The sequence below is a fragment of the Sturnus vulgaris genome, chromosome 15 (genome assembly GCF_052056855.1).
Source record: "Sturnus vulgaris isolate bStuVul1 chromosome 15, bStuVul1.hap1, whole genome shotgun sequence".
NCBI classification, from domain to species: domain Eukaryota; kingdom Metazoa; phylum Chordata; class Aves; order Passeriformes; family Sturnidae; genus Sturnus; species Sturnus vulgaris.
Genome location: NC_142257.1, coordinates 5,328,941 through 5,380,186, shown reverse-complemented (window position 1 = coordinate 5,380,186; position 51,246 = coordinate 5,328,941). Strand labels below are relative to the sequence as shown.

The 51,246-nt window shown below is 43.5% G+C and overlaps 4 protein-coding genes across 9 annotated transcripts; 2 read left to right on the top strand and 2 right to left on the bottom strand.

The window, feature by feature from the left end:
* Window positions 1-3,332: 3,332 nt before the first annotated feature.
* FAXDC2 (fatty acid hydroxylase domain containing 2) lies at window positions 3,333-18,368 on the bottom strand. Of its 3 annotated transcripts, none has more exons than XM_088173560.1 (11): window positions 18,171-18,368; window positions 12,127-12,219; window positions 11,913-11,977; window positions 10,785-10,832; window positions 8,410-8,501; window positions 8,212-8,309; window positions 7,395-7,516; window positions 6,872-7,077; window positions 5,870-5,975; window positions 4,657-4,823; window positions 3,333-3,697 (listed from the first exon to the last, which is right to left on the bottom strand). In XM_088173560.1, the coding sequence occupies exons 4-11, from the start codon at window positions 10,830-10,832 to the stop codon at window positions 3,541-3,543; spliced, it is 996 nt and encodes a 331-aa protein (XP_088029686.1). In that variant the 5' UTR covers window positions 11,913-11,977; window positions 12,127-12,219; window positions 18,171-18,368; the 3' UTR covers window positions 3,333-3,540. The 3 variants fall into 3 exon arrangements, with proteins under 3 accessions (XP_088029686.1, XP_088029687.1, XP_014731490.2); XM_088173561.1 differs by having other exon boundaries at window positions 18,187-18,365; XM_014876004.2 differs by lacking the exon at window positions 18,171-18,368 and adding an exon at window positions 14,566-16,357.
* A 139-nt stretch (window positions 18,369-18,507) lies between these two features.
* Window positions 18,508-26,482, top strand: CNOT8 (CCR4-NOT transcription complex subunit 8). Of its 2 annotated transcripts, none has more exons than XM_014876042.2 (7): window positions 18,508-18,737; window positions 19,986-20,184; window positions 21,432-21,625; window positions 23,026-23,187; window positions 23,952-24,096; window positions 24,741-24,851; window positions 25,156-26,482. In XM_014876042.2, the coding sequence occupies exons 2-7, from the start codon at window positions 20,068-20,070 to the stop codon at window positions 25,303-25,305; spliced, it is 879 nt and encodes a 292-aa protein (XP_014731528.1). In that variant the 5' UTR covers window positions 18,508-18,737; window positions 19,986-20,067; the 3' UTR covers window positions 25,306-26,482. The 2 variants fall into 2 exon arrangements, with proteins under 2 accessions (XP_014731528.1, XP_088029688.1); XM_088173562.1 differs by having other exon boundaries at window positions 18,605-18,718.
* A 954-nt stretch (window positions 26,483-27,436) lies between these two features.
* On the bottom strand, window positions 27,437-44,242 carry GEMIN5 (gem nuclear organelle associated protein 5). 2 transcript variants are annotated; one of them, XM_014876002.2, is made up of 28 exons: window positions 44,033-44,242; window positions 43,736-43,890; window positions 43,076-43,257; window positions 42,597-42,748; window positions 42,255-42,386; window positions 41,963-42,095; window positions 41,406-41,565; window positions 40,578-40,790; window positions 39,814-39,899; window positions 39,237-39,331; window positions 38,497-38,633; window positions 37,259-37,332; window positions 36,712-36,893; window positions 36,463-36,602; window positions 35,878-36,049; window positions 35,437-35,658; window positions 34,884-34,997; window positions 34,583-34,708; window positions 34,168-34,263; window positions 33,748-33,885; window positions 33,246-33,393; window positions 33,006-33,125; window positions 31,924-32,134; window positions 31,130-31,387; window positions 30,312-30,474; window positions 29,132-29,705; window positions 28,607-28,703; window positions 27,437-28,040 (listed from the first exon to the last, which is right to left on the bottom strand). In XM_014876002.2, exons 1-28 carry the CDS (start codon window positions 44,220-44,222, stop codon window positions 27,888-27,890), a joined length of 4,623 nt encoding a protein of 1,540 aa, XP_014731488.2. In that variant the 5' UTR covers window positions 44,223-44,242; the 3' UTR covers window positions 27,437-27,887. The 2 variants fall into 2 exon arrangements, with proteins under 2 accessions (XP_014731488.2, XP_014731489.2); XM_014876003.2 differs by having other exon boundaries at window positions 42,255-42,383.
* A 93-nt stretch (window positions 44,243-44,335) lies between these two features.
* MRPL22 (mitochondrial ribosomal protein L22) lies at window positions 44,336-50,157 on the top strand. Of its 2 annotated transcripts, none has more exons than XM_014875908.2 (7): window positions 44,336-44,388; window positions 44,867-44,912; window positions 46,144-46,279; window positions 47,398-47,463; window positions 47,773-47,850; window positions 48,678-48,747; window positions 49,865-50,157. In XM_014875908.2, exons 1-7 carry the CDS (start codon window positions 44,361-44,363, stop codon window positions 50,074-50,076), a joined length of 636 nt encoding a protein of 211 aa, XP_014731394.1. In that variant the 5' UTR covers window positions 44,336-44,360; the 3' UTR covers window positions 50,077-50,157. The 2 variants fall into 2 exon arrangements, with proteins under 2 accessions (XP_014731394.1, XP_088029683.1); XM_088173557.1 differs by lacking the exon at window positions 44,336-44,388 and adding an exon at window positions 44,456-44,513.
* Window positions 50,158-51,246: the final 1,089 nt, after the last annotated feature.

The window sequence follows — 51,246 nt, the reverse complement described above, 5'->3', positions numbered from 1 at the left end:
CTTGAAGCCAATTGTCTGTTTCAGCAACAAATTCATAGGAAATGGGGAGGGATGAACTGCTGCTATGGAGTTGTTGCTTGTAGAGCAGACTGTGGAATTGCTTGGGTTGTAGAAGAGGTAGGACATTTCCCAGAGAATTTCCCAAAATACTGATTTTAAATAATTTTTAATTTCTGATCCTGAGGTTCTAGTCTTGGCATGGAAGTGTTTTTCCCTCTCTGCCAGGTCAGTGGTTTGTCACATTAGTGTGTGCACCCAGGGGAAGGTGGGTCAGAAGAGCAATCCTAGTGGTCCCAATGCCCTCTGGGCCTGTGGACCGTGTGCCTTGTTTTGCTGTCTGTGGGACAGCAGTGGGCAGGACAGAGCAAAGATGGATGTGACAGCCTGAGGCAGCTGCTCACCTGTCCTCAGCTCGCTCTCACCTGTCTCCTGCAGGGAAGGGAACACAGAACCGTTCCCTCCTGCTCCGTGCTGGGGCAGGTGCTGGCAGAGGGCAGGGAGCTCCCCGGGTACATGGTCTGTGCCCGGCTGGGTCAGGAGTGGCCGCAGAAAGGCTCGTGGCCTCACTGGCTAAAGGGACAGCTGTCCGGGGGGGTTGCATTTGAGGAAGCTCTTGCCCTTCTGCAGAGGAGGGAGTTAGGCCTTGCTTGTAGTTTGGATGCTTCACCTCCACCATGTGTTGTGTTTTTTTGAATTTCAGAGGACTGAGTGGTTGCACACGTGCTCCTGTGAGCACTCATCGTCCCACAGCCCGCGAGGGCTGTGTGGTGCTGGTGTCCAGCCACTGGCAGAGCCTGGGGGGAGCCCCAGCTGCTTCTGGAAAGGCTGAGGGAGGCTGTCAGGGGAGCATTCCTCATCCTGCCCCCCTTCTCAGGAGGTCCTCCAGGATGCTGGAGCTTAGGGCTCCTTGCCAAGGTGAACTTGACTTTAGAATGCAGGTGGCTGCAACAGGTACAGAGCTGTGGTGTGGGGTCAGAGTGGAGGTGGAAGGTGTGTTTTTGAGGAGGCTTTGTTGCTTTGCCATGCTTATTTGGGGGGAAAAAAAAGATTTAAAAAGTACTGATGCTGCTGCTCTGTTTTTGCCTGTCCATCTCTTCTGCTGCCCCCCGGCTCCCCTGATGGCGCCTTCTCACTGTAGCCCTTGGGGTCCCTCGAGTTTCGGCACCTGCTCGGGACTGGTCGTTGTACTGTAACAAACTGATGTGTTTAACCTCAGTGTCCTGCCACGTTCCACATGGCAGTGCAGAGGGGGCCTTCTAGCTGTTAATGCCTTTCCAGTTACTTTATCAAAAAGAAAAAAAAAAAAAAGGAAAACTGTAAATGTAGCAAGCTGTGTTTGCAATGCTTATTGTCTCCTGTCTCCTCTGAGGCTGGTTCTGTCACTTGTCACTGTTTGAAATGGATGCTGGGCTCTTCTTGAGAGGGTTGCTACACTTGATGTTAAATGCCTCACTTTTTTGAAAGTTTCCAATACAGGTAACAGATAAATGATTTTTTTTTTCCCTAAGCAATTGTTCATCTCGGTGGCGTGGAGCGGGTGGCTGGAGGGCAGCATTTCCAGGAGTAGTTTACAGTTTCACTTTCTGCAGACACTTGAACATAGGACCGATGTATCTGTGACGAGCACATCCCCTTGGTGGGAAGCTCCAGAGGAGCAGGGAGTGCCCTGGGTGCCAGCTGGCCCCTGTGGAGCGTGCTGGAGTTCCTCCAGTTCCCCACGCTGTCCTGCTCTCTCCCCAGGTGTCAGCTCTGCACCACAGTGGCTTGTGCCAGTGATGCCCCTCATGGGAGGGGATGCTTGGTTCCTCAGGCCTCCCTGGTGCAGCCCTGCTCCCCATCTTCCCTCCCAGCCTGTCCTGGTCCCACTGGGGCTGAAAACCTTTGGATCTGTGGCTCAGAGGCACCCACTGAGCTGCAGCCCAGCGAGTGCAGCCTTCTGCTTGCTCGCCTGGAGCTAAAGGGGTGATGGTTTGATGTGTTGGCCCTTCTCAAACCCTGTGTGTCCAACCTCAGCCTTCTGTTTCCCAAAACTAGAGAGTGTGTGCAACCTTCTTCAGCTGCATTTATAGTAGAGACAAACTTAAAATGACTCATCACAGACCATGTATCACTTGGGAGGAAAATCTTGTTAATACGGCCCGCTGTACATGATCCATCTCTGTCGATAGTACATAATCTTTGACCCATGTGCTAGGATCATCATCACGTATAAAAGGAAAAGAGAAAAATGTAAAATACTTGAATGAGAGCTTGTATTATAACATTAATATTATTCAGAGTATCTGCTTTCTAGGCTGATGTGATTCATTATTCTAGTAATGCTTTAGTCCTTTGTAATTTGTGGTAATTATGCTTTTTCCTTTTTAATACAAAAAAAATGTATAAAAATAAAAAGTTCAAAAGACAGTGGTGCCTGGGTTTTCTGTTCTGCTGACTTGCCCTCCCCAGGGAACTGCAGATGGGTGACTGGGCTGGGTTCATCCTGATGCAGGTGTGGGAACCAGAGAGGAGCAGGGGAAGTGACTTTGGTTCCACAGGTAGAGCTGGGCTGACAAATGGACAGTGCAGCACAGGTCAGGCCTGTGTGCCTGTTCCTCGAGGGGCTGCTCTAGTACTGGGGAGAAATGCGGTGGTTTTGTTCCAGCCTCCAGGCAGGACTGAGACTTAGGAAGATCTTTGAGAGAATTCACACTATGTCTCTGTGGGTACTTGGCAATGTGCGTATTATTCTGGGGGTTGCTTTCTTGTATCTTTCCTAAGAGGGGTTCCTTAATGTCCACACAGCTCAGGACAGCAGAGACTCTGCTTTCCATGGAAAATCTCTGTAATTTACCAGAATTTTGGTTGTGTCTCGGGGGGAGGGGAGGCTCAGCAGGAGGTGGTGATGCCATGAAGCACATGAGCTCCCAGCTCTGTTTCCGTGTCCCAGGAGGGGAAACTCCCTTTGTCTGCAGCTCTCTGGAGCAGCGATGAGGCTGTGGCAGCCCCAGTTCAGCCCTGTACTCACCTCCCATGCCTAACAGCTGCTCACAGAAGTCAGGCCCCCGTTGCATGTGCAGGCAAGTGTTTCTAAAGCTGTGGCCCCAATGATTTTCCACGGGGTTGTACTCCTATGTCCCAGGTGCCCAGAGTCGTAAAAACTGGTTTTAATTGCATCACACATAGATGGAGTGATTTTGATGTTTCTCTAGAATGAGTGCCAACAAGAGAGGCCAAATCATCACCTCTGGAGTCTTAATAATGATAACCCTGAGCCATGTGGCCCAGAACACACCTGGCTCACACAGGCAGCTGGAACCAAGGGACAATGCAAGTAACAGAGAAACAAACCATTAACTTTTAAAAATAGATTTCTAGAGCATGTTTTTTTTTGCGAGTGTTTTAGATAGAAAACAATGGCAGCAAAAGTGCAGTCGTTTCAAGCAGCATATTCAACTTCATGTTTTGTTATGTGTGGACAAGAACTTGTTTCCTGATTAAAATACTATTTGGCATAAATCATTGTCTCTCACTCTGCTGGGCAAGAGCTGCTGGGCTGGTTCACTCATCTTTCTTGGGTGGATCAGGGATGCTTTCAGAGAGTGGTGTGAGGCCGAACAGGACCTTGTGTCTCTCGAAGGCTTTGGTTTGTCTGAACATTTTGTCCGTGCCATGCAGAAAATCCAGCACTCCCAGCACTCCGTAGCACTGGTTGAACCTGAGAACCAAACAGAGATAAACATCACTGGAAGTCACTGAGGTTACCTTGCCCTTCCTCTTTCCATTCCTTTCTGAGCCCTGATAATCTCTCCATGGGATTTCTGTTCCTGCACCAGTCTCCCTGGCAGCTCTGTCGAAGCCTTGAGTGAATCTTGTGCAGCTTCTCTATGGTGCCGTCATTGCCCATAAAGGGTGGCGCTGAGCAGCAGCTGTTTGTCCTGGGCAGCTCAGAGCTGTGGGAGCACTGGACATCCAGGCTACCATGCTCCATTTGCTCTCAAGACCTGCCTGTCCTGGGATACGGAGCAGATGTGACTCCAGCTGGCACAGCTGTTCCCCCCAGAGTGTCTCGGCTCCGCAGTGATCCGTGTCCTGGCATGTGGTGACTGAACTGTCCCCTGGGCTGGTTGTGCAGCAGGGGCAGACATTTCTGGGGAGAATGTCTGAATGTAGTGCCCACTGGGAGATGGAAGTGTTTCTCCACTGCTCGGGTATGTATCCTTGAATAGTCTGCTGCAACTGCTCTCTCTCCAGCACAGCAGGCTGAGAATCTCTGTCAGGAAGGGTTAATGGTGATTGTCTGGGCAAAGTGTAATCTGATCAGTGTTACTAATCCCAGTGTATGGGAGAGGGACAGACAAGCAGGCTCACTTATTTCACCTGTGTGACTTGCCCTTGCTCTGTCTTTAGATCACATGAAGTGTATTTTGAACTTCTAGGAAGAACCTTGCAGAGAACTGTCCTTAACAGGGCTGGAATCCCTTGAAATCCCTGTTTAACTCCTCTAAGAACTGGCAGCACTCAGCCTGCTCTCAGGTGAACTGGAGAGCTGCTCTGCTGGTTGCATGAGTTAGGCAAACCCCGTTGATCCTCAGAAAGGAGCTTTCCCTGTCACTGGTGCCAGGGCACAGGCAGGAGGGGCAGAAGAATGGGAAGCTGAGCAATGCCCAGACATACTTGAGGTGGTGGAAGTCGTGGAACTCTGGAGATGGCAGGAGGGGCAGGTGGTAGCCACAGTGAGAAATGCTTGTTGTTACAAGAGCAATGGAGAACCATGCCGAGATTGAAACAATATGAGATCCCATGATCATCGGGCCAGTCATGACAGGCAGAGTGTTGGAGATCTGGAAATGAGAAAAAACGACCTCATTAATGGGTCCACAACAAGCAGACTCTCCTCTAGGAGCTGAATGATCACCTGGTGATCCATAACACTGGTTTGTTTGGTGCAAACAGCATAAAGGGAAGATCCCTCTGCAAACACCTTACTAAAGTTATATAATCATCTAAAAAGTAGTAATAGAGATAAGAGAGTTCTACTACTGCAAACCATTGTCATAGCTCAAGCTCCCTAAGTGTGCAGTAGAATTTAGGCATGACACCAAACTGTGGGTGAGGACAGCAGGATTCCAGTAAATCACCCTGGAGTCTGAGGTGTGAATTTCAGCTTCACCTTGGAATAATGCTGAAGCTGCTCTTAGGAAACCTCACAGTGAAAGGACATGGCCTGCAGACACACACAGCAACGTGACAAACCCTGCTGCCTCACTTGGCTGTGTCCTGCCCGTGGCACAAATGGCTCTGGCTGCCCTGACCCAGCTGTGTGCACCAGCACAGCTCAGCGGGGCTCCTCAATCATTGTGCTGTCCAGTGTCAGCTGGGGAGACTCTCAGAGCTGGTAATACAGCCCAGGACTAGAAGATAGAATTTTTAAGTGGAATCTTTTGAAGGTGGGATGTGTTTTCCTGAGAAGTCTCAGCTGGAGGAGTGTTGGGATACACTCCTTGCAAACACTGATTCCAGCAACCACTACAAAAATCCTGACAGATTCCAAGTCCACACAATCACTCAGGCTGTGTTTCATATCTCCTGCTGAAAGCACTGTCTGTGCTCCCAGTCCTCTTGGGGCTCATGGGAAGCACTGACCAGTCAGTTTCTTATCTACTGGAGGCCTTTGGATCTGTGCTCTGAAAGCACAGATTGCAGTCCAATATAAACAATTACTGCAACCCTCCTAGAGCTGAGCTTGGAAATGCAGCTCAGCTTCTTCTTCCTAAGGAAGAATCCTCTAAGAGCATATTTGCTCCTCTTCTCTTACCATTCCACCTCATCCCATGGAAATCACACTCCACACAGCAACTGGAGGGTGACCATGGGAGAATCCACTTACTATGTGTTCTATTGGGTGAGCATAAATGGAGACCACACCGATGGGGGCTGTCCACTCGTGGTGCTTCTTATGAATGTGCTTATACAGCACTGGGTGGTGAACAAGCCTAGGTTCAGTAAACAGAGAAAGGCAGGTTTTGAGCTCTGCAAAAAAGGAGTAACAGAACACAGAATTTCTGCAGGGGACTTGCTTGTGTCTTCTCTAACATAAAGATTTCAGAGCAGGTGGCAATAAGAGTGTAGGACTCTTTGCTTCCTTTGCTCTCTTTGTATTGAGCCCTTATTCCATTTATGTGTCTGCTGGCTGATATTAAACTCGGTCCAGATAAATCCCATAAATCAAACTCCCTGAATTACTTATTTACTCAAATCTGGGAATACTACTTAGGGGAAGACTCACTTTATGTTTTCACTGCTCTAACTTTTTCTACTGGCAACTGTCAAAGAATCAAAATTTTCAGTTCCATGGCTCCTTCGTAAAAAACAGCATTTACATTTTTTGGGTGCATTTGTCCTTAAGGGAAACCTACAGATTTCTGAGAGTACTGTGCTTGCTTCTGCTTCTTTCGTCTTTCTTGCTTTAGTTCTGTCCTCTAATGTTGGTGTCAGTGCTTGGAAATCCTGCAGTGTTGGGAGTCAGGCCCTGATTTATAGGTGCTGTACAAGAACAGAGATCAGTCACTGACCCTTGAGATTTTTGTTTTGGGATAGTCAGGCTTGTTCTTTTCAAAGAATGCTGGGTTACAGCTTCTGGGTAAAACTGCCTATTTTGTTTCTTACTTAGCTTTTAAGCTGTTCCACCTTTAAAATGCTACCCATTTTTGTTTACTAGTTACTGGCAGCACCAAGGCCTCATGTTGTGAGGGTGGATTTCAGGACCTGTAAGATTTCCCAAGTAAATAAAAGACTGGTGGAACAGAGGGATAAGGATTATTGCTCTTGTAGGGTATAAGCTTAAAGGCATGGAGGAAAATCAAGAGTCCTGCTCCTGTGTCCAGCTCACCTGTGTGAATAATAGAAGAGAACTTCCTCTACTACAGTAAAAATGCTTAGCTCCACAAGAAACCACTGGAAGGTTGGTAATTCCTTGCTGAAGGTGCTGTCCCACCATTTCATGACGTAGAACATGGGCACAAGCATGGGAAAGGAGATAAAGAACTGATTACCCAGCACTGTGTAGATGGCTTTCCACAGTTTCTTTGTGTCCACCTGCAAAAGAGAAGTCAGGACTTGAGGCTAAGAAAGAAGCAATGCAGTTTTAGTTGGAAGGATGAAAAGCTTTAAGATTTTTAGGCAGTTAGTTTTGGGATCAGCTCTTTAACAAGCAGTCAGTGCAGATCTAATCAGTAGCCTCATAACAGGATCTGCCTTCCTCCCTGCAGTGGGTGTACGAGACTTGGCTTGATCCTCCAGGAATCCTAGCTGGTTGCAAGAGAAAAGCATAACAGGTTCTTCTCCCCATTCCTGGCCTAAGAGACTGCAGGAGGTGCTTAGCCAGCAGAAAAGGCAGAGTGAGAAGTACTTACAGGATCATTCTTGCCCAGCTGAATGCGATAGCGAGTTATGAAAGTTGGCTTTCCTGTTATATCAGCCACCAGAAGGATTCCATTGAAGCCCCAGAAAGCAAGTGCAGGCACCAATGCAGCCCCTGTGGCATGAGGAAAGGGCAGAGATGTTTGAATGAATTGGGAACTACAGCTAAATCAGAAACAAAATACACTGGCATAGTACCCAAAGGACCTTGCTGGGACCCAGATGTGCCAAGTGTGTGTCCCCAGCCCCAAAATGCTTTAAAATGGAATACGGGTTAAGTTCTGACATCCAGGTAAGATTAAAAAATGGGAAGGAGGTTAGAGCAGACAATGTTTCAGAAGTTGAAACCTGGTATAACTGAAGCTAAGAAAATGCTTTTCTAGGTGGCTGGGAAGTCTCTGTTGCTTTTAAATCCAAGCATGATAAGATTGAGTTGATCTCTAGAACCTTGCAGGGTCCCTACCAGTTCTGTTCACCAGCTGTTAATCACAGAAAAGACTTTTGTAAGTACTACAGCAAGAGCAGAATTCACTACATTTACTTACATTTTTAGTAATTAGTTCTACTGAGTCATTAAATTCTCACATGAGCAAAGTATCTTCACAGGGAAGCCACTTAAGTAGCAGCAAAAAGATCAGATTTTTAATCTGTACAGGGTTCTGATAGCGACCCCATCCAAAAGCAGAACATCAGCTGTGGGTACCTTCCAAGCCAGTGCTTGTCAGTGAGTTTGGGAAGCTTGTCCATGTCTCCCTTTTATATGTAATAATACATGGATGATTTCTCCTGAGAAGCATTGTTAAAACTCACCAATGAGGAAGATTGTCCACTCATCTCCCTCCATATGGTCGTAGAATTCCAACCATGTTGTTTGCCAGAAATTGCCTAAAGTTATATTCTGCGTAAACCTGTGGGAATAACAGTGCTTGGTTGCCCATCTATTCATCCACTTTTCCCTCTTTCCACAGAAAAGTTTCTCCTCAAGCTGCTTTGTTTGAACATTCTTACCAAGAAACAGAGTTCACTAAGGCAGTGAACATGAGCAGGCCTGTACTGAAGACGTAGGCACTGATCCTCAAGGCATGTGAGAGCTTCTTTCCCTGTGGGAAGCAATAAGAGTAAGCACGTGCTGCTGTATCCTGCCCTGGCATTTTTGGTATTTGAAATGATGAAGGCACTCCTGTGATGGCCTGTTTTGCTTCACACACACTCTGAAGAACACAATAACAAAGCTGTTGGGGGATATTGTGTGTAATCATCCATCTGTCATGCTTTCAGAGACCTGCATGACTGATGTGGAATTTCTCTGGAATAACCAAAAGGAGAGAAAGGACCACTGATATTTTCCCTCTTTGTTTTTATTTGGCATGCTGCTCAGTACCTGGAGGGCTGTAACTCCAGGGGTTTCTGGATAACTCAGAGCAGTGGGAAAAGAATACCGGGCAAGAAGGAATGGTGCTCCATCTCAGCACTTCCCTCCCTCAGTATTTTCTCCCACCCAGGATACAATGTTTTCTCCCCGCAGCAGTGAAGAACTGCTGTTCTCAGATGACCTGGTTAACAGGAATAAATATATTCAAAAAGCAGTATTCAATATATTTGAATATTTAAATATTCAAAACAAAGTTGCTTAGCAAATATACAAGAGATTTATAATTAACGATCTGTCTTTTAGAGTAGTCCAAGTTAGAATTGGTTCTGGAGTGCAATTAATTTGGTTTTTGTGAATGAATATGAATTATATCTATCTGCAATGTAAATTTTTTTTTAAAATCAATGCAATAGTATAATATTCAGCTATTGCCTTCTTCATTCCTCTGCCCTTCCTGTTTTTTAACTATGGTGTGCTGCACAAACAGACTGGAGTGAAAACAGTGTGATTCATAGCTGCTGTCCTGCTCACCTCCTGTCAGAGAGGATAAACAAGAGAGGCAGCTCTGAGAAATGCCAAATGCAGATGGTTTAGGGTAATGCAATATAAAGGAATCCTCTTTACATGGCTTTTAGATTCTGTAGCAGCTACAGAACATTAAATGTGGCCCAGGACTCATAAGCAATATTTATTTGTCCCAGGACAGAACTTTGCTCATTAGCACTGAAACATTCACTATTAAAACAAACATTTCCCCCATCACCTCCTTTTTTTTAATCGAAAAAGCAGATAGGGAGGAAGAAACTAGCAGGACTCTTGCCCTACAGTTTGATATTTATGAACCCTAGGATTTATATGAGAGCAGTGCAATCAACTGCCACTCTTATCACTGGGGGTACTGAAGTAAAAATGCCAGGCTGGCAAAAGCCTCTCCTCCAGCATCAGATAGTGCCTGATGGATCCTGGACCAGAGATTTGCTCTCTTAGCAGTTCCATACTTCCAGCTGCATCCATGTTATCCCCCATGTATGCTGATGTAAGACTTTCTCAATCTTTAGAACCTGGACCATTGCTTACATATTCTTTAGGAAAAAAAGGTTACAGAAGCTATAGAAAGCTTTGAGCCTTTTAACACACTCACATCCTATAAATCCTTTTTCTCCTGGGATGAAGAGCATACCAAACAAAAATTTTGGCTTACAAGTGTCAGAATTTCCAGTTAGCTCAAATAAGGTTTCAGTTGCTTAAACATTCTTCAGCTCAAGAGTTTCAAACCTTAGTAACTCCCAAAACTCACAGACGCTGTCCATGTCCTGCTTTGAGACAGGACAGAGAGGAGCTAAAGTTCAGCACTTCAGCTGTTTTAACAGCCCTTTGGCTAGAAACTGTCTTGTTTTGAGGCTGTGTTTTTATTGCATGTGATGAAGTGATTACATGAAACCCACACAATATAATTACATGAGATGTAGAAGTAGAGAAGTTTATATAGAAAAAAATCTTGTTCATCAAGTCCAAGTGCTTAATACCCTGTTTCTCCTCATGCCAACAGCTACAGCACAGTAGTTTCCAAACTAATGCATGCATTGCTTGAAATCTTGCTCTTAAAGTGCTTGTAGAAGTTGGCAAGTTCCTTAAGTGCAGAACAGGGTTGCTGCTGGCAAGGTAAAGAGAGTGGGACACATCAGCTGGCAACAAGAGTTTAGCAGGACCAGGCCCTGTGAGGCCTAGTGAGGTGGCACAGCTTCTGGTTATGGGGAACTGTGGTGGGTTCTTGCCAGGCAAGCAAAGATAACAGGTCCTTCCCCACTGCTTGCTGCTGTAGCTGCAGTCCACTGGAAGGGAAAAATGCTGGGGAAGTGCTGCTTTAGTGATAAGAGATGAGCTCCTAATTATGCTAAAATGTTCGGAATGAGGATGTATCTGTCACTTCTCTTAGAAGGTGATTCAACACATTCAGCCTTCCAAAGCACCTGCATGACGTTTCCTTTAAACGATGAGCTTGAGTCTTTACCTGCTTCTGCAGCTCAGCAGTGGAGGAATATCCAGAGTCTGTTTCCATCTGAAATAAAAGGTGATCTAAGTAAGCGAACCTTGTCCAGCTGGAGAGTGACAGAATATGATACTGACAACAGCAAATCCCATCCACTTGCAGTTCAGTGATAAAAGTGTAAAATATTTACTCTGTGCTTCCAATATTTACTCTGTTCTGCTCCATCCTTCATGTGTGGGCCATGGAGCAAAGCTGAGTTCTTGAGAAGAAAAATGCCCTTATTTCCTGAGGAGTTAGTAGTGTCCCAAAAGATTAATAGGGATGCAAGGATAACAAAGAAAAATGGGAGAACAGCCAAAACCAAAGCTTTTGATTGTGTCACTGGTGTTGTGGTAAAACTTTCTCCCTTGATATGGCCCAGGAATACACTGCAGCACTCCAGCCCTCCCCAGGCTGTAAGGAAATGATAATGTGGGACATATGTTCTTCCATAATGACAACATGCAATGAAACAGGGATGAAAACAAAATGAGTTTGTGCCACAGAGAATTAACACAATAGAGCCCCACAGCCTTCGCTCAGACTCTTGAGTTACAGCTTAAGAACACAGTAAGTAAGAAAATCATCTTTGCTTCAAGTCCTGCTATGGACACTTAGAGGGTTAAAGTCCTAAATGGGCATGTGGCCATCTCATAATGAATCTCCCAGCATTTGGCTCTGGTTTGAACATTTGTTGATGGTTTTGTTAAAAGAAATTTAAAATATAAATCAAACCCAAGGTTTGAGTAGCTGCTGGGGCTTCAGGCCATGTTCTGGCTGTCCAAGGGATTATTGCATAGCTGAGCTGTTTTTGTATTTCTGCAGTCTTATCATCAAATATAATTAGCAAAAGTTAACAAAACATTCCTTAATGTTTTCTTGGTTTCACATGGTCTTTAAGAACAAACACACAACTTCTAATAATATGACAGCCAGATTACTGAGGATTGCAGAATTTAATCCATTTTGCTTTCCCTACTCAGCAGAATATTCAAGCACAGGCAAACTGTTACCTAAAGTACAAAGGCAAGCACAGAGAAGGTTCAAAGGTCCCTGTCTAGGGTACAAACAGTTGGAAAATTACTCATTAGGAAGATGATATTCTATTACCTTGATGATGGAGGGAAACCTCTTGGGAGGACTCTTCTTGCAGCGTTTCAGAAAGGAGGAATAAACTGTCAAAAAGAAATCCTGTATTAGTCAGGAGGTTTAGATTTGAAATTATAGCCTTCTGGGTATGTTCTTACAAATACAACTCTCTTTATTTACAAACATTACATATTAATATGCAGGTCAAAGGGCATGAGACAGAAAAATTAAATACCTTCTTCCTTCTTCCTCACAGACACAAAAGAGCAAGGCCAGCCCACCACACCACACCACACACTTTAGTGGAAGAAGCTGATGTTACAAAGTTCTGAGAAGGAAAAAAGAAAAACAAGGCAAAAAGAGATTTGAAACATGAAACCCTGAGACCAACTCCCAACCCTGTATTTCAACACTAGGGTTGGATATACTCCTATGGGAAATGCTAAGTTTTGGTAGTAGTCTTAAAAAAGAAACCAAATCCAAGTTCACTTTGTCTCCCTTCGCCAAAATAGGCAGTGTGAGAGGTGGCCTAAGGTGCTTAAAATGAGAATGTGTTGGGGAACCTGCAGTGTTCCCGGGCTTCTAGTCCTTCCTCAGACACAGCACTCCTCACTACTGCACCCCGTGAGCTACCACAGCCACTCTGTGGGATTTTCTTTTCCTCTCCTGTATTGTTTGCCAGCCACATCTTTATTGATAAAATACAATTGAACTCTAATATATCTGATGAAGAATATCCATAAGAAACAACCAAAAATAACCTGCTACCCTGAAGAGAACAGCACAAATAACATGCCACAGGCCAAATTTAAATGGATCTTATCTTAATTTTTAAAAGACCTTCTAATCACGTCTGTTACGTAACACCCACTACGTGCCCATCTTGTCACACAGGTCCTCTCAGGCCAGGTGTGCCCATTGCCTCCAGGAAAACACTATTAAAGCTTGAAATATGTCAGGCTTGAATAATCCATTCCTTTGAGGCTTTGCTCCATTCCAACTTTCTTAACAGGTTGTTCAGAGCCTTGAACAGTTCAGTGTCTGCACAGAGGGAGATTTCACAGCTTCTCTGGGAAATCAATTTCAGTATTTGACAACCTTCACTGTAATTTTTTCCCACTTGAAATTTTTTTGGTTATAACTCATATTATTTGCTCTCAGGTTGTGCACATCCCTATCTTTACAACCACTCAGTAGGAAGCTGAAAAGAGCAATATCCAATTATTCTGCTAGGAGAGTAAAGTAAATAGTGCTGGCCATAGTTTTCTGTGGTTAAAGAGATTATTCTGCTCTGATGATTTGGTAGCAGACAACATTAGATTAGGAGAGGCAGATGTGAAAGGGGAACCTCAGTGAGCTGGAAGGCTGATGCTCCAGAGGTTCCTCCATCCAGCAGTGCTCACTCAAACCTGCTGAACGCTTGCATATGAAGAGCTCCAGAGCAGAGCACTGTAGAAAAACGTGACTCTGCTTTGAGTTTTTAGAAAGAGAAGGAGCTATTACTTGATTGAGTCACATATTCTGTGCATTTAGGAAAGAGTTAAAATTACAGTCACATTTCTAGTACTCTTTTTAAAATAATCCATTTATGACAAAAGGCTGGCTTGGACAAAGATTTCCAGTTCAAAGCAGAGCTGCCACCTCTGCTTAGTCTCTGTTTCAGAGCACTGCCTTTACTAAGCCGCTTTTCAGGATAAAATTTTACATTATTTACATTAAACCCAGAAAAATTTGGATAGAGTAGGTTTTCCCCAACATCTCATTACCTACTCTCTTTTTATTGTGTAATGTTTCTCCTGATTCAGAATACACCAAATACATTAAAAAACCATTCATGTAACCATGGCTGTTTCAGCAAACAAAAAAGCCATTCAGCTGCTTGGCACTGCTCTCATGTTGGCATATTTTACAGCCCCAAATCAACCACTGAAGCTCTCAGCTGCCTGCAGCTATTTCCAAATATCAGTTAGAACTAGTACTGATTAAAAAAAAAAAGTTCCTTTCCAGTTATTTCGAATTAGTTAACACAAAATTTGATCCAAAGCAAATTCTCAAGCCCAGAGTAAAAATAATTGCTTTTCCAATCAGTCTCTTGACATTAAAGGGGAAACATACACTAGTCAAACAAGAATTCTAATACATTTTTTATATTATTATTTCCATGTACAATATCATTTGCCCAACAACTGTTCATTAAGTTACAGATCTTGTTTTCACTGAATCTTCCTAATATGACTTTTTCCTATATAAGTCATGTTTTAAAATGTTCAGTACAATCTGAGTATAATCTGAAAAAACCCCTGCTGTATTTTTTACAATTTTTTGAACATGTGAATTATTATTTATGCCCCATGCCTGCTGTTCTCTTTTATTTCTGGTGCCCAGACAGCCTCAAGCTGAGGCAGCACAGGTGCCCTTTCCCTGCACTGCATCCTTCTGTCACCAGCCACAGCCCTGCACGGCAGGTGCAGCTCAGAACAGCTCCAGCTGCTGTGATGGACTGGCTGCACACCCCAGCTCCTGGGGATTCCTCGTGCCTTCCAGCCTGAAACTTCTGGTGTAGATCTTCACTGAAATCAACCTTTATACGGCAAAACCACTCCTGGGAGAATAAAGGCTGTGACTATCCACGAAAGTATAGAACATACAGAACAAAAGACACAGGACCACTTACCTGGTCACCTGAACAGCTGCATATCAGCCACTCTGTGTGGACAGACACAGGACCAGATGTGGTGTTTGATGTCCTACCAAGCACTGAACGGTTTTAGGGGGAACCTTCGTTCCTAGAAAAGCTGACAATGGACTTCACGCAGACACGTTGCCTTTTAATGACTTCCTCAAAGTCTCCACCATATCTTTTCAAGCGACTACACCCTTGAACTCTGGCTGCCTGTTCTTTGCTCACCTCCTGCTGATGGTAGCCTAGGAGAGGTCCTTTGTGTCTATTCAGAGCCCAGAGTTCAACTCCTCACTTTTCACTACTGCTGTCGAAACTGTATGAGGGTTTAGGCAAGGACAACGGGGGTGTTTCCAAGCAGGAGGTGCCTGTCCCCTCCCAGACAAGTCATGTGAAGCCAGTGCCATGTCACTGTGAGTGCTGGCAGTGTTCCCCGTGTGTATGTGCACACTGTTAGTCACTTAAACACGTGAAATACATCTCTGCAGGCAAGTTTTTCATAGTTGTACCTGAGAATAAAAAAGCCACCAATACCCTAAAGATAAGTAGTTTTTATAATTCACTAACTCATGGCTGGAGCACAAAATAGCTACTGCCAGTGCAACTGAATAGGTCAAAGGTGTATTTGTTAAAAGCAATAAGGGTTACTGTGGAATTTGGCAAAAGAACAGCAATCCAGTTTTCATGCTGTTGTACTAAGTCTAAAAATTACTCCAACTCTGTTGCTACACAGTGCCCTCAACCAGTTACAGGCTTTGCTTGCATGGATAAGGTGGAGATACACATAGGTTAGCATGTGCTTGGGCTCAGTTGTCTTTAAACATGATGTTTACAGACCATAAAGTGTGTAATTATGGTATTGCAGAGAGCAAGATGTAATTTACAGCACCATTGATCTTTCTTATGCAAATGTGGCCCCAATCTGTTGCTTAGCCCATAAATAGTGCCCTATTACAAACTAAGCTCTGAGAACTGAGGGTGTTACTAACATAACTTTCCAGATCTATTTTTCCACAGGAGGAAAAAGGGAATATCACCTCTGCCTCACAGATAGCTTTGTTTGTCCTTCACAGGTGAAGCAACACACACTCTTTCTCAGTAACACCTCATGCCAGCAGAGCTGGAACTGCAGAGAGCTCTGCAAGAGTGAACAGCATTTAACACTGTTACAGTTTCCATCATCACTTTCTCTTGCCTAATTCCAACTACTCCCTGGTCGAGACAGAAGTTGTAATTCTTAGCCATTGCTACTAACTGGTATTTATCAAATAGAGCAGAGAGGAATGTGATTCCTTCGAACTATTTACTCACGTGCAGAGGAAGTGAAAATGAGCATCTCAAGAGAGGGGCACCATAAGGATAATGTCCTCAGCTGATCTTTGGATTTTAGCTTGCAGGGGGAGGTCTGTTCATCCAACAGCCAATAGTAGGTGATAAGAGTGAATTTCAGACCTATGTTCCTTTTGAACCACTACTCAGTTCCAACATGGGTAATCTCTGAAATATTCATACCCATAGGGACAGCTCACCACATTAGTCATAGGGTTGTAAATGCCATTGATCCTCTGATGCAGTTTTGTGTCCAGCACAGGTTGTCACTAATCAAACAGCTGCTCCTGCCTGCTGGCTGCCCTGTGCTGATGTCTCCACCACAGACACTCCAATGCTGCTGCAATCTCTGCCATGCAGGAAGTCTGACTTCTTCGCAGCAAAAAAAGCCTTTTGATCAGACACTTCATAATACAACTTTGTTCACTCCACATGGTTTTTGTAATAGGTTGTTTCACTGTTTGAGAGGAACATCAGGGAAAAATCCATGAAGTATCTTTCAGGGGACTGAACAAGCCCATACTGATAATTCCTCTAAGGCAGAAGAGGAATCTGAACTTGGCACACATCACCCACTGCCAAATTCCCTGCATTCTGAACCAGATTTCTCACCCTCTGCCAGGGCATGTGGCACTGCAGTGGTTGCTTTGGGAGCACGTGGAACAACAGAAGGGTGAGGAAAAAGTAAATTCACCTTTCAGGATTCTCACAATAAGTTTTCTTGTGGTGCTGTGTCTAAGCTCTAAAGAAAAGGCATAATAGGACACACAGCTCAAGCTGTCCAGTGTGAAAATGTTGAGCTAAAGACTTTTATTCCATCTTATAATGCAGCTCTACATTCATGTGTAGGTGTGAGGACTCTTCAAGACCTGCTTTGGAGTGCTGGAGCTGGAGGCAACCTTGGAAACCTCCAAACACAGAAATGATGTGACTTTGTAAAGAGCAGGGTGCCTTTCCCAGCTATTCTGAATCTTTATTAGCCATGTCATGTTTGAAAAAAATTCTGATCTCATCAAGCAAAACGTGCCTCCAGCTTTTCCCACCAGGGCTTGCAAACATCCTTGAACAGCTTTTTTTTACACATAAATTTTTACACACTACAAATGTAATTTATCACAGGTGATTATTGCCTGCAACACATTTTTATTACAGCACCAAGGCACAAATATTTACAAGGGCCTGAGGAAATGCATCCTCTCTTTTCCCCTGGACTCAACATCCCTTCAAGCGCTGGGTTTATGAGCAAGAAAAATTACTCTGAACTCTTCCGGGAAATAAAAATTTAACCTAATATTTACAGGGTGCTGTAATCCAGCCCGCTGAATCAACCTGCTAACAACACAGATTCCTTGTACAAAACCCCAGACTCAACTGACCACGGGAAGAAAGGTGATTACTTTCTGGCAGTGTAGCATAGTGCATATTGCATAAATTATGCAACGCCAGAGACTGCAGAGCTCAGGCAAAAGGGTAACTCTCTATCATCCCTGAAGATAAACTCTGAATCAAAATAACGCTCAATAAAGGGAATGTAATAAGATGCTGACAGCAGCAATGTTACTCGACACAGCAGCACTTGAAGAACCCTCTTCTTTTCTAAAGGTAACATTTCTGCTGAGACTTGAGCATTAAACCTGAGACACTGACCAGTGTCTGACATGTGAAAGATACCAAGATCTGCTTTTCAGATATTTTGATCAAAATCCTGGGCAAGTAGCCGAGATTCAGGGGAAGACTCCTATATGGTGGGCAGATAATTCAGTACCAGAACATATATATATAGAGAGAGGCACATACATATATTAAAACAGATGCAACCCTGTCCAGAAGGAAGGCAGTCTCAAGAAAGCAAATACTATCTAAGCTTAATTAGTAGACACGTTTCCAAATGAACTGCCTATCTGCCATCAGCATCAGCCAGCAAAGCAAGTGTTGGCAGCCGTGTTACACAAGCAGGAGCTGCTTTACCAGCTACAACCTGCTGTTGCTAACGTAATTTAAATTCCATTCCTGGAACAGGAGAAGCCACACTAAAAGTCTGCAGGTGTAGTAGGAACTTAAATGACTTTTAAGCTCTTTCAGGAAAAAGCAGAACTTGCTCAGTCAATGAGCTTGATCCGCACTACACCATAGGAGCAAGGCGTGCCAGGACAGCAGTGGTTCGCTCTCTGGGCCTTAGGAAATCCCCCTTGGAAAACAAACCCTCACCCCACTCCCACCCTGCGCGCCCGTGGCCTGGGAGCCCGGGGGGGCTCGGGCCTAACCCCGACCTGGGGACCCCCTCACCTCCCCTTGGTGAGGGAGGGGCGGCCGCTGCTTCTTTCGGGGACGCTCCACCAGGGCCCGGCGCAGCCCGTGTCCCAACGGGTCGGGGTGCTGGGGGCTCCCCATGCTGGGAGCCAACCCCAGCCCCGGTGGGCGTTATGGCGCCTCTTCCCTCAAGGAGCGGAGGTACCCAGATCCCTCATCCCTCCCCCCCCCCCCGGCCGCGGAGTTTGGACTCGCCCGCCGTTTGCAGCATGGGGGAGCCCGGCCGAGTCCATTAGCTACGCTGCGGGGGGACAGGAGGAGGAGAAACACGAGCCGTCCAGGTCTGGACGCACGCGCAGTGCGGGCACCGCGGCCGCGCGCAGTAACGTGCCCGCCCCCTCCCCCGCCCCGTCGCGCGCGCCGCCGGCTCCGCCGTCTCTCGCTCCCTCTCGCGAGAGGCAAAGCGGCGCGAGACCCGGAAGCGCCGCCCCTCGCGGCTGGAGGGGACTCGGAGCTATCGCGGTTGCGCGGGGCGAGAGCGGCGTGTCCCGGCCGCGGCTGCCGGGAGGTACCGGGGAGCGGGACGGGTAGGCAGGCAGCGGGACAGGCTCTGGGGACGCAGGGCTGGGGTTGAGGATGAGGGGGCGGCGGCGCGGACAGCGGCCCTCCCGCTTTCCGGCCGCGATGAGCCGCGTCCGGCCGCCCCCCGGCTGTGAGGGGGGCCCTGAGGTGACCCCGGGCCGGGCCGGGCTGTGGCGGTGCGCTCGGTCCCTCCGGGTAACTGATGGCTCAGGTCCCAGCCGTGGGCTGAGGCGGAGCCCCCTTGCAAACGCCTGGGAGCGGTTCGCCGGTGTTATTGTGGGAAAGGGGCACAGCCGGTTGCTCACCCGAGCTGTGGCACTGCTGACACTGCCGGTGGTTCCAGCTGAAACATCCCTCCAGTTGAGGGGCAGTGTGTCCCGAGTTACATCAGAGAAGGACAGAATCTCAGAATGGGTCAGGTTAGAAGGGACAACTGGTCAACTGGTCCAACCTCCTTCCCCAGGCAGGGTCATCCCAGAGCATACGGCACAGGATTGTGTCCAGACGGTTCTGGAATATCTCCATTGAGGCAGACTCCAAAACCTCTCGTGGCAATCCGTTCCCAGGCCCTGTCCCAGCGCAGTTTTTTGCTCATGTTCTTCCTCATGCTCAGGGAAAACTTCCTGAGCATCACTTTCTGCCCGTTGTCTCTTTTCCTGTCACTTGGCATCACCAGGATGAGCCTGGCTCCATCTTCTTGGCACTCCCCTTTAGATAGTCATACCCATTGAAACTAATGAGTGTTCTCTCTAATGCATTGTGTTACTGTGTTTAAACAATCGTCTTCATCATAGAATCACAGAGGGGTTTGGATTGGAGGGGACCTTCAAGATCATTTCATTCCACCTCCCTGCTGTGGGCAGGGACACCTTCCACTAGAACAGGTTGCTCAGAGCTCCATCCAGCCTGGCCCTGAGCACTTCCAGGGATGGGGAAATAGCTGAGGATTAAAGATAAGGATTCACTGCCTTGTCCCCAAAGTGTCAAAGCTTATGCCAGGAAAAGGAAGATAGGAATAGTGATTCTTTACATAAATAACTGGACTGTTGATTGTGCATCTGCTCTTATATTGTGAACAGATGCTCTAGATTTCATTCAGCATGCGTACAGAAAGTGATAAAGCAAGAAAGAACTTGGTGTAAATTTTAAATGGGTTATTTGAAGGTGAAAATGGGAGTGTGACTGACTCCTACTGAGCATTTATTCACGTCACTCTTCATTTAAAACATTATTTATTTATCTCTTTAATGCAGCACACTGATAAGATTGCACAGCTTGTGATCCTACTCTGTCATTCGAGTTCAGCATCAGCTGCCTTTTTCTGGTCCTTGCAAGATGCCAGCAGCTCTTGCAGAGAACAGCCAGGTGATCTGTGAAGTATGGGCCAACAACCTGGAGGAAGAGATGAGGAAGATCCGGGAGATTGTTCTGAGTTACAGCTACATTGCCATGGTAAGTGTTTTATACTTGACCTAATTGCCCTCGTCAAGGGATTTTTTTGGGTTGTGGACTAAGTTGATTCTTGAGTGAGAAATGATTTCTCCCTACCCCCAGTCAGACTGAACTAGAGGAGGTGAAAAAATAAAAAGTTGTTTAGTAGCTTTCCAGAATTTAATATAAGCAGTGCTGAGTATGGATTGATTGAAAGAAGGGGAAGAGGGAGACCAACTTAAAAACATGAATTTATTTATTATTTAGCTATTCATAGTATATTAGTTTGTGCAACAGGAAAATGAAACAAGCCACAAATAAGTTTAAATCCTTATTTTTCCACTGGTGTGTTTGTCTTCTGAATGTTTTTCCCCATTTGATTATAGAAGATGGCATGGGACTGGAGATGAAAAGGCCTGCAAGTGACTGCTAGCCAGCTGGGTTGCCTCCTTTCTAATGAGGGCAGATGTTGATTCTTAGGGAAGAAAAATATTCTGGCTGTAGATAAGACAGTATGTTCAGAAAGTTTTGTTTAAGTAGAGCGTAATCTCCCCCATGTGGGAGGAATCTCCTCCTCCTCTTGCAAGTCTGTGTCTGCTTGGCAGCACCCCAGTGTGTTAGATAAAGAGCTGGTTCTAGCTGTGATGCTGTAAGTTCTGCCAGCTTTGCTTAGGAACACTGAACTTCAAGATATGAAAAGTCCTCATTAGAAATGTGTCAAAAGACAGGTGCCTCTGCAAGTGTGTGGGATTTTGGTGTCAAATTCAGCTGTGGAAGTCAATATGATTTTTTTTTTTGTTAACATTTGTCAATGGGAAATGAGCTTTTTTGCTTCTTTTAAGTCTCACTGAGAGTGTTCTTAGGGTCTGTTTTAGTGACTGTGCTGTAAGAGTAGACAGATAAACCTCTTGGACAAGGGAGAGATTGTGTCAGGTGCTCAGCACTGGGTTTGTTGTGAAAGGTTTTGTGTATAGTCAGTAGAAGCTTGGTGACCCAATCTGAGAGTAAAAACAGTATTCAGCAAAGATAGCACACTAATTAGTCCCTGGCTAAGTAAGAGGTTTTTCACCTACAGGTAGTTTTTCTTCTAGCAGATGGCTGCTGTTGTTGAGGTGTGTTTTGACTGACAGTAGTTTTTGTTAATGTAGGCATTGACTGTTCCTCAGAGCAGTGATGGTTTTCACTGTCTGGACTGTCCTCCTAGCAGAGGGGTAATAATGACTCCTAATAGAACCCATGGTGAAACTCCGTTTTCCCTTCTGTGCCAGGACACGGAGTTCCCCGGAGTTGTTGTCAGGCCGATCGGTGAATTTCGCAGCTCCATAGATTATCAGTACCAGCTCCTCCGCTGTAACGTTGACCTGCTGAAAATTATCCAGCTGGGCCTGACTTTCACAAATGAGAAGGGGGAATATCCTTCTGGCATCAACACCTGGCAGTTCAACTTCAAATTCAACCTTACGTGAGTCTTTGGGCTTGGCAGTAATTCCCTGGTCCCTTCTGCTGGAGTGATGCTTTCCTTTGGCAAATACCAGTGTCCATGTGTTCATTGTTGCTGGCTGGTTCTGAGCAATAAGGATTCTGATTCTAGTACAGACTATGTGGGAATCTGCCAGGAGTTAACAGTGTCTCTGGAAGTCAAAGCAATGCTAAAATTCTATCCTTATTACCTTTTCTCTTGATAATTTTGTATGCCTTTTTTTCCTGAAATAGTGTTTGAAACTTCATATATATATATATATATATATGTATATGTATGTAAAACTCCATCTCTTTCTGCTAAAAATAAATGGATGTGCTGATCTCATAAAAAAGAAAAAGACCTCTTTACAGATCCATGCTTAAGTATAAGCTGGGATCTGAAAACATGTTGCTATAATCATCACATCTGTTCAGGAGAATGAATCTTGTTAAATGGAGTGTGGCAGTTCTTGTCTCTTCCATACTGTAATATCCTGGATTGCAGCTGAAACAAGTTTCATTATCCCTTCCCCTGTAATTATAAAGATAAACTCAGCATAATTACCACTAGAGCTGTCTGGAAATAAAGAAAGAGTTTATCTGGCAAAACCACATATGTAGAGGAAATCAATCTATTTTTATGAAACTGTCATTGGAAAGCATTACAAAAATTTGTAGCTACTATGATCATCCAGTTCTTGACCCCAAAAGTTGCACTATTTACTCCACAAATTTTGTGAGCCACTTACAGATACTGAAATCAGAGTGAAGTGTTTTTTGCTGTGTGATCACTTCATTTAAATGAGTTATGATATTAGCTCTGTGTATTTCCTCCCCCTCAAATGACACCAGTAGAGAAGTCATGTTCCTGCTCAGCTCTCCACCAAGCACATCATTCTTGTCCTCCTTTCTGAGTCAAGAATGATGCAATTCTGTTTACTCAGAGATGGAAGTGGAGGTGCTGATAAGGTGGTTCATGCTGTGAAGAGGAAAAATGTAGACAGGAATGATGGTCAGTGCTTTAGAATTTAGAAGATTAAATTTTCCTGTTTGGGAGAACTCCCCTTTCCTCTGGGCCCTCATCTGTGGTGCTTCCCTTGCAGAAGGGACAATGTTCAAAACTGTCAGCTTCAGTCCTATGAAGGTGGAATCTTTGGAATTTGCACTAGCATTGGAAGTGTTAACTAGTTATGATCACAGAACAGCTTGTTATGTATGTAGGAGGCTGCAGTAGTGGTATTGAAACTGAGTCAGTTTGAATTTTCTAGAGACAAATTGGAACCCTGTCCAGAAGTATTCTACTGGTTAGTCCAATTCTTAACATAGTGTGGGGAGAATTTTTCTAAAATGAGCTTGTCTTGGCAGCATCCTGAGTGCAAACGTGCTTTTTTTTTCCTTCAGGGAAGACATGTACTCTCAGGATTCCATAGACCTCCTTGCCAGCTCTGGACTGCAGTTCCAGAAGCATGAAGAAGAAGGGATTGATACTCTGCATTTTGCTGAATTGCTGATGACATCTGGGGTTGTCCTCAGTGACAGTGTGAAATGGCTGTCCTTCCACAGGTGGGTCCAGGATGCTCACTGACCCTGTTAAATATCTTCTTAATTCTCTGCATTTTCCGTGGAGATTGACAGATTTTAAGGAGAAAAATTAGTAGTCATGCAGTTAAAATAAGCTTCAAGATTTGAAGGCCAAGTTTAAGAAGTAAGGAAACTTCATGGTCTGACTTTCTGACTGCTTGTGAATCCTTTTGCTGTTGCAGTCTCCCTCTCTTGAAGAAGCTACTAACAAGTTGAAGTGTGATTCCTACATTTAGTAAATGCATTGTAAAGTAAGGATTTTGTTTCTTCTTCCTTACAATGTTGGTGGTGCTCTGAACTTCCACCTGTGTGGTTAAGACGTCTTTCTTGTAGCATTTCAATCAACTTGAAATTGATTTGGAAGCCTCTGGTCCAACATGGTATCACAAATGAAAGGACTTGCCACCACCTCCTTCTCCCTCAACAGATACTTGCAGGGTTTCCTGCTTTTCTGTATTGCCTTCAGCTACAGAAATGTACAGAGTTGGGAAGAAATGTGTATTCTTCCCGATGGCTTAGGTATTCCCCAAAAAGGCTAGTGGAGGCATTTGGGGAGCATCCCAAAGTCCGACATTGACATAGAAAATCAGGATGAGTTCTGGCTGAAATCTAGAGTTTTGTGAATGTCAGAAAATGTTAAGGCTTGAAAGGCACAGCAAATAAAATTCATTTGAAAAAGGAGGTACTAGTACCTTGGGTTATAGGTACTGCCTGCTTACCTTGTTTCTCTATGGTTTTGTTTTCAGTGGTTATGACTTTGGCTACATGGTGAAGTTGTTGACAGATTCCAGGTTGCCAGAAGAGGAACATGAATTTTTCCATATCTTAAACCTTTTCTTCCCATCTATCTATGATGTGAAGTACTTAATGAAGAGCTGCAAAAACCTCAAGGTACTTTCATCTCCCCGGCAAGCAGATGATGGGCATCAACTCTGAACATGTACAGGAATACAAGTGGCAGAACTGCTGCATATGCTGTCTTGAAACTGGAATGTGTATAAAAGTCAGTAGTGACACAGAAGCACCTGAGACACAGTTCGTGTCTAATGGATACTGCCCTCCCCAGTTTCAGACTTAGCAATGTGTTTATTATAAAGGGGACATTGCCACAGCCTTCTGATTTGTGTATCAGAGGCTAATTATAATTCAGCATATTTATGTCTCCTATGCAAGTGTATTTCTTTTGCATGAAATACTCCATGACTTGATTAACGGGTAAGAGGCTTTAAAGTAATTTATCTATTGAATCACAGCCTTGAGTAAAGGGAGGGAAAGGCTTAGCATGTGTAACCTATGAATGTACCCACAATTATCTCAAGTATCTGCACCAGGAAAAGAAGGCACCTAAATTTGAGAAGTTATTTATGACTCTTGAGCAGCATTTCCCACTGTGTGTCACTCACAGCTGGGTGTGCATACTGCTGGGATCTGCGTTGGTTCATCATACCCTGTTTGCCCTCATGTTTTGGAGAAATGTGGCAATTTTGGCAAGAGATGGATCTTCCAAAATAAAATCTCTTCTGCTCTCTTTGCAGGGTGGCCTTCAGGAAGTAGCAGATCAGCTGGATTTGCAGCGAATTGGACGACAGCACCAGGCAGGATCAGACTCTCTTCTCACAGGAATGGCATTTTTCAGAATGAAAGAGGTACTGCAGTGTTCTTCCTTCTCTGCTTCCTGTCCATAAATGTCACCATGTACTTGTTTGTTTTGGTTTGGGATTTTTGAGCCTTTTGGCCATCACACTTGAAACTGTCAGAATAGGAATTGTTGATAACGGCACAGACTTGTTCTGTTTACTCGCCTTTCATGTGCTTATTTTAATTTGTACACTCCATCTTGGAGGTGGCTGATTTCAATTGAGCTGTTAATTAACATTGGATGTTTTCTGGTTTAGAGGCACAATTAAACAATATCTGTTCCTCTTTTTTTTTTTTTTTCTTAATCTGCAGCTATTTTTTGAGGATACAATTGATGATGCAAAGTATTGTGGACGACTGTATGGCCTCGGCACAGGAGTGGCTCAGAAACAAAATGAAGATGTGGACTCAGCCCAAGAGAAAATGAGCATTTTGGCCATTATCAACAACATGCAGCCGTGATGAGCGGTGCCCCTCAGAACATGTTTACCATATTGGCAGCTGCTGTCCTCAACCCTTTTCCCTAAACAGTATCTCAAACAAAAAGCATCTCCAGTACACAGGCTGCACCAAGCCTTGCAGTTTTGCTGAAGAGCTGCATTTTCCTTTGAAACACAGAAGAGTTGACTGAATTCCTAATGCCAGCATTTGTGGTTTGCCATATTTTTAATACCAAGGGCAAAGGACAGAATCTACTGTGTATACCTCTGTTTTTTTCCTCTTTATACTGTACAGAATCTGCAAGGAAGATTTACCAGTAGAAAATACTGGGTAGAACTAAGGGTTGGGAAATGCAGTGAAAATGGACACAGACATGCACGTGAATACGTTTGTGTTTTATAAAGCTTATTTTAAAACTTCTGCATGTTGTGAGGGTGACAGCTTCACCTCATGTGTTGCTTATTTTATCTCTGTCTGTGGAAATTGCTCCCTTTGATCACTGCAGAGGTTTGGGAACGGATGAAATTAAAATGATCCTTGCAGCTAAAAATATCCAGAGATTTGCTTTAACAGCAGAGGGAATGGAGATTAATGGAGCTGATTTGATCAGCACTCCTTAGTTTCTAATTCTCTGTTACTGCTTTGACTCATACTAAGCCTCAGCTTTGTTCTTACGGGTATTAAGGAACTGTTCTGGAAATACATTCAGAGGCCCAAAAGTTCTCCTTTGACAAGGGATTGGACCAATACTCTGATTTCAGTTTTCTTCAACTTAAAACCTACAAATTTTATTCTTCTGCAACACAACTAGGTCAGCATGGACAAATATTTGTTCCTCTTCTCCACCCTGCTTCTCCAGCCCCTAATTTTACAATATGCTTAACAGGTAAAACAGTGTTCCTGATTTTTTTTCCTGAGTTTCTGTTTTTTTTTCATTATAAACACCTGAAAAGTAGTTAAGAGGATGAAGAACGTGGGATTCTGACTTCGAAAAAAACATTCTCTAGTATTTCTTTTTTTCAACAGCTCTGTAATGACATTTCTTAAAATAATCCTTTTGGACATGTCAAACAATTTTAGGACTTTGGCATTTTCAACAAGCTTAATCCAATATTAAAGAGTTGAGGTTTAGAGCTGGTATTTGAAATGTTTGTAAAGACTAGTTTTATTTTTTGTAAAATAAATTTTTTTAAACCAGGCTTTGTTTTGGATTTTCCATCAAGCACTAGAATTTCCACACTTGAGGCTTTGGAATCTGAATTTGGGAGATACATGCCTAAAGATGCTCATGTTTGTTTCCTTTACCATTTATGATGTGCTCCTGGGGTAGCTCTTAGTAAAATGTCTTTAGAGCTTTTTGTACAGTAGCTGAGGAAAGCTGAGCTGAAGAGCTCTGGCAGCGTTGGGTTCTCTCCCTGCTGGTCTCTCAGCACAGCTCAGTCTGGTGCAGGATTCCTGCACTGCAGAGTGGCCACTGAAAGGGACAAAGCAGTGTGTGAAGTTTTCTGCTCCATCTAAACTCCAGTGGTTCTGGCTGTAAGTGCAGGAAGGCAGTTTGGTTAAGCACTGGCTCCCCCGCCTGGTTTTTGGATGCTTTGTACAGAATTTAACAAATTCAAGTTGGTGGCAACACTTCACTGATTAAACACATCTACAGCAAGATCCTGTTTCTGTCTAAGCCCTGCCTTTCACCTGCTGCTCTTGAAGTTGTTGAGGCTTTACTCAGCTCAAAGCAGGAAATCTGTCAGGATTATATTTGCATTAAGTTTGCATTTTGTCTGGAAGAATCTGGAACAGCTTTTGATTTAAAAAACCCACCATTCCTGCTTTTAATTATTAAACAATAATCTTAACCGTACCCGAAACTTTCTAAATTCATGATGCACACTTTCCCCCATCAGCTTTTTTTGCTACGTTTAAAACCTGGCTTCTAAAAATGACTAGGATAGATGCTGTGTTTACTAAGGCTTATGCACCCTTGTGCTTTTCATAGAAGCTACTTTCTAACAAGACAGAAAAAACTTTTAAGTAAGCTGGAAGACTGGTCAAAATACTGCATGTTCAAGACTGCAAAATCCTGGATTGTTTTTGGCACTTCCTAGAACAGCACTATTCTACAGAACTTATTTCTATACATCAAATTAAATACCTATTCGTGGTGGTAGAAGACTTTATTTAAAGGAGAGAAAATAAATTCACAATGCTTTTAAGAACATTACTGGCCTAAGGGTCAGTTTGCTTACAGAAACCATTGATTTTCCTGAGGGCAGCCACTCTTCCTCCTCTGCTGAAAGACTACACAGTGCTCAAAACTTCCTCTTGCATGTAAATAGCAAAATCTTTAATTAGCAGGGTGTCCAACAAATAAAAAACTATACATAAATCCGTTATAACAATTCAAGCCCACACTCTACTGCTTTTTGATTTTCTAACAGTCTCCTTAGATAAGTATCCGTGGATGAGCACAAGTGGATGTGTATAAACCCGACATTTTGTATCAGTAACAGCCACAGCCATCAAAAGAAGCCTTCACTTGAAGAAAGAGCAGCCTTAGTGTTAAGCAGCTGGAGGCAGCTCACAGGACACAGTTTGGTCTCCAAATGTCACGTCAAGAAGCTCCTGCCAGCCTTTTTGTGAACACCATCACCGTGTTTCCTAAGGAGAGCCAGCGCCTCTTCCTGCAGCTCAGGAGGACACTGGGATCCAAGGTGAAGGAGCACAAGGCAGCACTCCAGCACGTCAGGGAATGGGAACACCTGCAACAAAAAGGAATACGAGGTGACATCTACAGTTTGTATTACAGTTGTTCAACATCATCAGGCAGCTCTAAAGACACTGCTTTGTAACACTCTCAAAACAGCCAGCCAGGAGTCAGATGCATTTTCTCTTCACATTTATGCAGGTTTTCCCCCTCTTGCCCAGTCACCATGGTTACGTGTTTTCGAATGTGTGATAGGTACTTTCTACAGTTCCTAATCCATAAAGACCATTCTATAGCTTAAGTTTTTTATTTCATTGTTTATGTATTTTTTTCATACACAAGTAGTAAGAGATTACTCTTAAAATGCATGGGATGATCCATAATGATATCTCATTTGAGTTCTTCCACACAGTAGCTTTAGCTGTGCTTTCCAACTGCATGGGGAAAATTACACTTGAAAGAAAAATACCATCCTGATGCCATGTCTCAGTGCTTTCTCAGAACTGCCAGAGGATCACAAGGAACATCACTGTTCCTTTCTGTATGAAAGGGATTCTGTAATGAGGCTGCCCTTGCAGAATGACATTTTTCAGAACTGCAATGGCTCTTTAGAATACTTACCTTTAAATTGTCTGGGAATTCAGCTAATTTCTGCTTCGCTTTCAAAAGTTGCTTTGTGAGCTCAGGGAGTGTAACTGGTTGCTTTGCTTCATCTTTGCTGTCAAGAGAAGAGCAGGTGTCATGAGTAACTGTTTTGTTAGGTCCACCTGGACTAGGAGTACAGGAGAGAACTGGCCAAGTGTTTTATGCCCTAGCTTGTTCTTGGTAAAGTCCCAAACCATTGTTCAACAAAGAAACAGAACGCTCAGATCATGCTTAGCCTTCTCATTATCCTCCCTTTTTCAAGCTGCCCTGTTTTATTCACTGTACACCACCTCATGTATCACAAAACTATTCAGCTGCATTGAGTTTATGCATGTGGTGGTTCAGCCCAGAGGAAATGCAAGATTCCTGAGCTGTATATTCAAATGTTCCTGGGTGATGGGCTGGAGATTAGAGGCAGTCTAGGCAAAACAAGAAATTCGCTGTACAAACACACAAAAAAGCAACACTTTTCAACCCACTCGTTCATGTGCTGAGTCTTACCAATTAATCTCGTTGCTGTCAGAGCCTGGTTTATCTGATTCAGTCTCTGAACTCTGTTCCAGGTTGCTGCCCTGGGTGTTTCCATTTGTGTTCTCCTGGAGATTGTTTCTCTGCTGCTGATGCTGGCGGATCATTTCTGCTAAAGTCTCCTGGACCTCAGCTATGTCTCGCTGGGTGTTCTGCAAGGCAGCCATCTCTTCTGAAAGGAGCACCTGGCAACCCTTCAGTTTTGACTGTCTGTCTACCACATCAACAGAGTCAGTTCTTGAGTCAGTCTGTGTCTCACACGTGGGAACTTCAGTTGTACTGCAGAGGTTTTCACCCACCTCAGCTGCAGTTTGAACCATTTCCTCAGGGGATGGGTCACCTGAAATACAGATCTTCTCAAGAGCTGTCTGCTCACTGGGACATGGCACAGGATCCAACATAGCCTTCTGCAGGCCAAGGGAGTCTTTGGGTGGGTTCCACCACAAGTCATAGAGCAGTCTGTAAGCCACAAAGCCCTCCAGACTCCTGCAGGCACCCATGCTTTGAGAGTTTGTGCTGTCCAGTTTGTCTCTCAGGTCATCACAGCCTAAATATGAGAAAAGGGTTAGAAATAGTTCATAGAACTTTCCAAAGACAATGAGCAGATCTGGTTAAATGAACCAGGAAACCCTGGAAACCCAAATCAGGGATTTACTCAGATGCTGGCAAAGCAGTACATGAAGTGTGAAAGCAAAAACATCTTTGGTATCTTTGTGAACACAATACTCTGTTCTAGCTAAAATGTTCTCATCAGCTACAGCAAATTTCCTTGGTCTCAAGCTGCAAAACACGAGTCACATAATCACAAGCCACAGACTAAATGCACTGCATACCCTAAAGAGAATGGAGGACAAGTTGGAGTATGTGTTGCTATGAAATGAACACAGCATTCTAATGTCCCCTATCTCTCTCACAGAAGAGAATTCACTCAGTTTCCTACATCACTCACACCAGGTGACACAGCTGAGCTTCCTTCCACAGTCAGGCATTTTCATCACCCAGTGGCCTTTGTACTAGCCAAACTCCAGAAGTTTCCACAGATATGGCTATTGCTGCTTCCAAACATTATTTAGCCTAGGAACATTAATGGACACAGCAGTGCTGGCAGTAAAGAGCTCTGTCAGTGCCAGAAGAGACACGAGGGGAGACTTACCCTCAGGAAGGATGATACTGCAAATCTCCTGCATCAGAATGAAATTCCCAGCATCAAAACTGCGGGTCACAGCTCCAAGAATACTTTTCACTGCCTCATCCCACGTACCCAAGTGACAGCTCAGGGCTGCGAGGGCCAGGTCATGGGAGACATGGAAAAGCACCTATAGAAAGCACCAGAGAGCACAGGTAATAGTTTTACTGCAAAGTGTGAGCTTATGACAACTGTGCAAGAGCCCAGAAGTACGACTTGACCAAAAGCAATTTAAGTGACAATGCAGTTTACAGTCTCCTTCATGCAGGAGATAGAGCATTTCCACATCACTTGGAGCTGTAAAGTCAGCCACTGTGCTTGCCTGTGTTTTAGTGAAAGAGAATGGAATGAGAAGTGGGAGCAGTGACTCACTGTGGTCACAGAGAAGAGCTGCAGGAGCACTGGTCTATGAACAGACCTTGCAAACTATTTTGACAAGCAGCCCTACGTCCCCTAAGAGTCCAGTACAAATCCCTGAATCAGTGCTGAGACTACTCAGCTCTGTCAATCACTCCCAGCCAGCACATCTCAGTGACCTCAGTGCTGACCCCCAACAGCCTATGTCAGTTCTTACCCTGCACAGAAACAAATGTACCAACAAACTGGTGGCTACACAAAGCTGTTCCAGCTGCTGATCATCTCTCTCCCAGACTAAAACCCCCATCCTGCAGCAGGCTGCAGACCAAAGGTCCCTGGGCATGGCTGCTGCCACACCACAGAGTGGCTGGGTTTACTGCCTGTGCCCAAGTAAGGATTTGTGCCTGCACAGATCAAAATCCATTTACCTGCTTTGGGTGCGTGTTGCTGGTTGAAGGAGGATGCTCAATCCTGCGAAGCTGCTCCTGTGCACATGTGGCTTGTTCAGTGGTGTCCATGCCCAGCACATTCTGCCACACTTCTGTCACCATGTCAAAAAATGAGGCCTCTCTGTTCAGCTCCCAGTTGTGGTAACAGGGGGCCATGGGGCTCTTTCGCTCACAGGGATTCCTTTCACTGAGGCACCTGCAGAGCAGTTCGTTCAGGCAGAAAACAAGTCTTTGTCCCTTTAACAAGGAGGGGAAAAAAAAGCACTGAGCTGTTGCAACAAGAAAAACAATGCCTTGCTGACCACAGCAGGGAGAGTGATTTGAGAACATCATGCCTGGTAGCAGCTTCTTGGTGACAAAGCCTAAGAGAAGTCAGAGGAAACCTCAGAGCAAGTCAAAGTAGCCACCTGCTTCTCAGTCCACAAAAAGATTTCAAATTTAAGCCTCCAGCAGCTGCACTTCCCGTTGGCTCATTTGTTCCTTTAACGTAAACAGCAAATACTTCACTTTTCTTCTCATGATCAGTATTACACCTCAGAAAAGAATCCCACTTTTCTCTACAACCTCTCATATAACAAGCACAGTGTCTACTTGCCTCCCCACCATGACCATTCCATAGAGTCACTCCAATATACTCCTAGAAAAATATTTTGAGACAAAACCAGCTCAAAGGATCACTTATGGACTATTAACATATGGGAAGTGATGCCAAGTTATGTCAATCTGGAGAGAGACAACACTGAAGAAGATGGAAAGGAAAGGGCCAGACTCACAAATAAAGTTTTATGCTGCTGAAGAACTTCCTGAGCTGCTACCCAGTTCCTGGATAACAGCAGGTCTTGGGCACATCTCAAAGACAAAGTTGCTGACAACTCCTCCTCCCCAGATATAAGAGCAAGCTCAGCAGCAGTTTTAAGAGATGTCACATCCCCCTTTTTTGACAACACTTTAACCGCATCATAAGGTGAGGAGGCCCCCAAATAACTGAAAAAGATAAAAGCAAAGCAAGTTGATTGGTACTAAAATAGTTTTTAAATTGCATTGCAACACAGTAGCACAAATATGCAAATGAAGATGACCCTGCATTTTCCACAGGTTCTCAGAGCTCACATCACTTTTTCTTATCAAAGTTTATGGTGAACAATCTGATGCAGAGCCACAAAGGGGAAGTCACACAGCCTTAAAGTCAGGACTGAAATCTCTGGTGGCCTGCACACCACACATGGCTTGGATGAGCAATAAAACCAAACAGATTCAGGAGACAAACCTTATATGCAGCTGTTTGTCCCTACTGCATTTCTCTGGGTTTCATGCAAACCCTTTCACAAGTGTGACATGCACAAGAATGCCAGAACTGAAATCAGTATCAAGCAGAGGATGCTACCCCAGCCAAAATATTTCAAGGGGTATTAGTAATTTTGGTAGTCGTGAAGTTAAAAAACTCCAGTTGGAGGAGGATAACCCAATGACCAGAAAATATCCTCAGCTAATAAGCTAAGGCTTCAAGAAACTCAAGATGAACTGCTGCACTGCATGTTTCCAGTGGAGAGGTTGGAAATCTCACATAGTCTTTTTGTAGACAACCTAATCTGAGTCTTGCTAGACTAGTTTTAAAAAACTTCCAGGAACGTCTGCAGAAAGAGATGGCTCTACTGTAAATGGCATTTGGACTTTCTGCTCTGAACTGCTCTCTGGAGATTCACTTCCCACCTATATTGAAGGAAATTTAGTGAGATCAGGCTCGGAAAGCACCTTAGACAACCAATGACCAAACCAGTTAATAGATTTCAACTGATACAAAACCAAGAACTTTCTTTTATGGAACTAGTTGTGTTTTCTCCCCAGTAACACTCACCATTTGGCAGCCATAGAATAGTGACCATCCTTCTCCAGCAGAGCTGCCCAGCTGGTGTAGAGATCCTTCAGAACTGGATCTTCTGGGCGCAGCCTGGCCTTGGCCATTACAATTGCTTCCCTAATGCACATAAGGGAAACCAGACAGAAAAGTTAATTTGTGTGCAAAGAGTGAACCAAAATGCTCAGTCTACCCCACAAAAAAAACAGGGTGAAATGCTAAACATAAATATACAGCAACCTGTAAAAATTATTCACTTTCAGGAGCTCGATGGCCTCGTAGACTTTATGGATGGACAGGAGGTGGGAGGCAGCTTTCACATATTGCTCCTGAAAACACAGCTGCTTGGCAAAGGCTTCCACTGTCCAAACCCAGGCCTGGTAGCCAACTGCAAAAGAGAAGGCAACACCATTGGAGGCAGTTTTATAACTGGAAGAATTCCTGTGAGATACCATCACTGGTTTCTTCAATATGTGCCTTTTCTCTGCCTCAGGTTAGTTTCTATTTCTTAACTATCCTAACACAAGTCAGTGAAACAGGACAAAACTAAGGCTTGAACATGACTGCAGGACTTTACTGCCAGTAAAATAACTTAAAAGCATATTTAAACCAGCAGCAAGCTGTAAGAACTGCTAATCATATCACAGAGAACTGATTCCTGAGGTTCTGTCCAGAACCACCAGAATGAGGGGACCCTTAGCAGCCAATTTCACCAGTTTATGTGGTGCTAGAGCAAACATACCCATGGGTGACATGGCTACAAGCTGGTCTGTCAGCTCTCCCCTCTCAGCAGCTGCCTGGAGGACACCCTTCATGTCTCCTTTCCACAGCATGAGCTGCTGGAAGAGCTCTGCATGCCCATTCTCCAAGTGGTGTTTTCCTGTTGGAAGCAAACACACTTCCCATCAGTATGAGTGCAACGGCATCATTTGTCACAGTAAAATAGCTTGGCAAAAGGGAAATCATTCAAGCTTAACACAAGGCAGGTTTGCATCTGAAAGATGTAAAAACTATCTGGGAAAAAGATGTATATTTTTCTCACATAGTGCTGCATTCTCAATCCTAGACTGAATCCACAGTAAAGAAAACTCAAGCATTTCTCCCAATTTCTTTTCTACTTGAATGTAACAGTTACAGTGGACATATTCTTTATGCCACTTACCTTCCATATCAATCATCTTGTGCAGAGAATCCCTGTCTGTGAACAGCCCCAAGTGGATGCAATCCTTGAGGTCAGAGGACACATCTTCATTATTATCTAAAACAGGTAAGAAGAATGAATATTTAGGATTTAACACAAAACTGGGAAGTGGAACGTGCCACGTCACTGTACCACTGTACACCACTCAAGTGATGGCAAATACTTCTGTCTTCTACTTTCTTTTCTGTACAGCAGATTTAATAATTTGCTGCTCAACACTCAGATCTAAGTTTGATACCACACCAAGTCACACTCTTTGATAAAGGTGAAGATTTAAAAAAATAATGTCCTGTGGTTTAAGTCAAGTCCCTGGACACTTGATTTTGAGTACTTGAGAGCACCTACCCTCTAAGTATTTTAAATTTTATAGTGGTACCTTTAGTTTTCAGACATGCAGCCAGCCTCAAGCAGTCCTGATGCAAGTCTTCTTTTGATCTATGATGCATTATTGTGCTCAAGGGCAGAATAGAACGAGGCTTCTTCTTCTTCAGAGAGGCATCAGCTGAAAAATCAGACACAGTTACAGCAGAACCCCTCAATTTATTTCAAAAGCACTCTTTTCTTTCTCTGGCACTTATTTAGTGTCACATTAGGAAAGGAAGCTGCAGTCAAACAAGTCTAGAATGGGGAACTCTGCCTTGATACAGGACTGTTAAAAATCCCTGAAACATACTAACTTGGTTTCTCTTTGGGTGGATCCTTTTTCACAGGAGCAGCTTTCTGGGTCACAGAAGGCTTTGGCAAGCTGAATGAAGAATAATCACACTCAGATGAAGATGTATCCCTGGACACTGTGGAGTCAAGTGTTTAAAAAAAGGAAAAGCAATGAATGGAAATGTACACAAAATAATTCACATATTCACATTCTGTTACATTAATTTTGAAACAGACAGAAACCAAGCTTTGCTTTGCCATAGAACTTAACAGCTTTTTAGGGAAAGGAAATATCAAGAAAACAGAAAACTGTCAGAAGGCTAAACGAGATATCAAGATACACTAATGAAGATCCACCAGTGTTACAAGATTTATCAATGCTGATCAAAAATCTTGTTTTCTAAAGATAATTAGTCTCAAACTAGTTTAGAAAATTACAAAAGGCATTCCAGCACCTTTTTCCTTCAAGTGGACAATTTCAAATAAAATGAGAAAATCTGCATGAAAATTAAACTTGGAATGCTCTGAGGGCTGAACAGTCTGGGAAACATTGAACTAAGATGATTTGATTATTACCAGTCACAGAGACTTTATCAGCCAACTCTGCCTCTTGAGCTTTTTCTCCTTCGTGGTCTGACACTCCATTTTCCTCCAGCATTTCCTTCATGCTGTCATCTCCATTCATGGCATCATTTGCATCCTGCTTGCCTGGACTCTTGCCTACAGGCTTTTTCTTCTTCTTGGCTTTGACTTTTGGCTGTATACTTCTTTTCTTCTCTAATTCTATGCTCTTTTTGCCTGTAAAAGTGCAAATTTTAGTGTATTAACTGCTGGTATCTCAGGATCAACATTTAGTTCCCAAATAAGGACACTCGATTTAAACCTAGACACAGTTTATTCCTGAAGAGGCAGATTTGGAATTCAGCACAAGAACTTGCATCATTTCAACATGGCAACTTTCCATTTCTCAGCTCCAACATCACCTTCAGGAAAGATTTTCTGTTTGAATACACTCACCCTGAGGAGGCCGTGTGTGTTCCTGCTTGGAGATGTGCCATTTGTGAACAGAAAAATCATCTGCTCCTGTATAAACACAATCTGAATCCACTGGTGACCACTGGACACTCAGCAGGCGGCCCTGGTGCCCTCGGTAGTTGCAGAGTGGCTCTTCCTTCATCACATCCCACACCTTGGCAAAAAGAAATCCAATTACTCAGAAAGTCACTTCTTCACCTAATGCTCTTCATTTTCTCATTATTTGCACAGGTAGGAACTTCTCTTTTGGGATTTTGCAGGGGTATTTCAAACACCAACATGCAAATGAAAAAATTCAGGGCTTCCTTTGTTTGCATTGATAAAGCTGCACATCTTCCTTTTCTAAGGATCCAAAAGTGCTAATATGAAAACCTTAATGACTGAACTTCGAAATCAATTCACAAATCACAACATAATCTGCACATCAGGTATCCAGAAAAAGCAGATGGTTACCAGAGGTAAACGTGCAGTACTTTAATAGTTTCTCTCACAAAAACAGGTTTTGCTCTTTGATCAGCTGTGGAATGGATGATTTGAAATAAAATTCTGAAATGCTTTGGACAATACCTGGGCAGTGCCATCATAGCAAGCAGACACCAATCTCCCCTCGTGGTGGGGACTCCAAGAAAGACTTGTGATTTTAGCTGTGTGCCCAGCCAGAGTCCGAAAAGGCTCTGTTATTGTCAAAGGATTTTCTGAAGAGTTCTCTGAAAGAAAAAAGAAAAATTATTAAGTATGGACAGAAAGACAAAACAGAAATAAACATTAAAAAAAAAAAAAAAGCCAAGATTTGGAATATAATCTGCAAACTGTTACCTACAACATTCTTCAAATTATGCACATAAATGGTGGCATTGATGGAGCCTGAAGCTATCAAGTAACTCAGCTCTGGCTGGGTCCCGTGCTCATGGTGCCAACGAATGGCATTGATCAGTTTGTGATGCTGCTGGATAGTGCAGAGCAACTTCAAGTTTGGTGCCTGAAATATTTCAATTGAGCTGAAATGTAAGAACAACAGTGTAAAAATTTCAGTAGCTGGTGAAAATGGGAACTTTTTTGTTATCTTGCCTGAGCAAAATTGGAGCATGTGAATTAGAGTAACTGAGTTTGTGCTTTCTGGGTTCAACTCAAACCCTGGTTTCACTGGTCAGCAGAAGTGCATTTCAACCATGAGTGGATCCTTGAAATAGAATTTAATGTGATAATGAGGATCCTCCAGGGAATGCTGTACTATCATGATTCCAATACATCACCAGTGAGAGAACGGAGACAAACCAGGGCAACAAAAAGTACTTTTGCTTCAGCACAGTGACTGCAGTGAAGATCAGCACAGACACCACCTTAACTCACAAGGGGGACATACCCATCCTCATTGCCAAGAGCCAGGAGTTTGCCATCTGGTTTCCAGCTGATCTCTGTACGTGCAGGCAGCTTGTGCTGCAGAAAGAAGACACAATTATTGCCAAAACCCCCCAAACCTCTCTCACATACACTCAACACAGCAAGGCTGGCAACTGGACAGAGCTGCAATTAGTCTGCAAAATGAAAACTCATAAAAGTGTCCATTGCTTTTGTAGCAGTGACATAAACCTGAGCAATTAAAACTGAAATAACTGATGCAAGAACCAATGACTGCTCTTTATCATTGTTTAATTCTGAGAAATATTTCAAAGAAGTTTTGTCTGGATCCCAGTAGGACCTTGATGTTTCACAATCTCATATTCCTTGGAAAGCAACAGACATTGCAAGCAAATTCTTTCACACTTCAAAAGAAATCAAAGTTTATTTTTAATTATCCCTATTCATTTGAATTCAGACAAAAGCTACTTACAATTTAGATGCCTAAATATGATCACTTCAATGCCTCTGACATTACTCTTAACCCTCAGTCTTAAGGAAGATGCTAAAACCCAGCTGATACAAATCAATACCCTTGGACTGACTCCAGCTGACTTAAATCTGAAGATCCAACCCACTTCACTTATACTTTCAACCAAGAAATGAATGATCACACTTGAGAAGATATTCAGTGATCACCAACCACTCTGCACTGGCTGCAGGATAAATAGAAACAGCCTCCTGCAAAATCATTATTGTTTTTAATTAAAAATCTGTTTTAAAAAGTTCATGGTTGAAGCAAGAGAACTAAAGGAATTGAGGTAAGTAACTCACGCATGCCTATCATGGTCTAAGTCAAGGTATGATTCAGGATATCACTTCAAGTGCTTTGAAACTGGAAATCTCCTACTATTTTAAAAAGCCACACACAGTTTTAAACCCAAACTCTACCCCCATTTACCTTTCCCAAGTAAATCACAGTGTAGAAAATAAAGCAACTAAAAAACGCGTGTCATGTTGACACGAGGAAGAAAAAAAAAATACCAACCACCCTCTTCAGACACAAACATATAAACTCTTTAAATAGTCTGAGTCAGGTAGTGTCACTGAAGTTCATCTATGGAGACTGAGGAGTTCAAGTTTTTTGTTATAGATACATCAAAAAGGTAATATCAGAAACTTAACAACAAGGCCAATGGAAAACAATGGAAACTCTGGTGTGGTTACTATGAATCCATAAAAGTCCCTCAAATTCGTACTCACTTTGATTGAATTAGTGTCTCTGATGACTTTGTTAATGTCATTTGCTTCTCCATTAAGCTTCCAGGGATTGTGCTGAAAAACAATTCCTTCTCCAGCACAACTATATAAAGTTACAGAGGGCTGCTCACTTTCTTCTCCTACCAACAGAGAAAAAGAGCTAATTACACTCTGTTCTTCATCAGTCTTCACAAAACTAATCTCTCCTACTATAAATCATTATTTCAAAAAGCAATATACACTCTGTGGTCCAGCAGCAGAAAATTCTCACAGTACAACCCTCTAAAAGGAGCTCTCATTTCTACCAACCTCACAGATCCCTCATAGCACAATCACTGCAAGCAGTAAAATTCCCTTTAAATTTTGGTCCTTAAAAGAAAAAAATCCAAGTCGTGTAAGAAGGGCTAAAGCTCAAATGGCAGAAACTCTGGAACCTGTATTTGATTTGATGCAATTGCTGCAGGAAGCCTGTGAAGTTCCTGGTCTCTAACACCTGAAGCAAGCCCAGAGGTGTGGGGCACTACTCAAACTATGTCCTGAAGGTACCACAATTCACAAACTACAAGAGTCTGCAGCCTTGAAAAGCTGTTAACAGTTCTTCAAGCAGAACACATTCTTAGCTGTTGCAAAGGACTGCCACCAAGCAAATGGGGAGGGAATAGAAGGGAGGGAATAGCAGCTTCATAGCATCTGTGTGCTCTGCATGGACATTCTACTTCCTCACAAGGTGTTGGAAGACTCACCAGAAGTCAGAGGAGGAGTTGGAGGACCCCAGGCTAATGTGTACACTGTCTTCTTGTGGTAAGTGCTGGAGATCTGAGGTGGCTTATTCTTAGCACTGGGCAGGAAGATAAGGAAGCACGGGCAGTCAGATTTCAGCAAATGGAAATGAAAAAAAGATAAAAATCAAACCAACATACTTGAGACACCAGGTGCTCTAACATTCTAAAGCCATGACTCAACCAAGCTTTCTTTAACATCTGCTGTAGGACACTACTAAAATGGTAACATAATTGTCCTGGTGACCTTCCCCTCCTTCTCTGAAAATGTCTTTCTGGGTAAAGTCTTCCTGAACTGATGTCCTCCCACAGGTGATCTCTAGCCATACAATCTTAAGTTTACCCTAAAGCAAGTTCACCTTAGAAGCTCACAGGCATAATGCAAATGAAAAAATGCACTGAAAATCCACTGTTTGACTCGTTTTAATTTAATCTCACTCATCTAACAGCAGAGGTATCCCTCAGGAAAGAGCACACCAGCCCTGAGTGGTAACACACCAGCAGGATCTGACACTGATGAATTTGAAAGCTGCTTTTTTACCTGCTGGACAAGGTGTCAAATATGCCAACTTTTCCATCATCTGTTCCAAAAGCCAAGGAGCCTTCCTTAGTTGGATGCCAGGATAACTGCAAAAAAATGTAGAGAGATACAAAATGACCTAAGCTACAAACACTTTATTGCTATATAATAAACAAAAGGAAAATGCTGAAACTGATGAGCAAGGACCTTTTAACCACCCTTCCAACCAGAGCCACTTGATTTGATCACTATGCTCTGAGCATCAAAGGCTTTCCCCCTTCCAGTTATGATGGGATAAGATGCAAGGGACTAAAACTATTCTGTTTGACAGCTACATTACAAAACAGAAATAGCTGCCAGTTATTTTACCAGGCAGCTTCTGACAAACTAGTGGTTAAACCCCAACTGAAGACACCTGTGTTGGCTGTATTGGTTTTTGGTATCTGTCAAACTTCCTAGCAGAGGCAAAGGCAACCATGGATGAAGGAAGGAAGAATCATCAAAGAGGATAAAAGTGAAAGAGTAACATAACAGCTGGACTTCAGCTTATTTCTACTAGATGTAAATGCAAGCTTCTAGGATTGTAAACAGGTCTAAAAACTTATTGCCAGATTCTAAAATGTATTGTATACAGAAAGAATTGAGTAGAAAATTAACAACTTGGCTTTATCTCATTTTAGTTGGGACAAACCTTCAGAGTGAAATAGAGAGAAAACCATACTTGAAAAATTTTGAGTGAAATGAAGAGACAAGGGGGGGAAAAAAGGAATCCAAAGCACACTTACTGCTGTAACCTTGGACTTTATGCTTTGCCAGAAGGTTTTAACATCATAAATGTTGTTCACAGCCAAAGTGTTCCACACTCGGATCATGCTGTCCCCAACCCCGATGGCAAGGCAGCCTGTGTCCACAGGGGAGAAGGCAAGGCTGTAGACAAATCCCCCAAGGGAGGGCATGGTCCAGCTGCACTCCAGAGTTGACAGATCCCAGCATTTCACCTGGAGAATGTTTAAGGAACAAGGAATGGTTAAATACAGAGTGACTGACAGGACAAGAAAAAACAAAGCAGAAGTGAAATGAATAATCAAAGGGTCAAAATGCAAGGCTTGACAGGATGTGATCTGCATCCAGAATATTCCATGCCACAGACAGGAATGCAGCAGCTGCAAGAGTGAAATGGACATAATGAATATATTTTACTAAGTTTCTCCTCCAATTTCAAAACAGGAAATACTCTGCTGCCTGTAAAAGACCAAAGATTGGAAAGAAAACCCGACTAAAAAGATCGATGCATTAGTTTATACAATTAAATTACTTTAAGAATGAAAACTAGGCCTTTAAAAAGTGAAACACAGAGGAAAAGAAATGGAAAACACCTTTCATTAAATGCTTACTATTCAAATCCAGAGTGTCATAAGCATTCACTCCACCATGCTAAGAGGTTGAGCTTATAAACTAACAGAAACATACACAACCTGTGCTCAGAACAAATGTTATAAAATGCTAAAATAAACCCACTTCAAGAGAAAAACTGTGGCCCTGAAAGGGTAAATCTTACTCAGTCAAATGGCATTGTAGAGGCATTCCTATGTTAATTTTTAAACAGTTCTTACATCTCTGTCCATTGAAATGGAAAAAAGGAGCTCTCTGTCTTGGTGCTTCACAGAACTGAGATTGAACACAATTCGGGAGTGGTTTTGTCCTTCTGAAGATCCCAGAAGAGTCCACTTTCGTTTGACAGGCAGGGTCAAATTCCAAAGGAGCAGTTCTCCTCTGCAAAATTGAAATTTATTTAAATTTTTCACTTCAGAAGAAAAACACACGCCCTATACAGACTATATATGACAAATATATTGCAAGTCAGGAGTACCAGAGCTCTGCAGACATCCAGTGCCTGTACAAAGCTACACACACACAAACTCCACCAGAAAACTGACATTTTTTTCTGCAGTAGATGGGTAAAACCAGAATTAGTGCTATTAGCAGTCAATATTCAGTTAGATTATGGAATAAAGAGTAAATCTCTCAATGTCTGAACTCTAACTCTTGGTCTGTTTTCTCCTGTTACACTGGAAAGGAAGAAGGGGGTTGTCTTTTCTACTTTTTCTACTCGGCACTTCCTTCAGTAGGAACAAAGGAACGTGCAGCTGCTGCTGAGTGCCCCACTCACCCAAAGCCACTGGACACGATGTCAGAGGGCCGGCCAGCAGGCCAGTGGACAGTCAGCCAGATGCGCTCCTTGACCGCCGGATCCACGGCTCCACCTCTTCTCTTGGTGGGGGGCAGCTTCAGAGTCACCACACCTGCACAACCAGGAGGCATCACTGCACCTCACACGTTCTCAAACAGATACAGGAGTCCTGTGAATCTGCAGCTCTAATGACATTCCCCATGGTTTTAGCACAAAAAGGCTGCAGTTCAGGAGCTATTCCACACCTTGTTACTGTTTATATCTTACTTACTCCTGCCTCTGGTACAGCTCCATATTCGTATGGTTTGATCCTTGCTTCCAGAGGCCAGGTAACAACCTTTCTTCGTGGCTGTGTCCTGTGTCAGATCCCCATTTGGAACCTTGCCTTCTTCTGAAGGAGCTGCTGAGTATCATTGAAGTCATTATTATGCTTTAAAATTCAAAGCTTCATAAAAACAAGCTGAAAATTATATTAATTTGTACCAGAACATATTTTATTGAACTTATCAGTTGCTTAGCTAGTTATTAACCTTCTGTAAAAAATTCACTCCCCAAGAAGGACATTTACATGAACTAAAAATTACTCCACAAACTATTAATCACGTTTACATACCCTGGAGCTCATCCTGCCAAGCAGGTAACCTTTCCTCCCCAGGCACAGGGCACCAGGCCAGACAATGGATTTCATCCTCATGGCCTCTCAGCCGGTGCACAACTTCTCTCTTCCTGCTGATATCAATTATCACCACCATGCCATCCTTGTAGCTGAAAGCAGAAATTTAAATTAATCAAGAGATTCTTGGGTGCTTGTGGAATAATATCCAAGGTGATTTACAGGCTCTTTCCAGGGTCACTATCACCCTATTACACAGAAGCCAGCCTAGACCCTTACACTTTTAAAGATTTCTTTACCTTTGCAGGTTTACCAAATTTAAATGTTATTTCAAATTTGTTTTACTTCAAAACTAAAAGAACAGCCACCAAGGCCTCTTAAATTTTAACTTTCAACCGTGTAGCAAAACTTCACAATTAAATCTTGCAGAAGAAGAGTGAAAAACAAAACATAAAGAATATTAACTAATGAGCATTTACCCAATGGCCACCAGGTTTTCATGATGAGGAGAACAGGTGAGGCAGAAAACTGTCCGGGGCTCTGGGAAGAACTGCTGGCTGTCACTTCTGTTGTGCCAGTAACAAACAATGACACCTTTCTCATCACCAGACACAATGAGATCTTTCACAAGAGGTGACCAGTGCAATGCCGAGATCGCGTTCTGAGGGAAGAGCATTGGAAATGTTTAAAGCTGTTTTACTGGCATCTAACACAGAATAATAGGCAGCAAATAATCTGTGAGCACTGCCCAGCATCGGTTTGGTTTGTCCCAGAATGTTTCAGTTCTTTCACCTTTTAGAGGATGGATGGAGACGCTGATGGGCAAGAATAACTCCTTAAATATACACTCAGTCTGTCCCATGGGCCACAGCAACCTGCTGAGATCACTCTAGGCGAGCTGGTTTAAGCGGCAGTGAGTCAAAAGCACGCTTCACTGCGGCTCTGATGACAACCAGCAGCTAATTACGGTGATGGAACAGCGCTGCAGGCTAAGAAAAAAGAGCCGGCCAGGAGCGCCCAACGCACTTAATTCCACCGGGTCTGAAATTCGCTTTTGGGCAAAGCAGCCTCACCGTGCTTTGTGTGCGAGCCCCAGAACCCCGCAGCCCATCCCGCGAGTCCCTCTGCCCGTGTCCTACCTGGTGCAGGCTGTACTCCAGCACCGGCGACAGAGTCCCGCTGTCCCAGATTTTGACGCTCCCGTCGTCCGAGCTGCTGGCGCAGAGGTTGCTCTGCCCGGGGCAGTGGCAAAAGGCGAATCCGGAGATCCTGTCCGTGTGCCCGATGAGCTCCCCTGCCGCGACAACGAGAAATCGTCACGGGACACTCGCAGCCTTCCCAAACCTCCCGCACCCCTAAATCCCCGCCTCCCGGCGAAGGGGAGGCCCCGCAGACCCCCGTACAGTGTGAGGGGCTGGGGAAGGTTGTGACGGTACCGTAAAACGCGGGCGCGGCGGAGACATCCAGCAGGCAGATGCGATGCCTTGCTGCGAAGCCGAAGAGGCGGCCGTCGCTGCTGGCGTCGCTGCAGCGGCTGCTGTACCAGTTGGGGGAGGCGGGCAGCGCCCGCACCCCCATTCCCGTTCTCGTTCCCGTCTCTGTCTCCATCCCCGTCCCCGCCGCCATCGCCCCGGGTCCCCCCGCGCCGACCCACGTGCCCCGGGCGCTGCCGCCAAGCGCCGCGCACGCCGCCGCAAACTGTCGCAAACCGCGCCCTTGCCCGTGCGCCCGCCCGGGGCGCTGCCGCAAAGCGAGGCCGAGAAGATGGCGGCGCGCTCGGCGCTGAGCGCGGGTGAGGCTGAGGGGATGCGGTGCTGGTTTGGGAGAGTCTCGCTTAAGATGAGGGATGATCGGAGGGATGGAGCAGCTCTCGTATGAGGAAAGGCTGGAAGAATTGGGATTGCTCAGCCTGGAGAAGTGAGGCTTCGGGGTGACCAAGTTGCAGCCTTCCAGAGTCTGAAGGGGTGATGGAGTGAGAGGATAAGGAGGGGGTGGCTTCAAACTGGCAGCGAGTAGACAAAAGATTAAGACAAAATTCTTTCCTGTGAGGGTGGTAAGGCCCTGGCACAGGTTGCCCAGAGAAGCTGTGATTGCCCCATCTCTGGAAGTGTTCAAGGCCAGGCTGGGTGGGACTCAGAGCAGCCTGGGGTAGTGGAAGGTGTCCCAGCCCATGGCGAGGGGTGGGACTGGATGGTCTTCAAGGTCCCTTCCAACCCAAAGCTTTGTGTGATTTTATGATTCATGCCTTGGTCACTTTCCCTTCCGTTCAGGTGCTGCCTGGGCGCGGGGTCTCCTCAGCTGGGCTCGGCCAGAGAGGTGAGTCTGGCTCTGTCACCCATCCCCCGGTGCTCTGGGCACTGGGACAGGCATTGCCCTGCTGGGGTACTTGGGGCTGGGGTCTGGGGTCGCCTGGCATGGCCATCTCACCTAGCCCGGGAGCTGTGGGGAACAGCTCACTCTCTGCCCCTGTGGTGTCTTTCTGTGTATTCAGAGCTTGTGCCATCATGGATGGAGCTGTTTCTCTCCTCATTTGTTTCTGTTGGACATCCATATTTTCTCTGACTTCCTAGTTCAGGTCACAGCAATGTGGTATCTGTGCTGTCCCCAGTCACTGCTTTCTTTAGTTGCTGAAGTTCCCCCTCATTCTGGAGGAATCCCATAGTTCTGCTGTAGGACCACTGGAACTGCCACCTATATCCCTGAAAATATCTGAAAAAAATATTCCATGACATTGAAATACATATATTATGCTAATCTTTGTTTCTGGGACGTGAACAGTGGTGTACAATGCCCTTTGGAAACTAATCAGCCTGCTCTGTTTGCCTGTCATTGTTAAGATGCTTTGCATGGGTTGGCCACACACACACAGACATTCAAGGCTCAGTAAAACTCACAGTATTTGGTCTTGAATTCATCTGTTACTTGTAGTCACAAGTGGCTGCCTACTGCTGCTTTATCCAGGCAGCAGGGGACAAAATGTAGCTTGGTTTTTCAGAATCTGAGGTTGCAAACTGCCTGAAAACTTAAATTTATTGCTATCAGCAATCTGGTTTTTATATTGACTTGATTATGCTTTGGAAGCAGTTTAAAACACCTCTCTCTTCAAATTTCATTATGTTTATAAACCTCTAATGCTCCGAGATACTCAGCCCCTTGAAAAACTAGAAATTTTCACTGCTAAATATGTTGTTGGTAAACGTTTAATAAGTATGGAGTGTACCTTGGGAAAGGTACAAATGGTTTGTGTGAGTCCTGAACCCCACGAGAACGTCAGAACAGAGGTGACTGTGACTTTGTGTGACAATCTGAGGACACTTAATGTGGAATCCCATACCAGTATTCATGGTTTGCTTTAAGAAGCTTGAGTCTTCTTGCTGAATTGAAAAGCCCTTTCAGCATAAACTATAAAGGACTTTAATATTTTGGTTTTTTGAGTACACAAATGTGACAGTTCTCTTTTTCAAGACTGCAAGTTCACAATTTTCCAAATAAACTGGGCAGGGATAAAGCTGTATTCAGCAGCTGAGGCTGTGGTCTTGTCTTGCAGGTGGCTGGCACCTGGTAGCATTTTTCCTCTGTCATGCATCCACACAAGCACATCTCTGCAGAAAATTGGGAAGTGGGAGAAGAAGAACAGGATTGTTTACCCTCCCCAGCTGCCTGGAGAGCCTCGCAGACCAGCTGTAAGGATGTACCTGTGAATGCCCTTACCTGAAAATGTTTAGCAATTGTTGAATAGATTGTCACTGTCTGCACAAGGTGACTGCACAAGACAGTAGTTTGAAAGCTTATTTGCTCATTATTTAGGATTTTATTCAGTTTGGCTGCATGGTACAAGTTAATATCACTTGGAATGCTTTCCATCTCTAAATTATATTGGATCCTCTAATTGCTTGCAGCTGATCACTTAGTGTGTGGTTCAAGCTGTAGGGGGCCCATCCTCTGCTTGTAGAAGTCTCTGAATTACAAGGAGGTAGAAATTGCACTGTCAAGAGCTGATATTCTGGAATTCCATTGTTACCATTTTTCTTCATTAGGAATTGATGTGTTGTGGCTTCTGTTAGACACATTGCTCAGTACAGTAAAAGTATTTACATTTCAAAAGAAATGGGGTTTTTTTAGGAATGTATTCTGTGGGCCATGAGCATTGATTGCTCTTGTGAACATTGTGGCCTAGGACATAGAAATCCCTGCTGTGGACTGTGCTGACTGATGCAGTGTGTGTGAAAACGCAGCTATTGACAGACTCGTTTATTAAATCAGTGTTTTGCCTGTTTATCAAGAGTGCCATCTCTTTAAAATTTGTATTGATGTTAGATTCTACTGACTGGTGCTGGTCCCTGTTAGCAATAATGTTAAATGGAGGCAGCTCTTTGTTCCAATCAAATTTGGAACCCTCTTCACTTCTGAAGAGCTAATTAAGTTCATTCTGGTAATATTGTTTATTTGCTCTCCCAGTAAGTTGAGTTGACAGCAAAGTAATATTTTTAAAGCTGAGTGGGCATGTCAGTCTTTGCTTCTAAAGTGGGGAGAATGAGAGGAAAAGATGGTGCTTCTGATTATCGTTTTCAGGGACTTCTGCTTATAAACTAAGTGTCATAAGATTGTATTAAAATTTCCTGTGTGCCAGCACCTTTTTTTAGTGCTTTTAGTTTCAAATGTCAAAGCTACGCCTGATGTACTGTTCTCATAGTAGGCAGAACCATTCTTATTTTATTCCTAGTAAGAACATAGATTGTGGAGCACACATGGATGTTCCATTCACAGCAAAATTTCTCATCCTTCTTTGTTTTGCCCCTAGGAAATATATCACTGTCGGAGGGAAATAAAATACAGCAAAGATAAGATGTGGTATCTGGCAAAACTGGTAAGCAAAGAGTGCTTTGTACTGTGCTTGAGAGAATGCAAAATTTAATTGCTGTATTTGTCTTAACAGCCTCATTCAATCACAATTTAATCAGCATCTTTATAGCAGAGTCCTGGGGATGAGTATGGATCTGGACAGGAAATGGCTGTTTGTAGTTTGGTTTAGCTGTAAGGTATTACACTGAAGAAATGGTAATTAAGGAAATGACACTATTTTTGTTTTTATAATAGCAGTATAATTTATGTCTTCTGAATAAGAGAAAGGAAATATTTGTAAATGCAGAAGTTAATTTTAACACTCTGATTGCAGATAAAAGGAATGTCCATTGATCAGGCTCTTGCTCAGCTGGAATTTAGTGACAAAAAGGGAGCAAAGGTGATTAAAGAGGTAATAGCAATATTCTTTAACATTCCTGGTTTCCAGAAAACTTTAAAGTCAATACCTGTCACCAGAAGTTTGGAGGTGTTTCTACTTCTGTTGGTTTTTGTGTTTCAAGTAAGCGTGCTAGGAGCACATTCTAACAACGGATTTTTGTTGCACTCATGTAATGCTGTGACGAATATGTTGGGATCACTTGTGCTAGGTGTTCTGATTTTTCATGGTGATAAATTCCACGTGGGTGTCCTCTCTAGCAGTGCTTGGTGTTAAGTTAGTGGTAAAAGGTGCAGAATTCTGGTCACTAATGGCTGTGTGCTTTGGTTCTCAAACTGTAAGAGATGAAGGATATTATTAAGGAGAGGACTGAGTTCTCTAAAGGCACAAAAGCTTTGAATACACTCTAGTAGTTTCGATTCTCAATTTACTCATTTTCTTGGCTGAAGTGTTGATTTGTGGTATAATTATGGCAAAGAAATGTCCTGTATTAGCTGAAAATATTTAATGGACCAAGTTCATTTTGCCCACCTTGGAATTTCTTGCTAGTCAGATGTCTAATTCCACAAAGGTTCGTGGATGGAAGGCTGACAAATACTGGTGGAAACCAAATTTTCCACTCCCTCCCCAAAAATGTAATAAAATTGTCCTGAGGCTTTTTCATTCTATTCAAGGAACATCCTTATGTAAGAGATGCTTGTCTTTTAGCAGTTCTTATCTCTGTAAAATACTTTTTCCATAACTGACTTAAACTTGCAACTTCTTTCATGTTATCTAGAGATAAGAAATAGCATTGCTTTAATTCCTCCTCAGTATTTCCATTTCTTTTCCTTTTGTTACAGGTTCTGTTAGAAGCACAGGAAATGGCTGTAAGAAAGCACAATGTGGAATTCAAATCAAATTTACACATAGGTACATTTTTTAAATTTAGTGCATTAGAAAAATGTCATCCTACTCTATCCTACCCTATGAAAATGTCTTGTATTTAATAAGATTTTGAGGCTCGATATCACCAGAAGTGAATAGAGGACAGTTTCTGCTAAACTTAACTTTACCAAAACATGAAAGGCACATGTTTGCAGCATTTTTAAGATGGATGTATCCATCTGAGAGTGGAAATTCTGATCTCTCCTGAACAGAAGGTCCTGAGGAGGAAGATATTTGACACAAATATGAAAGACTGGACAACAAGAAGCAAACGGTTTCTAGTTTTTAATGTTGCCAGTCAGAGATGCTGGAAGCTTTGTCTGTGGCTTGATTTGCAGGATCCAAGTTAAACTTCATCAGACACAGTATAAAAGTAAATGGGTTATGACAGTAAACATCTTGATATAAAGATTTGTCTTTAGATGATTTCCAGGATAAGCTTGTAATGACTAAAGTGCTTTTTAGCCTGGAAAGATGTTAGAGAAATGTTTACTCTTGGGTATTTTGAGGCCCAAAGAAAAATATTCCCATTTTGTCTAATAGGGAATAAGTTTTACTGAATTGACCTCATAAGCTTAAAGTCCCCTGGACTGTAGAGAGATTTGATTAGAATTCTTTGGAGCCTTCCAGGCCTCTGCCACAAGAAGGCTCATCTGTAGTGCAGGACTGGATGTGCAGATAATGAAATTCCTGTGATGAATGCAATAAAGGGAAAAGGAGGGAAAACGAAGTCTGTAAGACTTTACAGGAATTCATGAGACAAACTACTGAAATGCACTGAAACAAATGCCACCTTCTGAAGAGCTGTATAATCTAGTAAGTGCTCAGTGTGATTTGTCCTCCACCATATACTTATCTTCGTGTGCCTGCTTTCTTAAATTCACCTTTTTGGTGCTCCTGAAGAGCGTTAATGCAGCTCACGGGTTCCTGTGCAGCAGTGAGCTGCTGAATGTAACAGAAGAAAGATGGAGGGGAGAATCCCGAGTAGAATTAACTTTCTAGAAGCAGCCGTGAAAAATACCCTGGCAAGAGAGGTGTTTTATTGCAGCTGTAGCAGTTTGTTCTTGATTGAATAATCTCTCCCTTCTCCTTTTTCCTTCAGCGGAGTCGCAGACGGGCAGGGGCCGCTACGTGAAGCGGGTGCGGTGCCACGGCAAGGGCATGTTTGGCATGATGAAAATCAGCAGGTGCCACTACTTTGTGAAGCTGGTGGAAGGTCCTCCTCCTCCCCCAGAGCCACCAAAGACTGGCTTTGACCAAGCAAAGGAATATGTGCAGCAGCTGCGAAACAGAACCCTTGTTCACACACTGTGACACAGTTTAGTGGCTGTACAGTATCTCCTGTTGGGCAATGTAATTATGTAAAGGAATAATAAAAGTCATGGTTTAGTTATATCTTTGGTGCTGCTGGAGCTGGGTGATGTGAGACAAATCATGGGTTTTTTCTTATTTGTCAAGCCACAGGTGTGGAAAAATCTTGGAGCAGCAGATGTTACTTTTTCTGAGTTACTTGGACCACAGCATTCAAGCTCAACCCTGGACTGTCAAATCTAAAACATATGGTGCTGCTATAAAATTTGGTGTCTCTCTTAAGTATGGTGGGCCTTTCATTGTAAAACTGTGCTTGACAGTCATGTTGTAAGATCAAGTCTCAAACTAAAATTTGATATCTTAAAGTAAGTATCTTAAAAACAAGTAACGGTGGACAAAACCAAGTAACAATAGTATTTCAGAATATCAGATACCAATTTTTGTTTTTTCTGGGCTGTAACAGCCTTTGTTGTGTGTCTTGGGCATTGTGTCTAGGACTGGGAAATAAAAAAATGCTTGGAAGTTCAGGCTTTGGCAGTAGGTGGCAATATTTAGTTTGTCAGAGAGGAAGTGGCAGTGAAAACTTCCAAAATGGTCAAACTATTTTGGATTTTGCCCATGACATTATTAATCTGATACAGCATGGAGTTCAGGCTGTTCTCTGGAAATTCATTGTGGGTAACAGGCAAAATGTGGAGAAAAGCTTTATTTTTTTTGTGAAGAGTGTACTAATTCTGCATTGTCTGGAAACAAATTGCTTTTCTAACATTGAGGAAAATGAAACACTCCATAGATTTAATATGAAATGGCTTGTTGCATATACAAATCAGGCTTTCAGTTCTCTGAAAACAATCCCATTTTTATCATTACTTCTTTGAAGAGAAAAAGACTTAAGATTGATAGGGAGAATCTCATTTCACTCAGTCAGATTTTCAAATCAAGATGGCCACAGTTGATGAACATCAGCATAAAAGCAGAATGAGCAGCTGCTTGTACATGCAAATATCTGATATTTAGACTTTTCTTTTCCATTCTGGGAACATTAGAGTGGGAGATAGGCTGCTTGTTTCATTTGGGTCTTTTTGGTAGCTTTTCTTACATGTGTTTACTTTTATCAGTAGTTGGATGACGGCAAAAGGACAGTTCCTGTAAGGAAACAAATTATTTTCATTA

Bases quoted from the DNA above. Each gene is read 5' to 3' on its own strand.
- MRPL22 (XM_088173557.1), top strand. From the start codon at position 44,471: ATGAGGAAAGGCTGGAAGAATTGGGATTGCTCAGCCTGGAGAA. The intron at 46,280-47,397 runs GTAAGGATGTAC...TTTTGCCCCTAG, and splicing joins GAGAGCCTCGCAGACCAGCT to GAAATATATCACTGTCGGAG. The intron at 47,464-47,772 runs GTAAGCAAAGAG...CTCTGATTGCAG, and splicing joins TGTGGTATCTGGCAAAACTG to ATAAAAGGAATGTCCATTGA.
- CNOT8 (XM_014876042.2), top strand. From the start codon at position 20,068: ATGCCAGCAGCTCTTGCAGAGAACAGCCAGGTGATCTGTGAAGTATGG. The intron at 24,097-24,740 runs GTACTTTCATCT...CTCTCTTTGCAG, and splicing joins AGAGCTGCAAAAACCTCAAG to GGTGGCCTTCAGGAAGTAGC. The intron at 24,852-25,155 runs GTACTGCAGTGT...CTTAATCTGCAG, and splicing joins CATTTTTCAGAATGAAAGAG to CTATTTTTTGAGGATACAAT.
- FAXDC2 (XM_088173560.1), bottom strand. From the start codon at position 10,832: ATGGAAACAGACTCTGGATATTCCTCCACTGCTGAGCTGCAGAAGCAG. The intron at 7,078-7,394 runs GTAAGTACTTCT...TCTCTTTTGCAG, and splicing joins AGCTGGGCAAGAATGATCCT to GTGGACACAAAGAAACTGTG. The intron at 5,976-6,871 runs GTGAGCTGGACA...TACTGAACCTAG, and splicing joins CTCTTCTATTATTCACACAG to GCTTGTTCACCACCCAGTGC.
- GEMIN5 (XM_014876002.2), bottom strand. From the start codon at position 44,222: ATGGCGGCGGGGACGGGGATGGAGACAGAGACGGGAACGAGAACGGGA. The intron at 36,050-36,462 runs GTATTGTCCAAA...CTTTTTGCCAAG, and splicing joins GCTATGATGGCACTGCCCAG to GTGTGGGATGTGATGAAGGA. The intron at 34,264-34,582 runs GTACCACTATAA...TACCTGTTTTAG, and splicing joins TGCATGTCTGAAAACTAAAG to ATAATAATGAAGATGTGTCC.